This window comes from Carassius carassius, chromosome 37 (assembly GCF_963082965.1).
Source record: "Carassius carassius chromosome 37, fCarCar2.1, whole genome shotgun sequence".
NCBI classification, from domain to species: Eukaryota; Metazoa; Chordata; class Actinopteri; order Cypriniformes; family Cyprinidae; genus Carassius; species Carassius carassius.
Window position 1 is genome coordinate 22,876,659 of NC_081791.1, and position 72,089 is coordinate 22,948,747.

At 36.7% G+C, this 72,089-nt stretch overlaps 2 protein-coding genes across 5 annotated transcripts; one reads left to right on the top strand and one right to left on the bottom strand.

Annotated features, from left to right (window-relative positions):
- Positions 1–19,823: 19,823 nt before the first annotated feature.
- On the top strand, positions 19,824–35,060 carry si:ch211-236h17.3 (carbohydrate sulfotransferase 11). Its single transcript, XM_059528229.1, has 3 exons — positions 19,824–20,296; positions 31,308–31,390; positions 32,403–35,060. The coding sequence occupies exons 1-3, from the start codon at positions 20,203–20,205 to the stop codon at positions 33,246–33,248; spliced, it is 1,023 nt and encodes a 340-aa protein (XP_059384212.1). The 5' UTR covers positions 19,824–20,202; the 3' UTR covers positions 33,249–35,060.
- A 1,336-nt stretch (positions 35,061–36,396) lies between these two features.
- LOC132118409 (solute carrier family 41 member 3-like) lies at positions 36,397–52,309 on the bottom strand. Of its 4 annotated transcripts, none has more exons than XM_059528231.1 (11): positions 52,217–52,309; positions 48,043–48,360; positions 42,963–43,070; positions 42,721–42,792; positions 42,275–42,419; positions 41,206–41,352; positions 40,404–40,548; positions 39,508–39,587; positions 38,420–38,554; positions 37,914–38,062; positions 36,397–36,970 (listed from the first exon to the last, which is right to left on the bottom strand). In XM_059528231.1, exons 2-11 carry the CDS (start codon positions 48,334–48,336, stop codon positions 36,809–36,811), a joined length of 1,437 nt encoding a protein of 478 aa, XP_059384214.1. In that variant the 5' UTR covers positions 48,337–48,360; positions 52,217–52,309; the 3' UTR covers positions 36,397–36,808. The 4 variants fall into 4 exon arrangements, with proteins under 4 accessions (XP_059384214.1, XP_059384215.1, XP_059384213.1 ...); XM_059528232.1 differs by lacking the exon at positions 52,217–52,309 and adding an exon at positions 52,010–52,135; XM_059528230.1 differs by lacking the exon at positions 52,217–52,309 and adding an exon at positions 49,481–49,653.
- Positions 52,310–72,089: the final 19,780 nt, after the last annotated feature.

The window sequence follows — 72,089 nt, forward strand, 5'->3', positions numbered from 1 at the left end:
TTCGCTCCCAGAGACATGGTTTCCTACCTAGTGAGTGATTTTGGAGCGCCTACTGTCTGCTGATGGCTGTCTCAGTCCAGTGAGCTCTGCAAACACACAGCAGTCTCCTGCAGTCACTAATATTTAAGAGCCGTAGCCCCAGTAAGATGTGGTTATTAAACCGTTCTCCCTCTGCCTCATGAAACACCAATAAGTGCCCTTATCAGGCAGTCTGTTTCTTTTCTTGTGTCTAGAATCAAGGTGTTTACAGGTTATTCGCTGTGAATCTTAACAAGGACTCTTCATTAAAGGGCCCAATTCTGCATTTAGCCCATCTAGTACAATAAAAGCTTTCATTTGAGAGGGATTGCTTTAGGATTTAGGCTTTGTGCTGGCATTACGGACTTGGATTTATTTTCTTGGCCTCATGTATATAATTGCTAGATGCATAATAGAACGTTCTAAACCAGATTAAGTTCAGATCAGTGTTGATCACTTACATGTTGAATTAGGCTTTTAAAACTTAAAAAATATATATAATTTTTTCCATTTATCTTTTTACCATGCTTTTGTTAAAATATAAATTTTACCTTTATCCTAGACCCAGAATTTCAATTTTGTAAAAATCTAAATATGTAAATTCCCCATATATATATATATATATATATATATATATACACACACACACACACACACACACACACACACACTCACCGGCCACTTTATTAGGTACACCTGTTCAATTGCTTGGTAACACAGATTGCTAATCAGCCAATCACATTGCAGCAACTCAATGCATTTAGATGTGGTGAAAACGACTTGCTGAAGTTCAAACCGAGCACCAGAATGGGGAAAAAAGGGGATTTAAGTGACTTTGAACGTGGAATGGTTGTTGGTGCCAGACAGGCTGGTCTGAGTATTTCAAAAACTGCTGATCTACTGGGATTTTCACGCACAACCATCTCTAGGGTTTACAGAAAATGGTCCGAAAAAGAGAAAATATCCAGTTGTGTGGATGAAAATGCCTTGTTGATGTCAGCGGTCAGAGGAAAATGGCAGACTGGTTAGAGATGATAGAAAGGCAACAGTAACTCAACTAACCACTTGTTACAACCAAGGTATGCAGTATACCATCTCTGAACACACAACACGTTGAACCCTGAAGCAGATGGGTTACAGCAGCAAAAGACCACACCGGGTGCCAAGTAAGGTGACAAGTAACCAAACGTCCATCCATCTTCTGAAATCAATATATAAATATTACTTTATATCTTAATGCTATGAAATTAGCCTAAGCAAGACAAGGTACTCAGCTATTTTAAAATTAAACGACTGAGAGTGTAAAAATATTTACGAGAGGTTTATTTTCTGAAGATCAAAGGGGCCAAAAGTGGAATAAACGCCTACTATATTTACAGTATTGCCCATCATCATTTATTGTGTTGCTTGGATGTTGTCTGCTTCATCTGAAAGGTTTATTTCTCCAGCTTGTTAGAGGATCTTTTCAGAATATAATTTATTTTGCTTCAGAACATGTGGTTCAGCTTAATGGAAAGTATGTGTAATCTTTGGTTACGATGAAAGCTTTCTCTGCAAGTGGGTGGAAGATAAACCAGCACTGAATGGAGTTTTGTTAGCATGTATGAAGATGAGTTTCATCAAGCCCAACATCATCGGTCCTCTCAGATGTATCACTTTGAGAAATAATAATGAATATTAGGGGTTTCTCGCAAGGTTGTATTGTTAAAGGCTGCTATATCTTGGTGCGGGCCACTTGTCATTGAAAACGTCCTCTCGGCTGACAAGCTGTCATTTACAATGCTTCGGAGACGACAAAACACGATAGCAATTTCACTCGTCCCCCCTTCCCATATCCGAACATGCACGCATATTCAAAGTGAAGGAAAAAACATATTCTAATTAACATTCCCACTGACCCGAGAATAAACATTTATTTTCCCATCTTCTGCACACTTTGAAGATTTTCTGACACTATCCTTTGCTAGCTTCCGTGACTAACATTTTCCTCTCCCAAACTGTACTTCCTGTCTGTAATTTATGCATAAGATTCATGCATAATTAATTTTATATTTACCACTGTCTGATTATGAAAGTAGCCAATCAAATTCCACTGTTATTGAGGTGTGTTGGCCTCCCTCATTAAAAAATGTATAGTTTTTTTGTTGTTGTTGTTGAACTATAAAAAATGTAACAACATTTTTAGCCTATGCAACAATCACATGAATGTTTTTCTGTTTTGGGCTTCTGTAAGTCTTTAGTTAGTGTGTTTCATCAAATACCCAGTTATCACTTTCTAAATAAGTCCTGATGGATAAAATTCTGAAATCCTGAATGAAAGGGGTTTCAATCTGAGAAGCATTGCATAGTTTGTTGTTCTAATTGCAACCTGATCAAAATGCTGAAAATGACTCACCCTCAGGCCATCCAAGATATAGATGAGTTTGTTTTCTTCATTGCAACCGATTTGGAGAAATTTAGCTTTACATCACTTGTTCCTCATCGGATCCTCTGCAGTAATCCACAAATAACCCACACCACTCAATTCCATTAGTTAATATCTTATTAAGTGAAAATCTGCATGTTTTGTAAGAACCAAATCCATCAATAAGGGGTTTTACCACTAAATCATCACTTCTGTCCTAAATGCCAGTCCATAATCCATAATAACAACACTAAAATGTATATATTTTTTTTTTTTTAACAGTACAAATTGTAACATCATTTTGGCCTATGCATCAACCACATGATTTGTTTTCTATTTTGGCCACCTGAATAACATTTTTAGTTAATGTGTTTTATCGATTACTCAGTTTTCATATTTTGATTGAATCCTCATTGGTAACATCAAGTCTGATATCCTGTTTCACTCAGAAATAGTCATGAAAGTAAATTTAATATGAACGGGGATTCAATCTGAGAAGCATTGCATGGTCGGTTGTTCTAATTGCACCATGATCAAGTATTCCTGTGTGTGTCTGCATTCTCGTTAAAGAATAAAGTGATTAATCTGGGGAAAACGGGGGTTGGGATCCTTACATGACCATAAAACAATCATTCTGACTAGTGAAGCTGGGATGAATGAATGCAAATCCATCATAGGCAGGCTGTTTGTGTATGGAAATCCAGGAGGAAGCATAATTACAGGCTTTATAGCCAAGGAAAGCACTAAAGCATTAAGAGGTGGGATAACAGCCTGAAACGTTCCAACAGCGGCCAATGTGGGTCCCAGCAAGCTAAATAAGACTTTAAGGGGTCAAGAAGAGAAAACCTGTCAGGGAAATAATAGGTCACTCTGTTTTTGCTGACTGTTGCACTGTGAAATAAAAGTTTTTTAAACAAAAAGCACAATCAGGAGGATTTGCACGAAGCCACAACTTTGTGGTTTGGCGGAGCGTGTTCAAGACGAAAGCTAGTTTGTTTTGGTCATGAGTGAAGGGTACATATGAATATCGACTGTACAAATTAATTAAGTACTGACCACACGTTTTTACACTGAGCCTAACCTTGGGTTATGGTCATTCTAAATCTTTTAATCCTGAGTAAATTTACTTTAGAAGCAGATTAGCATAGCTTTTCCCCGAGGTTATGACACCCCAACAAACATCAAACATCCAATCATGTCCAGTTTTATTCTTACCTTTTATAGTTTGAAAACTCCATTCAGGAAAAATCTGTATAGGCAGCAATAATACGAAACTGTAACCATTCAATAAAGGCATGGAGAAACGATATCGCTGGAATCACTTTCAGAATTATTTTTTTTCCAGCTGATGAATGATACAAATATTTACAGCCAATTAGAATCCATTCTGCTATAACGAGATCGACAATTTAAAGCGTCAGATGCGATATTGTTCACTGGTGTGGATGCTAATATCGATATCTTTATAATTATCGTTCTTGGTGTAAATGGGCTAAACCTGTGGTTTAGAAATATACAGTGTGAAATTAGTACCCAGAATAAATTTTTAACCCCATGTAAATTAAAGCAGATCAGGTATCCATTTGCCCCTGGTTTAGAATGACCCAAGGTTAACCATTTCAAATGTGAAAAGCCATTTAGTAAAATAGCTTGTAAAAATAGATGTAAAATAGCAATAAAGTTTACAGAAAACGCTCCCGTATTTAGTTGTAGCATGAGCCTAGTACTGCTTTGTGTCACCATGGGAATAAAATACTTTGACTACTAAACATCAATAATATACCTTTATTTTTAAGAGTGTAAATAAAGCATCATTTTATCCCAGGAAGTGAAGCAACTATATGAGGTCACATCCATTTAATTTTGCCTAAATTCTGTTGAATGCACATGATGTTATAATTGTGATTTCTGAACTTATAAGAACGAACCTCCCAAGAGTATTTTGAAAGACCATCATTATTAAATGCAAAAGTCTTCCTGCTGTATGAGCAGGTTTCTGAAACATCTGTATTTTATCTCATCTTCTCCCTCACAGGATTGGACTCTCGATGTTCAGCACCATGGACAGCTCCTGCTCTGTATCACCTGATCAGATGGCATGAGTAAGATGGGAGACACAAACTAAAACCCAAAATGTACTCACCTTCATGGAATTCAAACCTATCTTTCTTTTTTCCCCTCATACAACGAATGTCAGTCGGATCAAATGCTTCTTTAGATTTTATTGACTTTCATTGTATGGTCAAAACAGAACATTCTTCATAATATTTCATTTTATGTTCCTCCAAAAAATGAAAGTTATACAGATTTATAAGTAAATGACAGGATTTTTATTTTTGGAAAAACTATCCTTTATTTTATTGCATTACTTGTCAGCTCAAATAAGTGCCAAAATGAGCAGATACATTCATGAGAGTGTTTTGTCATGAACGTACACACAAACCGAGAGATCCAATTTGCAGTGTTTTATTAGTAAAATCCAATAATCGTAATCCAGACAGGCAAGAGGTCAATATCCACAAAAGCAGTCCAAAACAAGAAACATGACAAACACTAGGGAACACGAAAAGCAGGGTGACATAAACCAAGGACTCCATGATAGCACAAACAGGGTACATATGGACAGGTGAAAACGATGAAAGTGGGAACAGCTGAGTGCAATTAACAGGTGTGCAATTAACAGTGATGAATCAGACAAAGGCTTGTGGGAAATGTAGTACCTGCAGTGGAGTGACTATATGGGGAAGTGAGACCACTAGTGGACACCCAGGGATACACAGACTAGACACTGTGACATGTTTATACAGATAATTAGCTTTTGTTGCTATAAATATGTTTTCTCTGTGCTGTGTGCTTTTTAAACCATGAGAAACCAGCAGTGGCATGTAGTTTTAAGCCTTCTATTTTTTTGAAGGAAAAAAAACTGAAGTATAGTTTTGTTTATAATAAAATACTGTTTTTTTTTTTACCTTATAAATTTACTTTGAAAATCACTTTATTGAACATCTGATAGTTATGTGAACTAATCTAACAGGTTATAAAACATTGCTAACATTATAAAGAAAAATTAAGTGGATTTAAGCTGTATTTTGTAATGTTACAAATTTTGGTGACATGATTTAAAAAAAAAAGCACATATAATACATAATTTGACCTCCAAAGGTTAACAATATTCTTTTGCAAACCATTTTCAGGCCCTGTTTTGTATGCTGTACCTTATTTATGAAAAGTCCCCAATACATACAGCACCAGCCTTCTGACCTGTCCTGGCTTTTATTATGGTTGCCTGTCACCCCAAATGAGGGTTAGCACACAATGCACAGATGGCAGGTGATGTGTGAAGGGCGTAAGTGTGTAGACGCAGTAGCATTATTCACAAGAGGGGAAAAACTGATCAAATTAAGTCAGTCATGTGCAATAACCTTGCAATTAATAAAACTATTCTAGGCATGTTTATAATGGTGTTCCTGTGGCTCAGTGGTAGAGCATTGCGTTAGCAGCGCAAAAGGTCTTGGGTTTGATTCCCAGGGAACACACATACTGGTAAGTCGCTTTGGAAAAAAGCGTTTGCTAAATGTAATGGAGCATGGGGAATTACAAACATAACTCTGACCCAACAGGCCACTGCAATTTGTCAATCACTAATTCCCTTCATTGTTAAAGCCAAAAAGCTGCAGTGTGTCCATATTTTTTAATACTCCTCAAAAATCCATTGTTTGATTTAATGCGTCATGGATCTTTGCCCAGATTAACATCACACAGCTGGTTGGTCTGCTCTGCTGCATAAGTACGAGTCTTGTATTCTTTCAACTTCAACTTCTTTGGCTTTTTATTTAACTGCACTCTTGTATTTCTCTATTATGCAAATAATGATTTTCATATGCTGCTGCTTTACAAAACAGGTTCTTTCAGACACTGTAAGGTAAGAGAGCAATCATACTTAATCTAGCACTGTTTTCTAACGAACAGTGCTTTGATTTAAACAATAAGGTACATATGGCTGCACTATACTGCAAATAGAGTATGTTTAGTGATTATTTTTGTGTTTATAATAGCCAGAATCACTCAGTTTCCCTTGACAATGTGATTCAAACTGTCATTTTTCCTCATACCCAGGCAATTCCACACTAAAGCATTAAAAAACAAGTCATTTTCAATCTTTAAATATATATCTACCGCCCCTCTTTGCTCTTCAGGTGCAAATGGCTTCTGTCTTCAAACTCACTGCATTTTAAAATCGATTCAGATATTTCAACAGGCTCCAGACGTGCCCGTCCCATCTTCATTTCCGCATCTGCGTGATGCATTTAGTCTGAGAGCACGCAAATCATTTTCATTCCCAACAAAAAGCAGCGGGTGTCTTGCAGTTATTTAGCGAGATTACATGGTGTATGGATCTCGTTCAAAAACATTTTATTTACTCGTTCGCTGTGGATGGGTGAGCTTGACTGAAGGGAGATGAGCAAGAAAAATGGGGTGAATGTTACAACAGAACAAGCAAAGTTTTCTGAGATTTGCATATTTTTGGTGCTGGAATCAAAAGTGTGAAGGTTTCAGTGCTTCCATCGCTTGATTTTTCATGCTATGATATGTGGCATGAACTGATTTCAGGTGATTTCAAGCCTTAATAAATGGGGTGAATTGCTGTAATATTGCATATATACACACACACATTTTAGGCTTAATATTAAGAAATAGTATAGCAGTACTTTAATTGCTACTTGTGCACAATGTAAATTACTTAATGTTAAGCGTGAAATTAGTTTTAATGCCACTATTGATGAAAATTGTATAATTTTTGAGTAATATCATCCTAAATGCAGGATATTTGAAGTGTAAAGTATACTCGCATAGCTCCACTTTAGCACAATCAAAAGGACCTCAGCACTTCTTCCGCACAATTAAATAGCATTAAGCACAAAATGAGTTGTTCCAATTCAGCATAATGTAAATTTATTTGTAGTGTACTTAGCATGAAATAAATGAATTTCAAATACATTTAGTATAATTATTTTTCACTAGGGATGCTATCATAGTGCAAGATTGCCTCTATATTATATTTAGTGATACATGTTCACACAGACATTAACAATAATCATTTGCCGAGTGTTTGGAAGTTATCAGGCCAGTCCATAGACTTATATCAGTATCACATGGTAAAGCATTCGCTCCCTATGTGCATGGTAATCTGTAATGTTTAAAAGTGTGTTCAAGAGGCGAGAGAGGAACAGGGCTGGGATCATAATTGGTGAGAAACTGAAAATGTCAGTTCCGCTAGCTTAGAAATCTCAGTCTACCGTTTACAAGCTGAGCTTTTTAATTCCCTCTGGCCAGAATGCCAATTTTCTGCTATAGTAGTGCTATGTCCCAGGAATTGCTTATGTTAATAAAGGCGGTGAAATAACCGCACAATTAAGCAATTTTAGTGCTTAGATTTTAATTTGGAAATGCTGCCATTTCTCTGCTTAGTCATCCATGGCATGTACAAAAAATACAGACATATGCATTTTTCGTGTCTCATCATTTTTTTTCATACAGGTGAAAGGTAGGTTTGTGTTTGATTGCACAGATCACTAAAATCAGGCTGCTCTTTCTTGATTTTAGTGTGACCGGTGGCCTTCATTACTGGAGAATTCTTTGAGCAAAACAAATAGTGTACATAATTTTACATTCCAAAAACATTTCTTTTTATGCCTTAACGGAACAGTTGATAATTCTGTCATTATTTCTCTTTATATTATTTTTCACAAAAGGAGAATTTTGGCATGAACCAGTTATGATTTGATGTCAAGGACAGCATATGGACTGGTTATATGGTGCTTTTTGGAGCTTCACAAGAAAAAAGTAATTGTATTATTTCTTCCAAGTGAATCTGTTGATTTGTTTACTTGTATTCATTTATTCATTTTTCCAGTGATCTTTTCTGCAGGTAACACGGTTACATCAGTAGGTGCTGAAACAGAGTGTCTTGTTGTGTGTTAACTTGTGAGCAAAGCATTGAATCATTCACTCAACTGATTTGTTCAAAACTGAGTCATTCACAACCAAAATGACTCATTCTCACTTTGTTGTGAAGGAAATATAATGGCTATACACAAGATAAACAAAAATGATTAGTTTGCTTAAATGATTCATCCAGAAACAAAGATTCATCAACAAAACATCTATTTTTGTGTTCCGGGGTAGAAAATGTAGACCACAGGTTTGAACGAGAGTAAATAATGACAGATTAATGGGGACAAAATTCTGTTGGTTGGGGTTGGGACACAGTGAAATAAAGATACAAATAACAGATTCAACAGGAAAAAAGTCTGTTTTATGTTATCTAAATGTCTTATCCAACCAAAGTACCAATCACAGGCCTGAATGAAGAACACAAATAATAAAGGGTATCCATAGATGCACTTTGGTTATTTGGGAGGATTTTCAAGCTTCTTTAGCTTGTTAAATTCGGTGTGTGTGCTCAGTGCGAGCACAGCAAAAAAACAGTAATTATCATTTGAAAAAGAGTCAGCCCACAGCAAATCCCTGTCAAAAGCTTTGTGCAGTACCTGGGACTAGAGCCACAGATCAAAGGCATTTGATAGACTTCTGCTCTGTCATCATGGAACTTTCGTAATCTTCTTATGATAATTCACAGAAGAGGAAAAAAAGGAGGAATTTCAAATGGCCTTAGCACATTCAGTCAGGGTTTGTTTTATTATAGAATGAGGATGTAAATAAATAATGTAATGCGACGTCGCTCAAACCGTAAAGCTCTCGAGAACTACACAAGGTCCCTTCACTTTCAGTATCAGCCGCTGACTGTAATCCTCCGTAACCACCTTGGCGTAGGAGCGATTTAGAAAATCTTTGACCTGCTCTGATGTGCCATGCATGTGTTCAATTATACATCGCCCTGCAATTTTTCATGTTGAAGTCCTCTTTTGGTTTTGACATCCACCATTTTGCAGTTCTCAGTATACGTCTGACCGATTCAGATACAGCTGCTAAAGAACTGTGTTTGACTGAAAAGTCTGGTAATTTGCCAATGAAAAGCCGGTAAATAAGGACACTCTGGGCATCTCTCCATATAAGACGAGAGGTGATTTGGAAATTAAAAACCTCAATGATTTCCAAAGTCTACGAGTGTGTGTTTATCCTCCATCAAATGATGATCTGACAAACCAATCAAGATAAGAGGAGCGACGCTCAAGTTTGAATGATACGAAACACTCAACATTTTCGCTCAGCGTGGGGCAATTTGGTCCTTTCTGTGCTTCTCAGACTTGCTTACAACACCAGAATATTGATCAGCTCCTCCTGGTTACTAGGCACATTTATTAGACTCTGGTATTTTTAAACTAACATTTGAAGTGTTGTAGCCTACTTTAGTCCTGTGTGCCTACATTTTAAGCCACTGCTGCAATGTCAAAATCAAGTGTTTGGTGTCACCATTAAATGTAATCTTTGCATCCATATGGTTATAATATGGTTTGTGAGAACATTTAACTTCTCGATGAAGGAAATATCCAAGGAGAAAAAAGCTCTGAGCGATGAAGGCGCGTCAGTTTTGATGCACGAAGCACTACTGCCCTCTAATGGACCAAGTGGGTACAACGTATATGTTAAACGTATGTGTAGTGCACGTATTAGCTGAACGTTTTCAGAAATATGCGGTTGTTCACAATACTAAATGCAATGTTTGTCACTAAAATTATAGCTGGACAGGTAAATGTGCATGGGAATCTTTCTACATTCACCACAAAACATCTGTACAATTGTAAAACATTGTATTTGATCTGTTCAGTGGGACCTTGAAGACAGCAATCAAAAAGAAGTAATAGCAGTAAGTAAATATGTCACTCTCTAAATTCGGTATTGTGATTAAACTCTAAACTTGGACTAGGCTGGAGTTTAGTTTGGCTGAAATGTTTTGGCACATTAATTTGGAGCCAGATGTGATTCATGAAGTCTATTTCATGACCTCAATTATGTTTCATGATCCTCCTGATGTCCAGATTAACTCCTAATTGAATGTTGATGTTCCCTAATTGAATTCATACTACACCCTTAAAAATAAAGGTTTTCCAAAGAGAGTTTTCACAGCAATTACATATAAGAACCATTTTTTGGTTCCCCTATGAACCTTTCAGCGAACAGTTCTAAAAAAATTTTTTTTCTTAATGTGAACATGACATAATCTGTTTAAGAACCTTTTGTGAAATGTAAAGATTCCATGGATGTTAACAGTTCTTCATGAAACCGTTGATGCTGATGATGAATAAGCTTGAGCACAATATCATGGCTAAAAAATACATGGTCTTTTTGATTGACAGTTGAAGTTGTCAGCTCTACGTTACAAACAGCCTGTCACCAACTTGATACTTCACCTCTATCAGTCTTTATCGAACTATCGCTGTCTGATACCTGAATACCCTCGCTAGGCTCTTCTTGTGCGATTAGCAGCCACCAGTGTGTGACGGTCAGAAGAGCTATGCTCTGCTCTGCTGATTAGTGTGACTACAGTAATCTCTCTGTGAAAACTCCCATAGACTTACACCGAAGAATTTACGTCACCTGCACATAGAGACCAGAATATCATAGAAACTTGGGGTTGGGCTCTTTAGACTTTTTTGGATCAGCAAGTAACCACATTGCAACATGCTAAAATAAATAATAAAACATTCAGAAATTCTTAGTTATCACTTGGCAACACCCTCATCATTGTGGTGATGGGGAGTTTTGTATGGGCGAGCACCAAGGTAAGGTAAGGTTATTGTTAACAAAAATCTTATAAACAAATGGGTGTAAAATGGCAGCATAAAACAGAATAATAAATATAGCCTGTTTCCACATTGCTATGTGAGAATGTAAAAAGTTCTATATAACATTTCAACTGCCGTGCTCAGAAGAGAAGCTGTGCCGTATGTGAGAGACGCCCAGCAGAGAACAGAAGAACAGTTGGAGCACCTCTTAAAAAGTCACACTTTCATGTTTATTTGAGAGACTTTAAAAGGACATTCCTGACAAACATTTGCTATTTTAATGTTGCTGTAGGGTTAGGTAGGTTGTGGGCAAGTTTTCAGATAAGGGAAAAAATATATTATGTTAACACTTGCAAGTCTTAATTACATTTTACAACGTAATGAGGTGTTTTGTTGTTGTTGTTGTTTTTAACTAGTGTCAGCATTACTTGGCTGTTTTTTTATTCCTCTTTTTGCTTAGACTACACTGTAGTACAGTTTAGAATAAGTACATATGTGAACTTCTTTGTACTGACTATAAGATGTACTAGCTTCCACTGAAGCACAGTAAAGCATAAGACATTCCTTATACTAAATCACTTTTCACTGAATTGTTACACTGATCATAACATTTGTATCATAAACTGGTGTTTTAGTTAGAGAGATGAAAGTTTGAAGTATTCTCACTAGTAGTCTCAGATTTGACCCCAAATTATGTGACAGCTTTGACCTGGCTGTGTTAAAAAAGCTCTCAGTGCATAACCTGGTTTGAGGATCTTTCATGCCTTGTGTCTTTGGGATCACCGGCTGTTTTTGGTCTATCAGAGTTCTTACATCTTTTCGGCGTCTATCTGGCAGCAGAGGACAGAGGAGAAGATCAAGAAGCCTTTGATGTGTTGCCCACTGCAGGCGATATACAGGGATATGGAATATGATTTCTGAAAAATGTAACATCTAGATTAAAAAGTAACATCTGGTTGAAATTCACAGCAGGGAGTGGTATGATTTATGAGGTGAATTATTTTGAAGTGAAGTAAATAGATTTTTCATTAAATAATTTTCTTAAGTAAACTAAGCTTTCTTGACACTTTGATATATTTGCTTGGTTTTGTGTAACGGGGATACAAAAGAAATCAAAAAGAAATTAACAGTTTAGGTTTCCATTCCTCTTTAAAATCCCAGTTCCTTAAAATTTCCAATAATGATTATTTTTAGGGCTTATATAGTGAAATAGTTGTGAAAATCAAACTTTTTGCTGTATGTTTTGACTGAATATAAAGAACCAGCTCAAAAGTGTGATTTTTTCGAACGTCAAATGTATTTTTAATTCACTAAAAAGAATGTCCAGGAGTCGAACTACTGGATGTGTTGTTTGATTCACTACAAAGAACTGTCTCAAGAGTCATTCGATCCGGAGTCAGGCTGCATTGTGTTTTTGGTCCACTAAAAAGAACCGTCTCAAAAGAGGGATTCGGCCAAGAGACAAACTAATGTTTGTGCTGTGTGTTTTTGATTTGCTTAAAATAAATGGCTCAAAAGAATGATTTGTTTGAGAGTCACAGATCGCACTATGTGTTTTGATAAACTAAAAAGAGCTGCCTAAATAGAGGATTTGTTTGCGTTGTGTTTTTCATTCACTATAAAGCAAGTGATTTGTTCAAGAGTTAGAATACAATATTCGCACCGTGAGTTTCTGATCCACTGAAAAGAAAAGACTACAAAGAGTACGCTAATTTATTTGGGAATCAGTAACATGTTCCTGGATCATATAGGTTTTGAACAACATAAGGGTGAGTAAATGATGACAGAATTTTCATTTTTGGGTGAACTATCCCTTTAAGGATTTACATTTGCATTAAGTCATTTAGCAGATGCTTTTATCCAAATCGACTTACAAATGAGGACAATGAAAGCAATCAAAATCAACAAAAGAACAATATGCAAGTGCCATGACAAGTCTCAGTTAGCCTAATGGAGTACAAACAGAATTTTATTATTATTATTATTATATAACAAATAAAAAGAAAACAGATAGAATAGAAAAAGAACACAGCAAGCTAGTGTTAGAGGCCTTTTTTGCTTTTTACTAATTGTATAATAAACAAAAAGAATACAAATAGATAAAAAAAAAATAGAGAAGCTAGTGTTTGTTTGTTTGTTTGTTTTTTGTTTGTTTTTTTAGAATAAGAATAAATAATATAGAACTAGAATAAAGAGTGCTAGAGTTAAAGTGTCAAATAAAGATGGAAGAGATGTGTTTTTAGCTGATTCTTGAAGAAGGACTCAGTTGCTCAGACTGAGTTGGGCAGGTCATTCCACCAGGAGGGAACATTCAATGAAAAAGTCTGTGAAAGTAATTTTGTGCCTCTTTGGGAGAAACGCAAGCTTCTAAAGGGTACATAAGTGTGAAGTAATGAATTTAGGGTAGTTTTAGCAATGTGGTCTGACAGAGTCAGATGGTGAAATTGTGATGAAACGATGGGTTTGATGGAACCACAAGCAGTTCTGTCTTGGCAAAGTTGAGTTGAAGGTGATGGTCCTTCATCTAGACAAGCTGATATGCAAGCAGTTACCGTCGGATAATCAGGATGGAATGAGAGGTAGAGTTGAGTGACATCAGCATAGCAGTGGTATGAAAAGCCATGTTTCTGAATGACAGAACCTAGTGATACCATGTAGACAGAGAAGAGAAGTGGTCCAAGAACTGAGCCCTAAGGCACCCCAGTAGTTAAATGTTGTGACTTGGACACCTCACCTCTCCAAGATACCTTGAAGGATCTATCTGAGAGGTAAGAGTAAAACCACTAGAGTGAGGTTCCTGAAATGCTCTTCGCCAATAGGGTTGACAAGAGGATCTGCAGGTTAACCATGTCAAAAGCCGTGGACAGATCCAGCAAGATAAGTATAGAAGATAAGATAAGTACTGCTTTTGCCAGTCTTAGGGCTTCAAAACTCAGAGCAAGACAGTCTTGGTTGAATGTCCACTTTTGAAGCCAGACTGTTTGCTGTCAAGGAGGTTGTTCTGTGTGAGAAAGGCAGAGACTTGGTTGAACACAGCTTGTTCAAGTGTTTTTGCAATGAAAGGAAGAAGGGAAACCTGTAGTTCTGTAGTTCTCTAAAAGAGATGGTTTAAGAGTGGGTTTCTTAAAAAGTGGGGTTATACGAGCCTGTTTAAATGCTGAGGAAAAAACTCCAGTGTGAAGGGATGCATTAATGATGTGAGTAAGTGCAGGTATAACTGCAAGAGAAATGGCTTAAGATGAGATGGAATAGGATCAAGCAGACAAGTAGTAGGATGATTAGAAAGGATGAGTTTGGAGACTTCTGCCTCAGAGAGTGAAGAGAAGGATGTGAACGAGTGTATGTTTGCTGGTAAGATGTGCTTGACAGATTGTGGTGTGGAAAATTGTGCACTGATGGTTTTTATAAATAAAAAATGTGGCAAAGTCATCAGTTGTTAGAGTTGATGAAGGAGGGGGAGGAGGGGGATAAATGATGTAGGTAATTAAAAAAGTATTAATCCTTATTCTAAAGGATATAAAATAAGGTATTGCAGAATAAGACATAAATATGTGTTTTTTTAAGTAATAATAAACAACCTCTATCCCAGTATTATTCAAGCTAATAACCAACTATTTATTAGTAAGAATTGGACACTAAAGTGTTACAAATATTATTATTGACTCACCAAAGTATTTAAAGAGAGTAGAGTACATAGAAAGTATAAATTTTTTAGGTTAGAATTTTAATTTAAAAAAAAAATGTTAAATCCACTATTGTATTGTATATAAATGTTCTACAGTCTACACACAGTATTAAGTCCAATTACAGAAAAAAATAAGAGTAATTCCTTACTTTACCTTTTAAAGGAAAAAGTAGTTAAATTACAGTAACTAATTACTTAGTAACTAATTACATCCAACACTGTTGTTCATGTTAATCTCAGGACTCAATGTCCCGGGGCTGTGGAATACTATAAATGGAATTGATATTTCTGAAGAACTTAATGAGCTGTGCTTAATTTGCACACTTCCGTTTTTCAAGATAAATATAACAATGATCCTTTTTTATTTTTATTTTATTTTTTTTTTTTGAAGTGTTAAAACTCTTTCCGTATCTTCAGAATACTCCTGGTTACAAATCAGCGCGTGTCTGTAGTGCCACCTGCTGGCTGAGCCTCCACTCTGAGCCTCTTTACCTGACAAATTTGGCCTGAACTTGCTTCCTTTCTTCTCGTCTCCTTTTCGAGCCATCATCACGGTTCACTCTCACAGGTAAGTCCTTATGAACTCAAAATGTTTATCGGTGCTAAACTGTAGAACTGCCAACCTGAATTTGAGAATGATCGCACAAATGGTTGATCCTAGCATGACATTTATTTTAGATGTGCAAGATTATAGATGTCGTACCTTAGTTTAATTTACTGTAACATTTGATCTTATAAAAGTCTGACTGATCTGGACATTTCAGCCTGTGTGTACAAAACACACTGGATAAATCAAACACTAATAGGATATAATGCCTTTTGAAATCCTTATGTCATTATTGATTACATTTAAGAACTACAGTTCAGTTCTGATGATTAAAGGTTCTCATATACCATCTCTCACCTATCAATCTCTACTAACCCGCTGTCTTCTCTTCATCTGAACCATCTAGCACCTCTTATTTTTTCATGCTTGACCAGTCTGTCACCTTCTCACAGGGAAAGAGGGTTTCCTAATGCATCTGAATAGTGAAATGCATATACGAGGATTTTAACTTGTATTTTAGCTTCTGAATCAAGAGGAGGCTGAGAGGCAGAACGCCAACACCTTGAGTTTGTTTTCACAATCCAGTGTCACTGTGATGAGTAGAAGTTAATTAAAGTTCATACCAGCTTTGGATTTGTGTCAGAACTCTTTAGGGTCATCTCATCTACTTTTTTTTTTTCTGTAGTAAACCAGGGCTTGAAAAAATGTGCATGTAAAATAATGTATTTATTATTTACTAAAATGTATTATTTTAACACTTATTATTTATTTGTCATTAAATATTAATGTATTTTAATTATAGTAATTAAGTTTTAATTAATAAATGAAGACTTTCATTCATTAAATGAATCAAAAGTGACAGAAAAGATGTTTATTATGTTACAAAATATTTACATTTTTATAAAGCTGTTTCTTTTCATCAAAGAATAAAAGGAGTAATGGCTGCTGAAAATTCAGCTTTGCAATTATAGAAATAAATTACATTTTTAAATATAATAAAATCGAAATCAGTTATTTTACATTAAATATTTTTGAATTCCTTTACAATATATTTTTTTTACTATATAATCAAAAATAAAAATAAACTGCCTTGAGAAGCATAAGATATTTATTTTAAAAAAATTGTACTAACACCAAACTTTTGAACAGTAGTGTATGGTTTAATCTACTTTCGTACAACATTGCTTAAATATAAAAAATTTCATAAACTCATGTTTACTTAATAGTTGCCATTTTCTACTCTTGGATCAGACATTGTGTAGTTGGGCCTGATGTGGCAATAAGACTCTTTATGCAGAAGAATCTCAGTGCACTTGCTGGAATAAATTAATTTATAATTTTTAAATAAATCAAGTAAAATTGCAACTCTGTGAATGTAGGAATGAGGTCTCATCTGACTCTTTTTTTTTACATAACGATTTCACTGACTGTTAAGTGATAAATTATGGATCAATGGTGTCAGTTCCATTCTGTAAATGCCTCACAAAGCAAATGTGTTTAAAATTTCAGATGGAAAATCACTAATGGAAAAGATGTATAAAGGAGAGAAAACTGAGTAATATTTTGACTTTGTAGTTCACATTTATTTATTTATTTATTACTTCAAATGAACCAGTTAACTGTGTATTATTTTTTATCCTTTAAAAAAGGAGAGAATCTTTAGGAGGTGGAGGAGCTGTTGTTTGCACCCATATTTTGTGTTTATTGCATTTCCATTTTTATTTAATTTGTTAAAAACATATATATATATTATAGAAATGCATGATTTGTAATGTAACACCCCTCAGATAGCAAAACAAAATATCATCATCTGACCTGTCCATTTCCTTATCCAGCATTTCAGAGCAAATTTATATATTTTGTTACATTATTGACCTTAAATTTGGATATAAGATAAATAACTTTATCATTAGAGAATATCATGTTAAAATTACAATGATATCTGTTGATCTGGTCAGATAACCGTGAAGTCATTGACCCATCCTGCTGCTTTTAATAGATAGATAAAAAAAAGAGAGCGAGCTAAATGACAGACTTTCATGAGCCCCTGGACAGAGGTCAGCAGAGGTCAGGTGTTCATGAAATGTCGTTTCAACATCCTTGTGCAATGCACGTCCTGAATAAAAATGGTTCAGTGTTCAGGTTTTTTTGAGAGCAGCTCTGGCTGATCTCAGTGGAAGCATGCTCATGCTGACACTGAGACTTCTGCCAAAACAAGTACGACAGAGGCCAGAGAAAACATAACATTAAAGAGCTATAGTTCTAATGCAGAGGGAGGCTGGCCTGATTATTTGCTCAGTGATATCTTCAAAGATGTGACTTTTTTTTTTAAAGTTACATCTAAAAAATGTAAACAATATGAATTCATTATTTTGGTTTATTGATGTTTTAAGCTTTAAAGATGTATGAAGTCTTTTGGTGTATGTTATGACTATAGTTTTTGATTAATTAAATAAAATTCTATCAATAATTAAAGGAAAAGTGTCTAGTAATTGAGGGTTGCAGAGAAACGCTTGTAAAAAAGAAATGTATGTAATGTGCACTTGTAGTGTAAATGTCTAAATGTGTCTATAGGGCTGTCCGCAGAGTATGATGATAAACTCAGAGCAACAGATGCTACAGCAGTGGATCACTCAAATCCCACAGCACTGACCATCCTGACAGGAAAGATACGGCCAGGCTACATATCAAACATATTTCACTTCAAACACCCCTATGAAGTGTCTTAGTGTCACTCAATAAAAGCAGTAACTGAATCCTGTGAACTTTAACACACACACACCTGGTTCTTTCTCACTTTCAGATACTGATTGATCTCCAAGGATTTGCTCAGGGACATAAAATGAGGAAAAATATGATTTTCCATCTACCATTAAACCCATAAGAAGGAAGTATAATCTCTCTATGAGTTCTGGTTCTTCTGCATCTAACCGCTAATGTAAATCAGCTTGACTTTCTGGATTGCAGGAAATGTTTTGACAATTAAGCAATTGCCTTGGTCTGAATCAGAATATCTGCTTTCGGTGCACCTCTGTTACCAAGCAAAACAAAAAAAAAAAGAAAAGAAAAAAAAAACATTAGATGCATATGTTCCATGTAGCACACATATTGATGCATTAGTCAATGGCCATCTGTTCATTTAGTAGCTGACCTGTTTAACTCCTATCCATGTGGCCTTTCAATACATATGTATGTCTGTAACTATCATTGAAACTATATAATATAGGATATCTCCATTTCCAGCAAGTAGGTCATTTTAGAGAGTAAGTAATTATTATATATCAGCTATTATATATTATTGTCCTTGATTTTGACTGAATGTAAGTCTTTTATAAATATATTATATTTTGCATGTACTGTATATAAATATTGAATCCGCATTTCCTCTGGGTCTGGGTCATTTTGACTCTGAATCAACATGAACCAGGCCAGTTGTTATTGGACTTTGACTCTGACCTGAAACAACATGACCCGTTCCTATAGGGCTAATCACTATGAATTCCATTGTTTAAAACCTGCCTCCCATTTACACTGAAGTCTTGATCTAATACAGGAAACTTGTAGCAGCCTAGCAGTTCTGCATCCAAATTATGAAATATGCAGGCATGCTTTTCTTTGTGAGATGAACAGTGATAACTTATCATAGAAACAATTCTGTACAGTTTTCGGTACTGGGACTGTGCTTAGCCTGTGCAAGGCCAATTCACCCACAACCTCAAGAGAATTCACACTCACCGCTTTGCTGTATACCTCAAATTAACCTAACAACATTATTTCCTTCAGTTTAGAGCAAGCATGCACAAATGTTAAAATACTATTTTACATTGACTCAAGAAGATTAACTACAATTTTTATTGTCCCTCCCAAAGTTAGTAGTTAAAAATAAATCCACAGGTTTGAAATAGGCAACATTAATAATGTAAACATAAAGTATATTATGTAAATGCAGTAATAGGCCTAAATTGCAAAACTTAAATTTATGCAGTGGCCTATATAGCATGTCTCTTTATTTATAAAAGAGTTCTTGAAGTTTGAAGATTGCTGGTTTAGAGACGAGTGAAGCAGTCAGTCAGAATGTTCCTGTATTTTCCACCAGATGTCACTAAACATACAATATACACAAATTACTTCCGACACATATATATAGTATTGTATAGTATTGGATTAGACACGTTTATAAAAAGTGTGTATGGTAATCGCACGGAAACGTTTGGCATTTTAAAAAGAATTGCCTGGATGAGATATTCCTTATTTAAAGACACGAAAGCGACTTATCAATGCACTTTAAGACTGGTTAAGTCTCTTTATTTTTATTCAGTAACCTTAGAAAACGCTCGAGTTTTACGTTCGCACTCTAGAGGGGTTCTAGTTGTTGCGTCACATCCAGGGGCCCCTGGGGACTCAGCTAGATGCTGTTGGGCGTGACGTCACACACGAAAGTTTGATACAATGCCCTCCATGTTTAGGGGAAGTTGAGTGTTCAACTGACAACAGTAACATGTGACGTAGCGAAGAAATGTAGGTGATCAATGGAATTTTTACTTAATTGACGCGACCGCTTGGAAAGCGAGGGCTCGCTGAAACGGAGTTTGACCTGTGCAGTTTTTTGGGTGAATGGTTCGTGTAACACCCAACTATCAAGCGGGCTGCTTTGGGTAAAGCGTGAATCGGAATTAGTTTACACAGAGTTGTTTTTGGACTCTTTTTATAAAATGAAGAACCCGTTGGACAGACGCTTTTAGGACTGTTCTTCGGCGACTACTGGCGAGAGTCAGGCATCGTCCGTTCAACAAGTACCAGAATGATAAAGCCCAAAGTGGGTCGGATGTTTCTGGCGACATGCGTCGGATCGTTTTTCATTCTTATATTATACTTCCAGAACATGTCAAGATCAGGTGAGTCTTACTAATAAAGTAGCGATCTCTGATTCGTGAAGGATCTGTTCTTTTGAGTCGGATCTTTTAAATGAACTGGATCATTTTGGCAAATTGGACCGAAACTGCGGTTCTGGAATAACGACACGCGCTCTGAACCATCAAACCGTTCCATTCGGTTCGATTCGTATGATCAGATCTCAATTGTTTGACTCATTAGCTTGTATAACAGTTTCATCAACAGTCAAATAACAGTTTCGTTTTAGATATGAAGAAATGTTTTTACTGGAGACATTAATTGTAGTATTATTTACGGTAAATGTATTTTAACCGCTTAGCTTTAAACGCGGTATCAATGTTAAAAGAAGAACCGACCTTATTTCAACCATATTTCAAAATTGAAGGTCGGTCATATGGCGGATGGGTTTGTTTTTATTTCTGGGTCCAGTCAACGAATGAACTTGATACATTAATTACAATAAAATTAATAGAAAAGCTTAGGTTGATAAAATAATCTTATGTTTATGTTTATATGTATCCTACATGTTTTTTTTTTTTTTTTTTGAAATAATGTAGCCTAATATGCAACATCCAACCCGATCGAATGAGAAAACCTAACTATGTGACAAGGAGGCGATTATGTATGTGATTCTTGCAAAAACATACGAATTTATCACAAATTTGCTAAAATGTAAAATAGTTACAAATTGCCATAAGATTGTGTTGGCTAGGCTACATCCGTGTATCTACTGAAATTAAGTTAGGGCTGTGAGCTCAGAGCATATTCGGCTGTAAACTAATTGTGCAGCTAATTCTTTTAATCGATGGAAGAAGGAAGTTAGATAACATGTTTCACCAGCCAAATGTAGGTTACAAATCAGACTTCTCGCAACAGGTTGCGACCACATCCTAAATTCGGTATTGGATTGATGACATTCGCCTTTTTAAACGTTAACTGTGGGCACTGATTATGCAAGTGCATTTTAACCCATAGCTCCTCCCAGGTCTGGACTTCCTAAATGTCTTGGGTCAATGCCATCAAGGAATGGTCATGCTAGTTTGTTTTTGTGTTAAAGTAAATAATTGTCACTATGCATTAAATGGTGTAATCTTTAAAAATCTTGGTTAATAGCCAAAAGGCTGTTAGTTTTAATCCCAGACAGGCTGATCCATTAATAATTCTATAACTTTCTATAAGTTTTTCTATTTTTCACTGGTTAACAATACTGTTCTAACATGTGTTGAAAGACTTAAAATGACCACTTACACTGTGAAATCTTTGACCTTGTTCGCTCCTGGTTTTTAGATACGTTTTCAGTGGTCTGATCACATTATGAGCTGAGATGCAGTACCGATTACACCTGGTCTTAGCATGCATTTTTAAATGCATCTCCTGTGACCACTTGTGTTCAGATTTCCTCACATCTTATTTTGGCACACTTGTCAGTCCGGAGGATGAATATGATGACTGAAGCCATTATGCTGTTTATGAGCGAGTGGGAAATGGAAGCAAATGGAACGGATATTAATGTAACAGCAATTTCAGTCATAATCTGTGTGTGGCACAACATAATGTATGTATCTTAGTTGGTGTGCTTGCTCAAAGCGTGTCCCATAATGTTCACAATTTATATCTAAACTACAAAAGATCAAATGCCTTTTTGACTACCTCTGGAAATGAAAATGGACAAGCTCAAAACATTTATGCCTGTATTTAACATTGTCCACTTGTGGTTGATGAAAAGCATCTTGATGTCAGGTGTAAACAAGGTCTGAAGCATTGACTGTCAGATTAAAATCCCCTGAAAAATCCAGTTGGCACCTTAACGTCAAATATTAGTCAAGACATGATCAAGATGCTTTAACATAATTTTGAATTCAGTTAGGATGGCAGTTTCTTCCAGTGGGAATTGGGTAAAAATAGAAAGTTAATCCCACAGTGAGACTGTCTGATGTTCCATTGACATGTCATATCAAGTTTCTTACATCAGTTTGGTTTGCGTATTTGATTGGTGTTTTTTTTTTTTTTTTTTACATCAAACCAATGTCTTTTCTACGGCAAGTGCCTATGGCAATGATTTAGTGCATTACCATCACTTCTAAATAACAAGCTTCGGTAGTTAAAGTTTAGATAACACAGACATGCATGCCATATTAAAACAGTTCTTCTGACATACTAAAACATCAAACTGTCTTTAGAGTGCACACGTGTAGACTTCAGCCTGTTTAGAACAGCAAACAAAAAACGGCTGTTGAAACCCGCTGGAAACAAAGCAGACAGAGAGAAAAACTGCCCCTGGAATGTTTGGAAAGCCCCCACTGGGAGACTCTGGGGCATTCCAAAACCTTTTAAACCATTCCCTTGATGCCTCGGAGAGGAACGGATCACCTTGAAGAAGGATAGCGTGAGATTAGAGAAGAAGGGGGAATTAAAGGTCATTGGCTTTGGCTTTCCCCAAAGTTTTGGGAAAGGCTTCATATGACCATGTGAGATTTTTCAACCAAAGATTAATTAGATTCATGACAGTTTACAGAGGTAAACCTGTGCTGTGACTGTAATTTATGAGTATTGAAACCACTTGGACAAGATCAGAAGCAGCATGGGGTAGTGAAGTATGTAACCAAAAAAGATATGTAGATTATGGTTTCCTGTGAATTATACAAGAAACTTTGAACAAATAAAGATAACTGGTAGTGATAGCTAATGTTTATTTCTTGAGTCTTTTGTTGAAAATTTAATTATACAGCCACGATTGCAAAGCTGGCTGTCAAATTCATATAGGTTTAGAACAACTAGATTATGAGTAAATGATGACAAAATGTTCATTTTCAGGTGAAATATTCCTTTAATCTCATTCATTTCAATTCAAGTTTATTTCTATAGTGCTTTTTACGATACAAATCATTGCAAAGCAACTTTACAAAAAATTAAGTTTCTACAATATTTCGTAGTAGCTTATCAGTGGTGACTGTCAATTTATGTACATATATCAGAAGTTTTCAGAAAAATTAATACAAGACGTAGTCAACCAGACAATGAACACTACTAACAGCAATTATTATATGATACAATCACACTTATAACAATATTTGTCAGTTCTGTATGTTGTTTCAGGGTTAGCATCATCTGAGGTCCTCTGAGGGGTTGGCATCATCTATTCTCAGGTGTTCTGGATCCAGACTGGAGCTTGTGTAAATCCTAGTTACCACGAGATGTTAATCCTGTGGCAAAACAGAGAAACAAATAGAGACATAATTAGCATAGCTGCTGTTCCAACAAAGTAAAATTAATTAGTTTAACCCAAGCTAAAGAATAATAATGCTCATTTGATCAGATACAACTGCAGTCACAAATTATCAGATGCATTATTTGAATGTTTGCCGAAAGAGATGTGTTTTTAATCTAGATTTAAATGGAGAGAGTGTGTCTGAACCCAGAACATTATCAGGAAGGCTATTCCAGAGTTTGGGAGCCAAGCTGTGAAAAAGCTCTAAAGCCTTTAGTGGACTTTGCTATCCTAGGTACTACCAAAAGCGTTTTGTGACCTTAGGGAGTGTGATGGATTGTAGCGTGGTAGAAGGCTAGTTAAGTACGCAGGAGCTAAACCATTTAGGGCCTTATAGGTAGGTAATAATAATTTGTAACTGATACGGAACTTAATAGGTAGCCAGTGCAGAGACTGTGAAATTGGGGTAATATGATCATGTTTTCTTGACCTGGTAAGGACTCTAGCCGCTGCATTTTGGACTACCTGTAGCTTTTTTATTGAAGATGCAGGACAACCACCTAGAAGTGCATTACAATAGTCCAGTCTAGAGGTCATGCATGCATTAACTAGCTTTTCTGCATCAGAAACAGTTAACAGGTTTCGTAGCTTGGCAATGTTTCTAAGATAGAAGAATGCTGTTTTTGTAACATGGGAAATATGGTTTTCAAAAGATGTTGCTGTCTAATATAACACCAGATTTTTTGCTTTTAGAGGAAGTAACAGTACATTCGTCTAGTTTCAAACTAGTCTAAGAGATTCTGTTTACTGTTTTTTGGTCCAAAAAGTAATATCTCTGTCTTATCCGAATTTAATAGGAGAAAATTATTGGTCATCCAATCTTCCTCATTCTAATGTTGATGAATCAAGGCAAATCATTCTAAACTGGGAAGCCTTTATGTCTGTGACCCTGGACCACAAAACCAGTCTTAAGTCTCAACCTCATTTTTGAATTGATTTGGACAACTTCAAAAGCGATTTTCTCAGTATTTAGATTTTTTTGCACACTCAGATTCCAGATTTTCAATTAGTTGTATCTTGGATCGTTGAGGTTGTATCTAAGTGTTGTCTGATCCAAATAAACCATACATCAATGGAAAGCTTATTTATTTAGCTTTCAGATGATGTGTGAATCTCAATTTCGAAAAATTGTCACTTGAACATGGTTAAACTGATTGTATGCTCACGTTTTCATACAGTGCATTATTAGCTTAAAGCTTTTCTTTTTTTGGCTCATAGACAGTTATTTGCTGTGCCACACCCCTTCAATAGTCACACGGTCACACTTCACAGGAAGTTTGGCTATGTTGTATACCACTGTGTCCTCTTTGCTTCTAAAAAGTGGTTCCAATAAAAAGAGCTGATACGAGTGATCTTAAAAGTAGTGCTCTCTAGGTGTCTTGGCCTAATACTTGCAGCAGCTATCAGTAATTACCTTAAAATGGCTTTTGTGTTTATGTAAGTTTCTTCACAAAACCACTTGATAACCGTCCTCAAGTGTTGGCACATTTATCCTGTGATCAAGTTCGCAATAGGAAAGTTGTTTAATCATGAAATATTGAATTTCCCCTCATTCTCAAGAAAACTAGTCCAGCCAAAAGGCAACCAGTGATGTACGTACAACTAAGGAAAGTTTAGTGGTTTGTCCATGAGAAACATATGGAGCTGCTTCCCTTTCTTGCAGTAAGTGACTGTGAGTCAGAGCAAAGATCGAATACTCATCTGGACTGTGGGTCAGCTCTTATTAAAAAACCTTTTGACATTTCCAGTAAGTGAGGGTCATTTCGTTGACCTTGGTGCCATCACACACAATGTGGGCAATTTGAAAGTAAGACGATGTCTCCGTCCTTTTAAAGTCTCAGAGTGGACTTCTTGTTCTCATCTGATAATACTGTGTCTGCTGAACTTGCAGCAGTTTCATTGCTTATCTTACCACCATCAGTTTCTTCTGTTCGTGTTTACAGAGGCAACGTAGCTGACTTCGCCACACGTCAAACTTCTTTTCGCTTGTTTAGTTTGACATAGTCTGAATAATCTCAGTTGAGCATTTTACTCAGCTCCCTCAGTTCATTCTGGTAAAACTGCATATTTAGGCATAATATTAAAGTAGTTTTAGGTATTCTTGATGTCAATTTGCACAATTGCTTATAGCAGCAATGAAATGGGAAATAGTCAACTTGTTGTCCAACTAGTCAACTGATTATAGAGGGATACAGCGTTCATTTCTTCACGGATAATTTGTTCCGAAGCATTTACACCGCATGGCTGTAAAACATGAGCTCACCCTTTACCATCAAGCAAATGTCCAATGCTCATATGTGAGACTGTTGGAAAAGTTTATGAAATTCATTACTCCAGAGGCCTCGAAGCAAAACTCTTTTTATCCTTGAAAATTGAGGCACATTATAAAGTGATTGAAAGTCAAATTGGATTTTTGATTTTTACTTTTTGCAGTAATGCAGCCTTAATTGTTTCCTAAATTGTTTGTTACTTTTACACATTTTACGCTCTAGTTGTAGTAAATTAAAGTGATTATGCTCACACAGGTTCGAGTCAGCCTTATCGATTTTGGGATAACCCACCTCGGACGCTACAATCTGAGAAAAAATGAACTGATTTGAATGGATATTTAAGCCAAAACTGAAAAGTCTGATATCTTTTACTCATTCTCATGTTGTTTCCAAATTTGTATGACTTGGTCTCTTCTTTAAGAACACAAAAGAAGAAATCTTGAAGAATGGTTTGTTTTGGACTCCGCTGGCTATGGGCAATTGTTTTTTTTTTTTTTTTAAATATCTTTTTTGTTCTGCGAAAGAAAGTCATTCAGGTTTGAAATGACAATAGAGAGTAAATGATGACAGAAGTTTTTCAGTGATCTGTCCCTTTAATGGTTGATGGTTTTGATGCTCCCTTGCACAGATAAATACACTTGCAACAGTTTAAAAAACACTTTTTGACAGGATCCTTCAGGCACATGCGTTTGGTGTAGCGTCATCAGCCATCGTTGGTTTGTCTAAGGATTACATTACCCATAAAATGACATAACTCTGGGAGTCGTTCTGCTCTACAGGGCCAAGTTTCCCAATAGACCCATTTTAAATTTTATGAGGAACTGCGCACAAGATGCTTTTGATTTAACATGCTGCATTGGTCAGTATCCCGCCAGCCCGTCCTGATCCTTCGCTCTTCCTTTCAGACAGCTGAGACTGGAGATAGATTTTAAGCCGTCAGTGAATTGGATAAAATAAACAAATGACACAAAGGACATGAAGAGATTGTTTGATTGCCAAACACTAGCACTCGTTTGGATAGAAGGCAGTTTCTTGATGTAAAACAGCTTGGGAGACGCAAGTTTGTTGTATCTTCTTTTTTAATTTCTTAACTTCAGGACTGGGAAAGAGAGAGGAGCTTAATAAATAAGGGGAATTTCCAGCCTAAAATGGAATTTTGGGATTTGGAATTAACAGTCTTGGCTCTGTGTTAGTCAGGGATAGAGTGACACCCTCACACTGAGGCTCTGAAGAGAAAGATAGAAGCACAGTCTTTCTTCACCTTTTCATATCACTTACATCTCTTTCCCTCTTCTCAATTCCGTCTTTAGTTATCAGAGTAAAGCTCATGCTATGAATGGAATACTGTACAGCAGGATGCGCTGGGCCACTTTGAGTGGATGTAATTTTATCCAAATCTCTGATTAAACACATTTCATACTTGATAATGGATTTTGCTTTATGGCATATTAAGGCACGCATTGGAGTTCTACTTAGTGTGCTTGGGGCAGAAAGGAAAATAATTGCTTTAGTTAGAAAACTGTTCCCCTCTGCCCTAAGAACACTTTATGGCAAAGTAAAACTTATTTTTACAGAAACAGGTCTCTGTAGGTATTCATTAGAATTTCAGCCTAAACATTTTAATTATTTTGCACTGTAATTTGATCAAATCAGTAATTCTCAATCATGTTCGTTCTTGCTTCATGGCTTAACATTTCATTACTGCCTCAATTTTGCAGCTCCTGGAATTATGGGGTGTTTACATATATAGAACATACACCATAATTTAACATTCAAGGTTTGACAGAAATAAGAGGAAATGCTATGGTTTCCTATATGCTATATTTGTTTTAATGAAAACTTTTAATCAGCAAGGATGCATTAAACTAATCTAGTGACCGTAAAAATGTTTACATTCTTGCAAAAATTCAGTTTCAAATAAATGCTCCATCAAAGATCCAGAAATATATATCTCAAAAATGTTAAGCAGCACAAATTTTTCAATAATTTAGCAAATCTGAAAATTAGAATGATTTCTGAAGAATCATGTGACACTGAAGACTGGAGTAATGGCTTCTGAAAAATCTTAAAATTTTATAAATATGTAAAAATATATATATAATAGAAATCAGTGAAAGTAAACATTTTTATTTTAAATGGTAAAAAAATAAATAATTTAATATTACTGTTATTACTCTATTTTTGATCAAATAAATGCAGTCTTGATGAGCATGACCCCAACCTTTTTGAATGGTCATGGAAAAATTGTCAAAGTTGAGCTACAATGTTATACAAAAAACTCTTGTCCTTGAGCCCTACAATGTACAAAAGAGGAAGCTGACAAACTAAAAGTTACAGTAAGTCAGTTTCATTTTTTCTGTGGTATCTTAACCTACATCTTAATATACTACTGGAAATCGTGTTTTTGAAGCACTTGTTTCTGGGAAAATATGCATGAGTCAAAACTTGTGGCAAATGGTTTTAATGCACATTTTGCATGTATAAGAACAACTTGTGAAACATTCTGATTTCATCATCAGACTAGTTTCTCTTCTAATTCTGATGGGTTTCATGACACACGTATGATGCTTCCTGACATCACAGCATCCAGGAAACACTGGCTCTTATGTTTCCACTGTTGTTTCAACCAGAGTAACATGATCCTCAAGGTCATTTGAATGTGTTTTCATATTTAGACTATAGGGGCGAGAGCACCAGCTGTGAAGACACTTGAGAAGATAAATCATTCGATTGTAAAAAAAAAACTCAAAAGTCACCGCACAGAACAAAAAACTCTCTCCACATGAGGCCGAGCAGAATTCGATTAGTAAGGGAGCAGTTGCAGTACCGCAGGAGGGCTTCCTGCCCATTACCTTGCAAACTTTTGATAAAAGCCTGCTGATTTGTGTGTTGTACTCTATAAACCCTCACAGGCCAACATAAATGGCCACAAGCCTCTGTAGCATTCCAGCAAACAACCTTTGTTGTCGCCGTCTGGCCCCAGTTGACTTGTGGAACCTTACTCATAGTGCATACTAACAAGGTTAGAAAGAGACCTCATTGTTACCCACCTTTGGAAACCGTTTAGTGCTTTTTATTCTAGCAAGTAGCTTGGATTGTTTTGAGGAACTCATTTAGCAATTCTTTGGGTGATACTTTGTTGTTTCTAGTCATCATTTAACTTCTATTCTGTCTTTTTCTTCTAGCAATTCTCTAAGTTACTATGTTCCTGTTTAAAAAAAAAAGAAGTCACAAGAGGAAGTTAGCTTGCATGTCATTCTGTGGTTGTGAATCAGACAGCTCTTAACGATCTCATGCATACACTTCCTTTTAAAAAAAGATTCTCATCTGTTGATAATGATTAGGAGTATATTGTAAAAAGACATAATTTTGCGATGGCAGCTCTGATATGTTTTGTACTTGGCACATATATCAGATTATGGTGTTTGGTAACACAAAATACTTCCTTTTTTATGACTTTGTACACTAACATTTAGCAACTGCATTATCTGTTGTGAGGAAACCGACTTCACTGGGTCATAAATATGAGTTTTTACAACAAATAGGAGCATATTTTACCTCAAATATTTCACATTGGAATGTATGTGAGCAGCACAGCTCAAGACTGTATGCTATCTCTTTTTTTTTTTCATTCACTGAGCAGGTCTGATGTATTGGCTGAAAGGCAGACGTTTTTTAGTGGGTGCTAGTCATCTGGCGAATTAAGCAATCATGAATATTAATTCAGTTTTATGACTAGATGCTCCCGGAAGGTTACCAAGCAACATCTTAATGTCTGAATTAATCAATATTCACATGCCATAATTTTGCAGCTTATTTATTACACAGGGCTGATAAGTGAACTAGCCGTTCAGATTCTACTAGTTATTTAGAGTACTTGTTATCATGCTCTGGCTGTTTGTTTTTGAAAACTGAAGTATGCACGTCCTTAGCATAGACTTCATTGTGCAGAAGCATTTCACTTGCAGATGTTGCACTGTCTCTCTTTACTGTAATACAGTAATAAGAAACTGAAAAAACAAGAAAAATAAGCACATTTAGACTTAGTAAGACACTGTAGAAGTTATTTATTTACATGTTGTGTTGGCTTATTTATAGTTTTATAGTTGAATAATGAGTGTATGTAATGACTGGGAAAGCCATTAGCGCCTGATTTCATAGCAAAAATTTTGGTCTGCATATGTACTCAACCCCCTCCCATTTCCTTCTTTCTGCCTCTTCCATGTCTTTTCATGTTCTTCCCTGTTCTTCTTCCCTTCCATTTTTTCATCTGATTTTAGCATCATTTAAATATATATATATATATATGTTTATTGATATAAAAAGACAAAAAAAAAGTTCCCTCACATCTAAGATGCTTCTTGTTTGTCCTTCTGAGATTGATGATCAGCATTTTTGAGGTTTAAGCACCTCCTTTCACTGACCATTTACTGAAAAGATCATTTTGGGTATTTATTTTTTTATTGTTAGAAGCTATTAACAGAAAGTGTCTTTTTTCTTTTTGCCATGATTTCTTATACTCCTCCACTCTCTCAGTGTCCAGACTTTGCTAGCCTGTGCTCCATTTCTAAGCATTTAAAGTATCCCTTTGACTTAGCTGGCACATGTGTGAAACCAATCACTTACGTTAGCAGCAAGGGCCCCAACACAGACTGAAGTAGTGTGTGCATGTGTGTGTGTGTGAGAGAGAGAGAGAGAGAGAGTGGGTGAGACGGGGAGTAATGGGGGAAGTGGCTTAGACTGAAGAGAACAGACTGTTCCTATAGAGAATGCAAATGTAAAGGAGGAATTTTATGGCCGATCAGCTAGGTGCAGGAGTCAGAGAAGGCAGGAATTGTGGACCAGCCTGAACCCGACTGGTCCCCATATGCTGAGAATTAACAGCTCTAATCTTTTATAGCTCAATAACATGATCTTACAGACAAAGCGCTTTGATCTCTGCTCTCTCCACACAAGGTCATGAGTCTCTTAACCCCAAAAAAACTCTTTCGCAGGAAAATTTGAGTGGTGCTTGTTCATACAGAACTTGCTGTCCCATAATGGGATGTAGTGAGTGGTTGCCAAGGCACTGCTATGTGGTTGTTAGGGAGTTCAGAAAGGTTTTTAGCATGTTGCTATGTAGTTTCTAGGGTGTTCTGGGTGGTTACTTTAGTCCACATCAAAAGACCCCTCCTTTGAGTCTCTATGATATTCTGGTCAATATAAGTTCCTTTAATATAAGCTAATGCACTCAATGTATGGTTAAAAGATGTTTAGCATAAAATCCTAGTACAGCTCTCAATGCGATATGCACACTGAAGTTTAAAGCTTAGGGGTTAGAGGCTTGTTCTTACCTGCAGTGACCATATGTAATAGCAATAAAATTAACCAGTGTTTAAAAAAACAAATGTTTAATGAATGTCTAAATGATTTGCTTTTGGAGCCATTATCTTTCTGTTGCCATTTTTATCTTTTCCATTTGTTGTGTGCTTCTAGCTTCTGAACAGATTTTGGGCCGGAACAGTTTCTCAGTTAAATCAGGAAGAAGTCCTTTGCAGACGCTACAAGAAAATGACCAGGTATGCATTTCAGCAATGAAATGGGGGGAGCGGGGTTGTTCTGATTAACTGAGGACAGAGTGCTTTTTTTCAGGCCCCTGGTGTTGAAGGGACAGATTTTAACAGCAGTGGAAGTTAAAACTAAAAAAATAACCTCACATTCCTGGAGTGGCTCAATTCATTCACCCCCAACACCTTATTGTTACACAATCATCATCTCTTAAATACACATGCAAACCATCTGACAAAATGAAATTATATGCATCACAACTGTGCCAGGGTAGTACATAACATAATTCAAAATAAAATGTTTTAGACTGCTCATGTTTTTCCAAATCTGTACGACTGACTTTCTTCTGTTGAAAAGAGAATAATCCTAGATACTCTTTTCATATAATAAAAGTAAAAGATAACTGGGTCTGTCGAAATTGGCAAACATAGTATATTAAGACTAATCTGCTTAACTTTAATTTAAACCCATACAATAATCTTGGAGATTTACAGAATCCGTTCATTGTGTAATGGAAGCAAACAGCCAGGATGCTCTTTTGTTTTACAGACAAAAGTGAGTTGTAGGGGTTTAGAATGACATCATGTGAATGATGGCAGTCTTTTCATTTTTTGGTGAACTATCCCTTTAAAGGTCTGAGTGTAACGTTGAGATAAAATCCTTCCAGTTTAAACGCTACCAACTCATCAAATCCCATTATATTATCGCTGTTATTAAACCCATCTGTGGCTCATCCCCCAGGCAAAACCGTTATCCTCCCATAACAGCTATGTGCCTCATGGTTTCACAAGAACTTCCCTCAAACGGCAACTGTCGTATCACATAAAGTCACGCAAATACATGTCTTCGCATGTAGTGCAATCTGTGGTTCCCATAAGTGCACTGTTTAGAAATCCTACATTCGGTTTCAGAAGACTTTAGTTTTAAAGCATAATTTCACTCAAAAATTAAATTCTGGTCTGAAACCATGTGACTTTTTTTATCTTATAATTTCCTCTTATACCATTCCTTCCTGTCCTCCAGCTGGAGCAGTCTGCAGTGCAGGCCACTCTGCAGGGTCGAAGGCAACTCCTGGAGGAAACCTGTCGCACCCACACCCGCAAAAGACGCGTACTCGGCCCAGAGGACCTCCGCCATCTCATAGTGGACGATAAACACAAGTTATTGTATTGCTACGTCCCCAAAGTGGCATGTACAAACTGGAAACGTGTGTTGATGGTGCTAACAGGAAATGGGCGATATCGCGAACCACTGGCTATTCCAGCCAATGAGGCTCACGTTGCAGGCAACCTGCGTTCGCTCTCAGAGTACACCACGGCCGAGATCAACAAGCGCCTACGCACATATCTAAAGTTCCTCTTTGTGCGTGAACCCTTCGAAAGACTTGTCTCAGCATATCGCAACAAGTTTACCCGTAGCTACAACACGGCCTTCCATAAACGCTACGGGACCAAAATCATCCGGAGGCATCGTGCGGACCCCCAGGCTGAAGCACTGAAAAAAGGCAACGATGTTTCCTTCGAGGAGTTTGTGTATTACTTAGTAGACCCCCAGACTCAGCGAGAGGAACCGTTCAATGAGCACTGGGAAAGGGTTCACTCACTTTGCCACCCTTGCTTGATCCATTACGACGTGGTGGGCAAGTACGAGACTCTTGCGCAAGATTCGCGCTACATCCTGAAGTTAGCAGGTGCCGAAGGAGAGGTCAAATTTCCGGCAATGTCCAAAAGCACCAGGACCACCGGTCACATGGCCGCCAAGTTCTTTGACAACATCAGTCCGTTTTACCAGAAGAAACTCTTCAACCTTTACCGAATGGACTTCTTGCTTTTTAACTACTCCGTGCCGGCATACTTAAAGTTGAGATGAAGTTTTCAGCAAGTTTCAACTGATCCATAACTTGCAGGCACTGATGCTAAAACTTTTGCTCTTGTGCCTGGATTCGAGTGAATTACCTGAGGGGGAAGCTGTAGAAGATGCGCCTTGGATGTGGCGTCGCCCTCACTCCCTTGAGGCGAAATTCAGCTTTGTGAACAGATTAGTGCTGGCTGGGGTGTTTCATCCCATCCCGAAAGTTCATAAAATACTGTCTGTAATTCCTTTGGCTTTGGTAACTTGTGACCGAGCTCCAAGTATGTGCCTTTGTCCTTCTGAATGTTGATAAGTGAAGCAGGATTCTTCATCAAAAGACAAATGCTATGAATGTTTCATCTCCTTTAATCTTCACCACCCAAAAGGATATTTATGGTATTGTTTACGTAGCATATTTATTGTGGATTTTGCTCTTGAACTGGAACCAGCAAAGCCTTGATGTTAATCTCAAAGAGATTCTTTGAAGCTGATCTCAAAGCCTCCTTTTTAACATTCCCTGGATATGATTTCAGACCTTAACCTTATGCACAAAGGTAGTTTCCAAGTCACAAACTGTCAACTGTTTCAAGCAGATAGACAGTAACATATTAGAAGGAGACCAGAGTAAGGGATGAATTTAGACTTTTCCTGCATTCACAAACTGGACAAGGCTGTCTACCTTGGCCGGTTTGGCTACTCTGGAATGAAAGCGTGTTCTCAGAGTTACCCCTTTATTTAGCATGCAACGGGCTGGGTAAACAGTGCATAACTGTGGTTGGGGAAAGGTAGACGCTCATCAGTGCGACTCTTGTTAAGCTGTGGATGCAGGGCATTGCGGGTCAAACATCAGCATGATCCTGGGAGGAAACACTCATCTTATGAATTTATAATAAGGGTTAAAGTGCAATAAAGGTTTTTAAAAAGATACCAGTATGTGTTTAGAGGATTATCTATCCCTTAGAACTCTTCAAGTAATAGAAAATCAATCCCTGACAGTACAGTTTAGCAACTTTTGGGTCATTAGCACTTGGTTGAAATGACCCTGTATAATTTTGGTATTTCTTCTTATCCGTGAAAAAGGCTAATGAATCATTTTTATGGTTGAAATGATGATGAAATCTTTAGAGAAAGGGCGAGAAGAAGGAGTCTGACTAATATCTGGCTGACAGGCAGACATGTCCTGGTGCACAGTGGGTACCTTGTGTGTCACATTGCATAACGAACCTTCCCAAATTGGTAATGTTTTGTTGGAAAATATTTTCTATCTAGCTAGTTAAGAGTCTATTTCAATTTTGAGCTGGAATATTACAGACTTTTGTAAGGACAAGGGAGTCATCTATAAGTCTAGGTTTCTAATACATTTCAAAGAGCAATATATTTAATCATTTGGAGAGGAACGTCATGTCTTGATTTGAAAGTTACAGGCGTCCCAGCGCTTTTGTCCTGTCATAATGTCATTATTCTGATGTCAAATTATGAATATGTTAGAGGATTCATATGAAAAATGTGATTGTGGGACAGCCTTTCACTGTATGAGCTGAGCTGTTGAGAGTGTAGCAACAGTATGTGCCATTTGTGATGTAACTAACAGTTTGCACCTGTTTTGAAAGCTTGTGGGCATACATATGCTGCAAAACTGTGAATGTCAAGTGTGCACTAGACAGTAAGGAATTTTGCTTTGAAGGGTGAATAAACTTTTACATTCTCTTTTCAGTGGACAGCAGGGAATACATCAACCAACTGAGATTATTTCATGGGATTTCTTTTGTTTGTTTTTTTACATTGAATTATAAATTCAAACTGCCTCTGTTTTTTTTTTACTATTTTAGGGACCACAACACTCAACTGTAGAAAAATCATGTGATTAAGTGTTAAGTGTTTTATTAAGTGTTGAATAAAACTGCCAAATGAACAATATAATTGTCAATTCATTTAAGTGAACAAACAATTAAATTCATTATAAGATTTTGCTTTTTTCCAAAGTGTGGTATTCTGATAGAAAAAATATTTGGGGTGCAAAAATATTACAAACTGAGAGGTACGTTAGACTCTCTGTATATGAGATATTGTATCCAGTAAAAGTATCTAGCAGCAATAATGACCTTGTATGTAGTTACTAAAACAGCAAAGGGGTGTAACGGTACGTGTATTCATACCGGACCATTTCGGTACAGGGCTTTCGGTACGGTGCACATGTGTACCGAATGACCGAATGCAATATTTTGTGTGCGGAACATAGGTACATGTTCGTGTTTCCAAACGAACATATTAAGTGGCGGAATTCTACTGCCGGTGACACACTAGCTGCGTGGCATGAGCGTGGCGTTTCTGCTGTTTGTCAGTTGCATGACGGCTGCTTCGCATTTTCTGTCTTTACACACCAGAATCGTGCCTGACGCGGCGCTGGCGCGCTGCTGCTACTGTAGGTGACATAGAGGGAGGCCGCCGACAGACCAGGATCTTGTCTTCACGACAACAATATCTATACTTCATGTTGAGCATAAATATAAAGCCTACTGATAAAGGACACCGTCAACAGTATTGATGGCAAAATAGACTATGTTTGACAGGTGCAATATGCCAGTGTGTCACCGGCCTAAGGTTTTCAAAAGGCATCACGCGAGTGTGAACATCACTACAACTAGGAAAAACTGATTAATTCAAACGCAGCTCCCGTCGGCATTTAAACAGACCTTTGCTCTTAATTCCGATCGGTCCAACGCAATAACGAAATCTGAGCAGGTCTCAAAACTGACACTGTTCATGCTGCACTTTACACTTTGGAAAAGTTATATATATATTTTAAATATGAGCAGGCCTACAAGCTGGGATTGGTAATGCTGCACTGTAATCAGTTATTTATTTATATTTTTCATTATATTTTATTATATGATATTGGTTTGAGACTGAGAGTATTTTATTTAGTGGAGAACTTTGCAGCAGTATTTTATTTCTTATTCTTTTTTATTTTATATATATTTTATTAAAAATAAAATGTAAACAAATTGTTAAAAAAAGTTTATAGTAATAAACAACCTACAGTTTAATGTTTGCATTTCTTTCCCTTACTGTACCGAAAATGAACTGAACCATGACTTTAAAACCGATTTACGTACCACACCGTGATTTTTGCGTACCGTTACACCCCTAATATATATATAAAATATCAAAAAAACGTCTCATAATCCTTCAAGGTCTTAAATCTTGTAAACTTCAAATTAAATGTATACATGGCACATAAAAATTTGTAACACTTGCACCTAAATTTATACCTTAATATACAGTAATCAGCTGACTAATGTGTATGAAAACAGCATCACTGAGGCGACAGGACAACACACCAAGAGTCTATAATCAAATAACAAGCTGTCAGGTAATAAGTCTATACCTGCCGATGTTTTTCATATTTCTATTTAACCTATCCTGTAAGCACAAAAAACAATGTGGTTGATATTCTGTATTTAGCTTTCCACAGACTAGTTCACATCTCCAAAGCCACTGCAGCCAACCTGGGCAGCAAAGGTCCCATGAACTGGAAGTGGGGGGGGGGGGGGGGGTCTAGTATTTTACAAGCCGAGCTACTCCACTAACATGACCAAACGGAAACACAGGGCCAGGAAACCCGTGCCCAACAGGTCTCCCAGTGCAGTCAGGTATGGGATGGAGAAGTTATCCGGGTCCAGACCTTTCCTCCACATCAAACGCACAATCAGGTCTGCTGTATAAATTAGGATCCCAACCTGTGAGGAAAAACAAGAATAAACATTCAAATTCAATTATTTCTCAGACTGATTTTTCTTTTTAAATGAAATTAATATTAATCTTTTATTAATTAATACTTTTAATAATCCTTTTGGTAAGCGAGGAGACACAACATTTATCAAAAGGGATAATATAAGGACATTTGTATACATTTTCTTTTTTCATATATGCTGTTCTTTTGAACTTTATATTTATTTTAAAAAAAAAAACTTTTTTAACACATAAACACTAATATTCATAAAGCAGCAAATCAGCATATAATTTGATTTCTGAAGGATCATGTGACTGAAGACAGGAGTAATGATGCTGAAATTTAAACTTTTCATCACAGGAATAAATTACATTTTACAATATATTAAACTAGAAATGTTAAAAACTTAATAATATTTCACACTATTGCTGTACATAGTACACTATATATATATATAATAGTAAAACTGACCAATCACTTTACTTCCTTTTGTTTTTTGTTTTTTTATTAGTATTTTACTTCCAAGAGATTTCTTTAAGACTAAGTAAAATTCAGGATTAGTCGCATTTAAAAACACGCCCTATTTTATAATGCGAATAAATAGTATTTTTAGCCACATCATTCAGTTAGGAAGTTGGGAGGAGGATGAATAGTCACGCAAATTTCCATATTTGACCTGAAACAATAAAAGCGCCATTTTCTTGCTTTTTAGCCCGATGATGAAAATCTAAGAAAGAGTTATTAAATGATATTTTAAGAAAATTAATTTACATTGTTTCATATCACTGAAAACAACTAATAAAGAGTCAGTGTTCATCTAAACCTTTAACTGGGCAAAAAGTAATTGATGCCATTTTTCGTGGTCAATCAGTAATCCTTTTTTGCAATTCTGTTTGCCAGCACTAGTGACGCAGAATTTCAACACTTAAGCTTTGAGCACTAAGGCTCACCTGAAGCAGAGCAGCACTCAAGTAGCAGCAGATAAACGCTGGCGTGATGGCAGTGTGGCCTCCTTGGAGCATATTAATGGCAAAAAGAAACAACAGATGACCTGGAACCACCAGGAGGAACAGCACCCGCGCTGACTTAGAGTTCACACCTGAGGAGAAAAATGTGGTTCTTTACTAGACTACTTCAAAAGCCCATCTCCAAGTGGTCTCTCTAAATAAGGTTCAAGCCTCTCCTTCAATGTAAATCTACAATATTTTTGTTGTGAAACCAAAGTCTAACACTTAACCCCTCCTCAGAAAACAGCACAGTTTGAGATATCATTCATGCATGCAGCACAAATGGTGCAGATGATTAATGTGCTGACGTGCAAATATCAAGGTTCATGCTTTGTTCAGAAACAGAAAAGCTTGACTTTTCAAACACATGACTAATTACCCACTTTATCTCAAGTAACTGAAGGAGTGAATTCATCGGAGGTGCATAAATAGTTTGAAAGTGACCTCACCTGAGGAGAAGAATGTGGCACAGGGGTTGGGCCAGTGCTGTCTCATCTTATAGGGCAGGACTCCAGGTATGCTCCACAAATGAAGGTGGGTGGAGAGCCGACTGGCCTGAATGGCCACCAGATTCCCCCCGACCCCTGAAAAGTTCAAAAAGGAAAGAATGTGAGAGCTTTCCAATCATTACACCATTACGATTCTCCTATTCTCCTCATTTCAGTCGCAAATGAAACGTGTGATGGAACGCAGCATGCGGCTAGGGGAGTATGTGCACTGACATTCGTCAAATATTCACTGTAAGCATATTTTCAAAGTATTTTGTTCCCAATTAATAGCTTTTCCATGTTTTCGCTCAATGTATAACTGGCAAACGATGCTCTATGGGGAATATTACAGCAGGAGGGCATATCAATCCTTCCTGAATCACAGCCATCTTGTGTTCCTCATTAAGGGCAGTTTGTCTCAGGATTGAGCTGGAAAAATAGGGTGCCAGATCCAGATAAACAACTAAAGAAGACGTCAGAGATGTCTTTGGCTGAGAAATCACAACTACTACTGGATAAGGCCACTTTTACTACTCCGACATGCTCTATTCCCATTGGGAAGTGTGTAGTTTCCGCCAATATAGAGTTGAGTCATTGTTTGAGAGGGACGGCACGGGTAGAGCACATGTGCTGCTGGGTAGGAACCAGCAAGGGAAAATCAAAACCAGATTGCTAGTTGACAAACCACCACAAGTGATATTTTACGTAAAACCAAACAAAATCTGCCTCAGATGGGTTTTTTAAGTCTATTAGTAACTCCCATCAAAATACTTGACTTCTTTCATGTACTATAAAATGTCGCGAGTCAAGAGCCAGTGCTCTGATTTATTGAGACAATCTTGGAATGAGACTTTTATTTTGGCAGCGCTGTCCGATCGCCTGCCTGAATCCACGAATTGAGTTCCAAGCGCAGAAAAAGATGTGATCAATTTTATTATAATGAGAAGTTGAAGAGGGAAAGGGGCCTTAAATGAAGATGTTTTGGTGTTATTTTGTATGTGAATGGTGTATTTTGCTCGAAGTGTGATTTGTCATTGACATTTACTCACCGTTTATGACTGGTGTAAAGACCGCCATGCCCTCAAAGTTTGGATCGCTCACAGTCTTATCAAGAATAAGGCCTCCGAAACTTAAATTGGAAAGAGTTTAATGAATTTTAAATGTTAAAATTAGTTAACCCACAAATGATATTTCTGTCATAGTAAACATAATATAACATTACATTTATATATGTTGGCGCAACAAATCTAGTTCAACATCTGAGGTAACGCCAAAAAGAGCTCTATGAACAATGCATGCCAGAAAAAAATTATTTTAAAAAATCTATTCTAGAGACATTTTGTTATACCTTTACTTAGTGATTATTTTGGCGTATGTTCTAGAGACATGTTACAGCTTTTTGATAAAGCTCTAATTGCTCTAAATTCACACTGAATCCATTTATGACTGTAAAGCATGTCTGTGTGTTTCAAAATCGTGATTAAAATCTAAATCGCAAAATTTATCAAAGAAATCGCAATAGGTTTTGTCCATATTGCACAGCCCTACTTTTAGGCCAACTAATTTTCATTAGTTGTCCACTTATTAATGATAGTGACTAGACTTTAATCTGAGCAATTTCTAGCTAATAATGTTTAATCATTTTAAAATGATTAAACATTATTAGCTAGAAATTATATAAAAGAAAGAAAAAAAGAAAAATAATATCAACTGATTAATTATATATATATATATATATATATATATATATATATATATATATATATATATATATATATATATATATATATATAACAGTTTTAAAATGTCATGATATTTCTATATTGTCTGTGGGAACTCAGCGTCCTCTATTACAGGCACAATTAATTTGTTATTAATGATTACATAACCATATTAATTATATTCTACCTCCTAGAAGACTATGTCTCTGTATGCATGTTTGTACCTGCTGATGGACATGGCCACTATAACAGGCTGCCAGCCGGACTTCAGAACCTCTTTAATCTGTGGACTCCGTCTAGCGATGAGCACCCAGAGAGGAATGAGCAGCAGGAAGAAGACACACACCAACGGGGACAAGTACCACACGTCTGGACACACACAAACATTGTAGATGACACATGCAAGACATAGTAAATAGATACATATTTCAGATAATGTGCTATGATTTGAATTCAGAATTTATGGACTCTAGAGAATAAAACGACATAGTATATTAATGTGTGATGTTTCAAAATAGAAAGATGATTCCCACTCTTTAATATCATCTTTAACCATGGAAACCATGTCACCTTAAAATACACATCTTTGTATTTTTAGTGAATTTCTACTACCCTCTTCTGGTAGATTTTAAACAGTTCATGCAACAGTTCAAGTAAGGAAAATTCAGAGACTAAAATAAAAAGTTATTTATCTTTAATTTAGAAAGTTAATTACTAATTGTAATTTACTTAATATTTTATAGTTAATATTCTAATATATATTTAATTTAATTAATATAAATGTCATTTAATATAAATACTTTATTATGCATTATAACTTTTTTTATTTAATAATCACTTAATATATATATAAAAGAAAATTGAAGTGAAAATTGAAATTGCACAATCATTTCTTAACTTTAAACAATGGTTTAATCTAGTGATTGTCAATAATTAAAGCTGTTAATAAATATCAGCCTTTTTTAAGAATATGTGATTGCATGTGATAGCAGTTATTAATATATGAATAACTAAAAGGCCCCACACCTCTGTACTGAAACAGCTTGCTGCTGACTCCAGCCAATAGAGAAAGAGTGATGAGATCTCCCAGACTGGCTGCTATCGGTGTGGCCACATTATCAGGGTTGATGCCCACCTTCCTGGAGCCAATGATCACACCAATCATCACCAGACCTGGATGTGGATGAAAGCAGCAGACTCAGTAACTGACAGGATAGTGTTAGATTGTAATATCCAAACAAAAGTACGATTCAAAGAAAAAGACTAAAAGATTGGGTTGTGGTCCTACTTTTTGGAATGCAAATGCTTTTATTAAGCAGCATAAATCAGCCAATTAGAAAGATTCCTGAAAGATCATGTGGCACAGCAGACTGGAGTAATGACTGCTATTCTTTTGGCTATTCTTTTTTGTTGAACAATTTTAATGGAAATATGATGGGAATCCATGTTGTTTATATGTAATGGAATGGCACTGTAGCCTGCACAGGATGTGCAAAGCAACACTGTGTATAATACATTTCTGAGGGCATAAAATATTTTAAAATAACAAACAACACCCAGACTATGATTTCAGTGTTCCTATTTTTTTAATATGTGGAAACTGTGATGCATTATTTCAAGATTCTTTGCTGAATAGAAAGAAGAACACACATTTTTGTGTCAATGTAAATAAATGTCTTTAGTGTCACCTTTGATCAATAGGAATTGTTTAAAAAATATTATACATATATCTATATATATTTAATATTTATTTTGGATTGTGAAAAGTAGACAGCTATTTTAATCATGATATATAATTTTTCCTGCCTATATTTTTTGTATATATTGAGTGGGAAGTAATATTGGAACTTCATTTTATCTGCATTATAGACTGTGAAAAGGATTTTTATTTTTCAACTTTATTTATAAGTAATTTTTTCCACCTATGCAATCTTGGTTGCTTGTTACTAAATATCTAAACATTTCTTTCTAATGACAAAATTATATTTATGTACATAACATAAACTAGTGAATCATAAACAATAAGACCAGTGATATTTATTAAGAAAGAACATTTTGATTTCATGTTATTTTGAAGTAATAAGTAGTAGTGTACCTAAGGACAGAGCTGCCACAAATGCGGTGGTGACACTGCTAGCACACAGAACCGCCGCCTGGTCCAGCTCTACACCCCCCCTGGACAGAGCGCCAAGACCTACGGCCGCAAGAGCTGCCAGGAAGCCCACCACGGTGGCCTGAACCTGAGGAAGACAGCAGAGCAGCTCCACAATCACAGCTGCTCATCAGAGCCTAAGATCATATGCCTTCATACATAATTAAACTGATTAAAAATGGATTTTCATAATGAGCACTCATTGGTATTCAAGACCGATGACTCCTGCAGAATGAAGTCTCAGAGTAATTGTTCATATTCTTTTATACTTACTTAACATTTAATGAATGTTTGTTCGGTTAATTCATGTTTGCATTGTCTAATTTATCTCTGATGGGAACTAAAGCCGGTTTCCGGTGGTTTAGGTAGACTATCAATAATATAATCACCTGAATGAGAGCAAGATTACAGGTCACCATCAGCCACTGCTGTTTGGGGTCGTCCATCTGTCCGGTGTTAGCCTGAGCAAGATGGAAAACAAAACCACAGTGAAGCAGATAACGCTTGAAGCATTTTACTTTAATCACGAGACACACTTGATCATCTCAAGGCTTGAGATAGATTATAAGCAATATATACTGTGCATACAGTAATGAATATATTGTCCAGATGGATCAGTATTTTTACATACAGCAGTAGAGAGCCGAGATGCGAGAGTCATCTCCAGGTTTCCTTTGAGCCCGACCAGTGCAGGTACCAGGATGAACACCTCTGTGATCACTTTAAACACATCCCAGTGCTGAAACACACAAACAGATGATATTTAGACAAACAGTCTGAAACAGTTAACAGCAGGCTCCCCATGATAAAGACATTGACTGTTAAAACCCTATCTATGAAAGGAAAAGAGAAATGTGTAATTAAGCAATTTAGAACAACAAAAACAGATTTTCATGGCATTTTAAAACCACAAGATATGGCACAAACACACTCAGGTTTCAAAATCCTCTTAAATTCTCTAATTTTTAAATTTATTTGAATATTCTCAAAACATTATATGAAATTCAAGGTAGTATTTACAAAGATTAATGTAATTATGTCGATTTAAAATACATTCTAAAAACAATCATCATAAAATCATTTATGATTATTTTATTACAGTAGCACAGTATTGTTAATTAGATTAATGACACACAGAGAAAACGAATATGCTTAATCAAAAAAAAAAAAAAATTATATCACCATGCAAAAAAATCTTAAATAATTTTTTAAATCTTAATATTTTCTATATATAGAATACATTTCTTCTGATTAATTGTAATATTTAAAATAAATGCATTGTCCCTTTTTATTGACAGCCATGTAATACCGTATGCTAGTATTTTGTTATGAATATAATAAAAGAATTTCCGACTAAGTTAAACTGACAAGCTATTTTTTGAATGCATTCACTGAAGCAATCCATCCAAAAGAAGCCGCTCAATGAAATGAATTAGAATAACCACTATTCATTTGAAGTGCAAACGACAATGATTTACATTGAAATTGCACTCAAAATTTACACTACATAACTCAAAGGGACAATAAACATAACAGCATTGGTGCAGGTGCAATAATAAAAAAGTAAATGTTAAAACATTCATTCTCATTACCGATTTGAGCTGTGTTGCATGCTGGGAACTGCAGCCCCACACCTACAGAACAGCACATTGGCTTTCACATCCATCACTGCTAATGTAACCATCATGGTCAATATTTTAAAACTGAGTGACATCTTAATGTACAGGCCATAAACTGAGATGCTCTCAATCGAATGAAAGAGTACAGATTAATTCAAACTTCCAGTCAAAACACAGACTAGTCATCAGCAAAGTCATAAATATCATCTCATAATGGGCAAACTGACAGAAGTGTCAGTGACTCACTGAATATGAATGGCTTCTTGCGCTGTGCGAGTGCGTGTTTAAATTTAGTACGTGTCAATATATGAGTTGAGAACTCCTCTCTTCGCAAACCCACTCATGAAGTTAAAAATAGCCATAATGTTTAAATGAACAGATAAGAGACCGGTGCCAGCCAGCCAGGGGCTGGTATTTTTACCACAGCAGGCATAGTCCAGGCTGGTGTCACGTCACAGGCCCGTCCTGGGATCTAGCCCACTTCTGCTCTAGAAACAAGCTTTCATTCTCTCGCTCAGTCTATCTCAGCTGCCCCCATGAGAATTTAATTAATAGACACAAAACACAGTCCAGGCCAACTGCGTCTATCTAGAGGACAGGAACACAAGGAACCGTTACTGGAAGCTAGCATGTGATTATGAAGTGTGCTGATATCCTGTCATACCATACAGACAACTGTATGGTGTACAAAAAATGTGTATGCCAATTTTTAACTGAAATATCCAAATATTTTGTCATAGAAAGCAATAGCTTTAGATCTACATTATTCTAGAGTTTAGCTTAAAGGGTTAGTTCACCCAAAAATGAAAAAATGTAAAATCTTTTGGACTGATGCACTGCAACACCCACTGGCTGCAATGATAGAACTTGAAAGATCAAAGACAATTTTTAATATAACTCCGACTAGATTCGTCTGAAAGAAGAAAGTCATATACACAGAGGATGCATCGGGGTGAGTAAAACGCAGCCTAATTTTTCTTTTTTATATATATTTTTTTTTGTGAACTAACCCTTTAAGGTGTAATAATAGCACATACAGTATAAGCACTATTATATATTTTAATTTTAGTTAAAGTTTCAGTAATGTTGTATTGGTTTTTGCCATTTTTATATGTAAATGTTTCTGTGTATGTGTATTTCTATTAATCTTTATTTTATTATTTAAATTTTTTTTTTAATTTAATTTAATTTTTCAATTTGTTACTTTGTATGTATTTATTTTTAACATATCTAATTTCATTTAAGTTTTTTATCATTTAATACTTTATTTTGTTACTTCTTTATTTCAATTAACAAAAAATATTTCAGAGTTTTAGTTAAAAAATAACACTGCCTTGTAAGTGGTTTAAAATGTCACATTTGAACTTTTTATATAAAAATATTTGTATAAAAAAGAGAATTATTTTTGAATAAATGAAATGATCAATTAAGTTTATTAAATATTTTTTTTCGTTATCAAGCTGCTGTTGCTGTCATGTTATTAAAGCATTAAGCCATTCAAAGCCATGCATTACAGTGATTTTTATCTAGAATAAGTTTGTTTTAGTCTTATTTTACTTATTCTTTCACTTATTAACCTGACTTATGTATTTAACATTAAATACTGATATACTTCAACATTTACCTACTAACAAAATAAACCTAAAAAATGCTAATATCATATTTTTTGATGTATCTATAATGATATTTTTGAAGTAAGGTGGGCATACCTTGATATATGAATATAATAGTATCATGTCCTTACTAAAATACTGCAGTGCTCCCATGATATTTCTATAGTACTCCAAGGTACTTCAATGAAAATCATGGCATTACCATGGCACATGTCCAAAAAATACAACTTTTTTGTTTATCAAAGTACCATGCTATTACCACCTGATCCTATCACTGAACCATGGTTCCGCCAAATGTTATCAATACTGATTGGAAAACAGCATTATTTACAGATTTAATACCAAATACAACCAAGAAATAACCCAAATCTAGATTAAATCGCTCATACTTGGACAATGTCCATGACAATACCAGCTGCCACCATCCCCAGTCCGCCCAGCAGAAAAGGCAGTAGGATCTGCGCAGTGATGATATATGAGCTCTCCGGCAAGAAACCATGAGGCGAACGAGTGAGCTTGCAGGTGAAACCTCTGAGCTTCTTCCCCTGATAACAGAGCTCCAGCTCTAACTGAGTGACCACCATCTCTGCTACCCCATTCCCCAATGGTGAGGGCCACGGCTGAGATCGACGAGGGTTCCTAGTAGCTTTAACACCCTCCTAGATGGCTGAATGTTCCTTTCATAATGCCTCGAAACTAAAAAAGAAGCTCAAGACAAACAGGTTGGGAAGAACAATAATAATATGCTGACTCAGAAAACAGGATGTTCTTAAGATTAAACTAAAAGGAAATGTATTATCTTCAGATAGTCCCACGAGAGCAAAGGCCCAGAAAAGTTGGCTGAAGCACGCAGTATATATTTCAGTTCTTCATCTATCAATGCCACATGGGATTTTGACCAAAATCCAACAAGAACCTTCACATTCAAAAAAGCTTCAGCTGAGTTGATTCTCTGAATGCAAAAATCCACTTCTTGGAGACTTGTCTTATGCCTGATGAAATGAAGTATCTAGTTGTTCTCCAAGGCTGTACCTTGAAGACAGCTACGATAATTCCCAAGCTGCCCCTTTTTTCACTCGCAGGTCGCTGGAACATCTATGTTCAACCCCTGTACGCCACAGGAGTCGTGACAAACGGTCCTGTCCGTATCAAGGTCGATTTAAACTCCTCTCTGTCATCAGGCCTGGTCTAACAGGTCCAGAACGTGACAGAAACACGTTGAGGCTTTATTTCTACTCGTTCTTGTAGGCCCCCTCCTCACCGGTGCATCAGACCACTCGAACAGTCACTCGTCTAACTCTTATTACTCCCCATCAACCGTTTCATCTGCTCAGAGTCTTGCGTCTGTCCCCTGTCCTGCTCTCTCCTAATGTCTCCTCTGGCGTATTACTGAACCTGTCTTATCAGCTGTGAATGGGCTGAGTGCTTGGCAGACGGACAAGAGGGGGGAAAGGAAAAGAGGAGAGGATTGAACAAGTGTGTATACGAGAGACAAAGAGACAGATTGAGAACCCATGGGGATGTAAAAGCAGCGTTGTTCGATTATTCACCACTCTAATGCTTGCCAGTACGTAGAGGACACGTCGGAAAGAGGGGCATGATTCAGCTAAAAAAAAAATTTTTTTAAATACCTGCTCGGTCGTGAACAGTGACGCAGCAAATCCAGACCCACATCACCAACACACATCTCTGATCTCATTCATTTAACACCGTCAGGACACAGCATCTCTTAAGACTATTATATGACAACTGGGTCTATAACAACTAATTTTAGGCACAGGATATAATATTCAATATTTGCTTACTCTCACATGGAAGCCTGTTTCTGCCACAGAAAAAAAATTAATTATGACTTTTTATCCCATAACTCTGAATTTATATCTCACTATTTTAAATTCATAACACACAATTCTGACTTTATTTCTCGCAATTCTGAGTTTATATCTTGCAATTATGAATTAACAACATCTCACAAGTCTGACTTTTTTCTAGCAATTCCAAGTTTACATATTGCAATTCTGACTTTATTTCTCACAATCTGAGTTCATATCTTGCAATTATTAATTAACATCTCACAAATCTGACTTTATTTCGGACTAATTTTTAGTTTACATCTCGCAATTGTGAATCAACATCTCGTAATTCTGACTTTTTAACTTAAAATTTCAGGTTTCTATTTTGCAATTCTGGCTTATTTCTAGTAATTCTGGGTTTAAATCTCGACTTTTTAGAATTTTGTTGGAATTCCAAGGTTAATGATTGGAGTGTTTTTCCAGCCCCTTACCTTCAGAATGAATTTTAATCATCACATTAATTTCCCTCACACTCTGCTTCCTGTAAGTTAGGACCATAAATATCAGCACTTGACACACTGGATAATTTAAGTGGGCACATTGGCTGCTAGAGCATCAACCTCAAACTGTTGGAAAGTCATTTCAGGGTATAAAGTGTTACAGAAAGTTCTTCAAAAGTCTCTTACCTGTACACTGTCCAGCACCATGCCTGCCATCACCATCCCCATCCCAGCAAGCAGGTATGGGAACAGCACCTGCAGACAGATACAAATGGCTGACTCATCCTCTATCTTAGCCTGGGCTGTTTTGGTCCTGTCCTCCACAGGCTTTTTGAGTGGTATGATGGGAGGGGGTAACAGCAGCTCATTCTGCCCATCTAGACTCCCAGTGCGATCCAAACCACCCTGCCCCTTCCCTTTCCCCTTTTTGGGCTTCTTGCGGCCACCTCCTTTCCTCTGCCGAACTTCATCTCCTGCCATGGTGGAGTCTCCAGTCCGCTCCCTCTGAGCAACAGAAAAGCAGTTTAAGACAGCTCTTCAGCACTGATGCAGGTACATCCAAAAATGGGGTAAATATATTCCAAGACATATGGCTGTGTTACATTGATCTGATCTTATTTTTTTTTTATTGCATTTTTATGATAAATAATTTGAGTGACAAGCTGCACAACAAACTTAAACATACCTACATACATACATAAAAATATCTAAAAGTATAAAATAAAATCGTAAATGTTAAAAAACCAACACTTGTACTACCAGGTTTGCTTTTTCTAAATCCTACAACTTCCTTTTTATTTACCAAGATTATTACAGCTCACTAAAACTAAAACCGAAACTGAAAGCCATAAAAAAAAAAACAAATCACACATTTTTATTACTTCAAGTAAACATTAACTGAAATAAAATAAAATAAAATATACAAAAAAACAAAAATAATAAATGTTTCTTTCAGCTAAAACATTTCACATTTTATTTTAAAATGAAAATGTAAAAAGAAATAAAAAGGAAAAATACAAACTGATTCAAAACATCAATGATACTAAAATGACATTGTTTATTGCACAATTCATTTACATTCACGATTCCAGTCTTTTAAGTGAGGTAGCAGTCTTTCGAACCCCTATCTTTTTTCCTCGCAACATTCATTGTAAGTGATTTATTTTTTAGTGATATTTTGAACATTAAGCATGTGTAAACAGTGAAGCTGCACTAGTATTACTGCATCCCTGTTAATGTAAACAGATATTTGCATTAGCAGTCAGCTCTTTCAAGCTACTTAAACAGAAATACAATGATACAAATTTACAAATCTAATGATCTAAAACGTGTCAACAGTCTGATGTGAAAGTTTTCACTTCGATCTCTCATCACACCGATGATATTCATGTTTTGGTCCATAAGCACTGATGACACGTTGCCATAGCAATATCAAGTCGCACATTCCCATAGCACAGACAAATCTCACAACAAACCGTTTCTCTAGCAAATAAATGTATGTCACACGTTTGTGGATCGAAACTGAATGTTATTGATGAGAAGGAAAACAGTGATGGGTTACACACGGATCGTGATGGCTCGTGCTCCACATCAGCAATAGAAAGTCACGTAAAGAACAGCCTACCGTCTCAAATGAGCCCTTCTTTCGTGTTTATATTCATCACATTATATGAAATTTCGCTATCGATAACGATATGAATCACTGTTAATGCTTAAGCGCGTTGTATCACTACTCGAAATGTTTAACTTCCTAGGTAGGAAACGAATTCACCAATAGTACTACGGAGAAAGCTTAGCTAATTAATATTTATTAGTCACGTGAGGGGACGCGCCTGGTAGGTTACTAACATCAGTGGTTACAAAGCAACTTCTGCATGTTTAAATTAATATCCATGAGCAGATTCGGGATTTTGTGCAGTAATTCGACAGAAGACGGACTATTATGTATTCCGTCAATGTACAAGAATATAGTACTTGTGTAAATAATAAACTAACTGCTGTTTAAAAAGATGTCATATAGTACAATAAACTTAAGTTTTAATGTTTACAAATTAGTTCTAGGTGCTTTTTTCTCAAAAGTTTTCTGTTTAATCTACAGTTTTAAAGCGACTTTAATCTACGCATGCGTGTTTATGTCGTCAGTAAATCGCGAATATTTTTATTTAGTGCCGAATCTTTGAATTTGCTGATGCTGAAGCAGACGCTTTTATTTTTTATTTACATTTTATTAATTGATTCATTTAGTGAACATTTATGTCGAAAACATAGCTATGCCAGCATCAACAAGCCAGTAATTTATTTTGTAATGGTGAGTCATTAATTTTATTTAATAATTTAATCGATTCGTTCAAAACTGAAACACACGTTTAAGCATTTTCCCAAATTAAATACGGCAATAAACGGCCAGTCAGTCAGATTGTATATTATATATATATATAATTATATATATATATTATATATATATATAAAATATAATGTGTGTGTATGTGTATATATATATATATATATATATATATATATATATATATATATATATATATATATATATATATATATGTATGTATATATATATATATATATATGTATGTATATATATATATATATATATATATATATATATATATATATATATATATATATATATATATATATATATATATATATATATATATATATATATACATATATACACACACACATACATACATACATACATACATACATATATATATATATATATATATATATATATATATATATATATATATATATATACACACACACACACACGCACACACACACACAATTTTAACATTTAAATTATTCATTAATTACTTTAAATTAAATCTGTTTTGTTGTGTTTCAGTATAACTCTACAATAAAAATAGCAATATGCTAATTAGCATCTTCAGTGATGTATAGCATAGTATTTTAAATTAGTATTTATTTGCGCCAATAGCTCTGTCAGAATTCCATCAGTTTCCTTGAATGTTTATTCATCAATAGGCTACTAGAATTTGGATTGGATTGGAAACTGGATTATGATGAAAAACCTAAACGACTGTGACTTGTTTAGAACAGACATCAGTCAAAAAGGTAGGGCTATGGGTCAGAACCAGAACCTTTAGATAGACTTTATAAAACATGGACGTAGTAGGTTTCATCACCCGTAGGTTTCTGAAGAGCTTTTTGAAGCCTAAAGTGGGCGGAGCATTTTAGCAGCGCGTCACTGCACATCATTCACAGATAATCGAAAATAGGCACAGAAGCGGGAGCTGCTTGCTGAAACCGCGCCCACCTAGCTTGACGGTGGTGACAGCACCACCTGTCACTCAAGTGGCCATGCGTTTAATAATGCAGAACTTTAAAGGGATCCTATTATGCTTTTCCACTTTTTCAACTTTAGTTAATCTGTAATGTTGTTGTTTGAGTATAAAAATGATCTGCAGATTTACAAAGCTCAAAGTCCAATTCAAAAGGAGATATTTTACTTAACAGAAATAACTTTTCAAAAACTACAGCGAACGACTCGTTCGGACTACAACGCATATTTTCCGGGATTTGTGATATCACAAATATCGATGAATGGGACGAGACCTGGTTGAGTTGCACTAGAGAAGGCATGAGTGTTATTACTGTGTCGGAAACACGCTAGCTTTCCCAAAGCAGACGCACTTAGAGTGGTTACAATCATCCGGGTTTAAAATTCAAATTTATTTGATATTGACGCAATATTTACACTGAAGGTCGCAGATGGCTATGGTAAGGGCATGACGTTTCCTGACCAGGCACCGAGTGGAGCCAATCACAACACACACTGGCCCAGCTAACAACCTAGAATGAGAGCCTTTTCTAGCACACCCCCCAAAACAAAATCAAAACTTTGTAAAATAGCATAATAGGACCCCTTTAAGGCTTAATAAAATTTAAACAGATGAGTTATAAAAAAATTCACCCCCTCACAGTTGTCATGAAGGGCAAAATTAGCTATATAGACCAAAACCACTTTTTTATTATTATTTATATTAAACCATATATTAGTATATGGTTCACAGGATGACTTATTTTATAATGAAACTCGATTTTAAGGAATGAGAGAATACACATGCAGTCTACTTTTAAAGATAAGTATATAATACTGTTACTGCTCTACCTTGCATTTGTCCACATTGCAGGTGTCCACGAATGCATCTATCTTCCAAAGGTCATGAAAAGTTGCATAACAGGCAGACAACTTATACTTGAATGTATGAATGGTTAATTTTATGGGAAGCTGATAACACAAATCAATCTCAAATCCAGCTATGGTGTAAGTACAGCACAGATTTGTCCATGTAAATCTAACACACAAACGTCTTACCTATCAGAATGTCGCAAAGCGAAGGAAAGTCGTAAGTGAGGAGCATAAATCTTAAAGGGCACCGAGAATAACAACATGAAGTGCGATTGGAGGAGTCACAGATAGGGGGGCCTTGGAGAGTGTCTTAAATTTCATCCTGTTGGCAGTTTAGAACAACCCCCTCCTGTCTGACCTCATCTGCCACTGAGAAGATGGTGTTGACAGGGAAACCCACCGCTCCTCTCCCTTCAAAGAGCCAGTTAACCGCTTTCCATACACGTATCACAGTCACTTCACTGCCACCAAATTTGAAATGACAGTGTTTGCATTCACAGGTTTTGAAAAAGCTCTTAAACCGCATTTGGTGGCGTAATTATGCAAACAACTTTAAAGCACAGCTAATGACATTCAGTAAGTCAGTTTACACTGAATTTACACTGTGGTACTTCTGTTGCTTTCAAATATATTCTCAAAGGGATATTACATAACCACATTTTCAAATGTAAGGTTTTTTGTTTATATTATATATAACAGTATTATGTAATGTCATTCTCAGTTGAATTGTCACCAAAATTGTATTTATTTTTTGCAGGAACAAGAGAAAGAAGCCAGACTGTGACTGAATCAAAATCGACAGAGATCAGAGATCCTAGACTGTGTTTGGATGTCAATTCTAGCTCACGGAATAATGCACAGTCATTCAAAAACAGTAAGTAAAAAAGTTTCAAAACATAGTATGATACATAATTGTCTACATAATTGTCACATGATTTACATTACGTGTGTGTAATGCATATGGGTATTTTGCCTTTTCAGTTGAATTTTATATAAAATATCTATTCTTTATACTGTATTTGTATACTTATGAATAATTATAAAATACTTTTTGACACAGTATTTACAAGGTCAAATATTTCATCAGAATGTAAATGGAAAGTCAAGTCAAACACATTGCATTGAGGGATACACAATATTACACTACAGTATAGAGCCAGTAGGATTTTAGGTGGAGGGAGTGAATAACCAGCACTCTCTCCACCTTCAGAACCACGACTGATGTGAGACCCTTCCCTTGAGCAAGGTGCCCAACACCCCACTGCTTCCTGGGTGCCACAGCAATATGGCTGCCCACTGCTCCGGGTGTGTGTTCACGGAGTGTGTGTGTTCACTACTATGTGTGTGCACTTGGATGGGTTAAATGCAGAGCCACAATACTTGGCCACTCTTCACTTTATTTTCATACTGAAAATGGGAAGTCTGTGCACAGTATATGCTGTAAGAATAGTAAGTACATGCATTATTACTATTACAAATATTCTCTAAATATTTGAGAATGGCCAAAATATGCTTCTGCTTCCTGTGTGATGTTGCAGTCATCCACTAGGTGGAAGTAAAATACAGCAGAACATGTGCCTCTGTTGCTGAATGGAAATAAACCACATGAAGGTTATTGAGGAGAAACTGTGTTTTAGTAATTATGTGCAAACAGTACGTTGAAATTGAAATGAGTCAGGTCAGAGCAGTTGAATTGCAGGGTTTGTATGTTAATCAAGATATAGAGCAAAATAACGTGTGGGTGGATGAATTACAAATAACAAGAGCTCCCACAATGCCTCTTACAGCTCTCTGACATTAAATATCAGACTAAAATGCAGTAAAACTGAAACACACACACACATATAAGCTGTAATTATAGGTATACTGTTGCCAGACAGGAGTGGTGGAAACTTGTCAGAGGTGCTAAATATAGCTGCTGTCCCTTTCCAACCAGACACAGTGGACACCTGTCACACACACACAAACACTTACCCACAATGCTTAACTTTCATTTTACACCACCTCCCACACTCTTCCTTTGGCTTCAGACGTCCCAGCTGTTCTCCCCTTCATCTCAAACTTCAAAGCAAAAGAGAAGGAGCAAAAATGAAAGAATGTTATGGTGGGGAAAATGCACCGATTCTGTATCTATCAGTCTGTTTGACAACCAGCAAAGGGAAAAGCGCATTCTGTCTGTATATAGTGCAATATTGTTTAGCGACAAAAGGGACCGTATTGCAGACATGCTGTATATGCGATACCATTTCAAACCCGTAAGTGCCCATCAAAATCATTAATTCAAAAGTTGACAAGTGGCGTCTTCCCACTTCTAAAACAGGAAAAGATGGCTAATTGCTTCCTCAGAGCAGATCACTTTAAACATAACCCATAAAACTGTCACATCAAAAGAAATCACAGTAACAAGTAAACAGGGCCGGTTTCCACAAAAATTACAAGGCAGTGAAGCTTTTAGTAAACCCATAACTACATATGTTTAATCTCTAGCATTCTTCACTAACATGAAGAGACTCCAACAGAGGGAATCGACAAGAGTTCCAAGAAACACATAACCCCTAACCTTTCCTGAAATGCAGTAGTTTTGCACGTTAACAAGGTCTTAGCAAGGAAGAGATAAATCAAAACTTATAAGATGGTTTAATAGCTTAAACTGAAATGGGATTAGTGTTAACACATTCCCGAGGAGCTTAGTAGCACCTGTGTGGGGCTCGTGTAAAACTCTCAAAATGTTTAATGCAGTCTCGATGCGCATTAAATAAGAAAAATCTAAAGCAAACTGGATCATTTTCTGAAGCAGAAGCTACACCATGATTGTGAACACTACATGTTTCCTTCACCCTGAGCTCAGGGCTAATAACAGCTTCTCAAATGACCTCTCGACTCTGCGTTCATAGCGTGGTGATCATATGGCTCTGATTCCAGGCCTCTGAGGTCATGTTCTGATGTGAAGGTCTGGAGCGTGACTGACAGCTTTCTACTTTGAGCTTTTGAAGGTGATAGGCAAACTTTCAACACGCACTTGCTTGTAACTCCATTCATTTATTTTGAGTGGCATCAACATTGGTTCCTAATCAAGCAACAGCACTGTTGTACCAAACATGATGTCTCATTTTACTGAGCCCTAACATGCATGAAACCGTGGTTTGATCCAAGTGAGAAAATGCCTGCCATGGCACATGCTGAATGAAGGACACATTTTTGTGTTTGGTACACAAGTCTTACTGTAGTAGCTGTCAAACAGCTTGCCAATATCAGTGCATTTGTTATTATTTTGTCTCAGGATAGAATATGATCTTTGGTTATTACCAAATGAACAGCCTGTAGCATGTTCCAACAGAATGATGGCATGATTTAATTATAGAGACAATTCCCATGGAGAAACCTGAGGTTAAGTACCTCCTCAAGGGCACAGTGGTGATGACTTTTGGCTTGCTCCTTGCTACGGATGAACCACAGAGGTCTGTAATAGGTCTGTCTTTACTTGATGGGCACTCGGTTTCAGAAACGTGACTGATCACTTGTCAAAAGCAAATTAATATATATATATATTTCATCCTTTTAAGAGCCCTGCAAATATAACTGCTCCCTTAGAGAATGTATATGGTAATAGCATTAAATATTTGTTTTGGGAAAAAGCAGTTACTTTAAAAGGCCATCAATAGAGAAACGTTTTTTGACAACATCACGTTGTAGAGCCCAACAGTGACTAGATACTTTTTCAGAGGCCTTAGTCCCAGAAGTATTTTCCCATTTATTTACTCATTTAAACTGAATTTATTTACTTCATGTTTTGAAGCCAAAAAGTTTTCTGATGCAAAAAAATACTTTTATGAGGGAAAGAACTACAATCCCATGAAACACTGCAAATGATGTACTCAAATCAGAAAGAATGGTACAGTATATAACATAATATAATCCACAAAAATATTATTTAGCGTTTTCAACATTAATAATAAAAAGGAAAGTTTCTTGAACACCAATTCAGCATAAATGATTTTTGATCGATCAGTAATGATGCTGAAATTGTAGCTTTGCCGTCACAGGAAGATAGATAAAAAAAAAAGTTTGTCAAGGCATACATTAGGTTGGCTTGAGAAAGCCTAACGTGACAGTATTAAGCAGTTGTAAAAGCTTGAAGTTTGAAAATGTACATAGATAGATAGCATGCTTCTAGCATTATGTAGCATACTGACAACATGATTTAACAAGTTGTTAGCATGTTTCTAGCATGATAAGCCTGTTGCTAGCATGTTTTTAGCCTGATTAGCATGATACTAGTATGTTGCTAGCATGTTTCTAGTATGGTGACCATATTAATAGCATGGTTAGCATGTTGGCTAACGCGTTTCTAATGTGATTAGCATGTAATTAACATGTTGCTTGCATGTTTTAAGTATAATTAGCATGTTGCTAGCATGTTAACATGTCGCTAGTAGTAAAAGTTATTTAAAAAAAATAATAATAATAATAATAAATAGCCCCTGCCCCTATTATCGCCGGCGTTAAAGCACTCCACTGCTCTATGAAGAATATGCATGGGAATATGAATATAAAAATATTTCCAGAACCCAACCCTGGAATGTTACAGTTAAATGCCCTGCATTGTAACCGCTACAACAAAAGAACACCACATTACTGGTTATCTGTTAAACTGTATGTATGGAGTGCATACATATGCATGGATTCACAGTTTCCAGGATAGGAACACATGCCGAAGAATTGTCAACTTTTTGTGCACTCCAGCTCTTTGCAGACAGTGTACAGAGTTCATTATAATATAAGAATCATCCTGACTATGCCGATTGTGATGTTAGCCGCAGGATAAATACGGTGTAACTGCTTTCCACCCTTACTCCCACATTTCTTTGCTTTCCCACAGCACAGCTTACTCTTAGCGTGCTCAGATCGGCCGCAGCTGTTCGAGTTGGTCTCCACCCTCTCCTGCAGAGCTCCATTACATAACATTACAGAGAGATTGATGAGCTCTCAGATTTCTGCACACTGCCAAGTGTCCATTCTCTCTCTCTCTCTCTCTCTCTCTCTCTCTCTCTCTCTCTCTCTCTCTCTCTCTCTCTCTCTCTCTCTCTCTCTCTCTCTGTCTCTCTGTCCTCGGTCCAGTCTTCTGCGTTAACTTTCCCATCTCCCGTTGGTTTCTTACCTCAATCTATACTTCTTCAGAATAGGACAACGAGGAGGCAAATCAAATCCTGCAGAAATAGAAATGATAAGACAGTCTGCTGGCGGGGCACAAGTGCAAATCTGAGTCATCCAGTTTTATGAGCATAATCTCATTCATGTCATAACACGCACCGAGCTGATGAAATGACATGTATTGCACTTGCAGCACTCTTACCAAAAAGAAAGGTCTCCCGAGGAGACTTTTTTCAAGCAATGTTACATTTCTTGCATTGCTACTCATTCGCTACTGGGTTTTCTGCAATAGCATGGAGTGTTACTCAATTTTGATATATGGCCAGACCATTAAACATCTGTTATCAGCTTTTTTCCACTCTTATCAGATCAAATGTTTGAACTTTGCCTCAGCAAAAAAAAAACTTTGCAAGAGAAGAGAGGGGGGAAACTTCTGTAATGGGTTTCATGGGGGATAGTGAGCCATTCTTTCTTTGACATCACATCATCATTGAACAGGAGACTCACAGAACAAGCTTTAGTGTTTTTGGGGGACTGTTATAGCACTAAAAGCTATAGAGAGAAATGATCACTCTTGATCAAACTTTGAGAAGATTGTCAGAATTTTCCCTGAGAGGTGACAGCTGCTAATTAATATTCAGTAGGTTGTGTGAAGGCAGCAATACTATTGCTTTAGCTCATAATTAGAGGCAAGGATTTCATTTGAGCACATAACTCATCCTGTTTGTATTATATGCACCTGAGCAGAAGTTAAATTACCTGAATAGTTATTACATATTCAGAAGATAAGACAACTTTTCACCCAACAGATCATAAAATGGCCAAAAAAGTTTCTCATGCTGCCTGGTTGGACGGACGGACAGATAGATAGATAGATAGATAGATAGATAGATAGATAGATAGATAGATAGATAGATAGATAGATAGATAGATAGATAGATAGATAGACAGACAGAAAGACAGACAGACAGACAGACAGACAGACAGATAGACAGATAGATAGATAGACAGATAGATAGATAGATATTTTAATTTATTTACTCATTTATTTATGTATTTTACTTTGAGGCTGTTGGGAGTATTGGGTAGTATCTCTATGGTTTTAAACAGAAATTCTGTCACACTAGATGATCTCCACAATTATTTTCAGATATAGTGATGATGGCACACAAGGAAAAGCTTACTCCAAACCTCACTCTAAAACTTCCTGCTTGAGATTATAGAACAACACCGCAAAACCTGGAGATAAAAACGGGAAACTCATCTGGAACATCTTTGAGTTGCAAAACAGCTCTGATGACTCTGGATGTGAGACTCATCCTGCACTTCATTTATTGCTGAATCTTTGAAGTCACTTTGTTTTAAATATCTAAAAATGCCCGGGTGTTCAATATTTCTGTTAATCTGTCAAGGACAATCATCACAATATCATCTGTATTTTCGTTGAGCCAAAGCAGATCAAATCATAAGAACCTCTTCCATCTGCAAATGATAATTTTTTTCTCCATCAGCAGCAGCAAACAGACACTCCTTCATCTTTCATTGTTGATAAACAGGTCATGCCATTTTGTCCATCCCAGTTGGGCCGCCCAAATAAACACATTTTAATTGGTGCTGCTCATTTGGTGCAGACATGACACACTCCACATACAAACTTGACATTTTTCATAATTTGCCAAAAATGTCATGTAGTGTTAATGAGGTTCACAAGAGAAAAAATGTGCAGATTCCAGTTCACTAGAAATGCATAGTTTTAATTATTTTAATGTTGGCATCAGCACAGCATTTAACAACACAGACAATCCTTGTCATCTATAAAAATAATCTACCTGTATCTATATAAGTACAGTATTGATTTAATCTAACTCATTTGTTGCTTTCATGATCTTCATCTGCTGCATTAGTGGCAGTTGTAACAGTTACAGTACTCTTTGAATGTCTTCAAAGTCACCATGGTTGCAGGAAAACCTGTTCTTCATTTGATAAACAAACAGGCCCAGACTAGCCAAAAAGTATCCAACCATATCATCCAATCAGTGGTTGAAAAATCAAAGATTACACAGAGAGATTTGAGGGCCAGATTAAAAGCAAACAATGTACATAACAAAACAGAATATGTGTTACTTACTTTTTTAACATATCTTTGCTAACAGCTAATGCAAGTCAAGAATCATGACAATATCTTGAATTCAACTTCATCTGCTCAACAAACTGTGCTTGCATTTTAATGCACATACACAATTGTAATGCATTTTATTTTGAAATTAAATATTAACAATAAAAAAATAATTTATCCATTATATATTTTGTTTAAAGTTCATATGCACAAAGTGCAAAAACAATATCTTTAAAGAGACAATTAGCTGTAAGTATTATGTTGAAATCATAGTTATATATATATTTAATAAATAAAATAATGATAATATAAAATGTATCTTTTTTAATAAAGTGTATATATAATTCTTAAAGGGGTCAAATGATGCCATTTAATTTTTCCTTTCTCTCTGGAGTGTTACAAGCTCTTGGTGCATAAAGAAGATCTGTAAAGCTGCAAAGACTAAAGTCTCAAATCCAAAGAGATATTCTTTATTAAAGTTAAGACTTGTCCACGCCCATCTAAAACGCCTCGGTTTAACATGCCCCCACATGTCTACATCACTGTGTGGGAAGATTTGCATAATGCCACCCAAATGTTCACACAAAGAAAGAAGGCATACCTTTTAATCTCGCTGTTGCTGCTGGCACCATGTTGTGGAGACACTGTGTGTCTCTTTTGTGCAGCGAAACTACTTTGGCCTTCTAAAAGATGATGATATCCGCTTCGTCATACCTACAGTTGCTGATCTGTGCTGGTCGCTGAGGAAATACATCAACTCGCTGTGGATCGCTGGATTGGATTTCACCCTGGACGAAGCAGAGTCCAGTCCGGGGTCGTCATATTTGGTAAAATACTATGTTTTTTGAACCGCATAAACACATTTCATTACACCAAATACACAAAATAATGTTCTTTATAGCAACATCATATGACCCCTTTAAGATTATTAGAAATTATTCATTTATACATATAATCAGTAACACTTTTTATTCTACAAAACAGATCTCAAGTCTGTCAAGAAATCATTCTTGATATGAAAAAAATTATTTGCTGAACTCGATAACCTGCAACAAGCCATTGATGGACCTTTATTTTTAAGAATGTACAGCCAATTGCGTGCACAGTCATTCATAGAAGAAGCACGCAAATGGCAGAGCACCCCTATCTTCTGGTTGTGATTTGCTGCAGTCATTATGACATTAAAGCAGGCTGGAGGGTTGGCCACAGCCTTGGAACAGGAACATCAGTGTCCTCACACTCTTAAAATGGAGGGGAAACAGAAAGGGATATTCGACACACGGAAGGGTAACATTAACCATGATATGCAAGATGAGGTTGGCCTCTAAAACAGTATTTCTGTCTGTTACTCTGTAAGTGTGCTGCTGTACCTTCTTGCTAGTGCTGTTCTTATATGAACATTACTGTATTGTTCTGGAAATGCTCTTGGGATCAAATCAATTGACTCTTAGTCTTTGACCTTCATCCATTGTGGCTGTATTTGTTCAGAATCCATAGGATCAACGGCCAGCAATCAGACTCGTTTGAATCAGCCCCATACAGCTCCAAACCATCAGTGTTGGACAACAAAATTACATACAATCTGGTGTAGTTTCAGTCCAAAAGCAGCTAATGCTGGCTCTTCTCATACATACACATCTGGGCTCCATCACGCTTCTCTTCTAGCCATGTGGGAGTGTTTAATTTTTCTCTCTTTCTCTGAAAGCAAAAGTAGTAAGAAGATCTCACTAGAGCAACTGGTTCCAACCATACAGTAAGATGATCTTGCTGTGACAGATACAGCCACAGACTGTAGACAATGTGGCTAATTCACATGAATCTTTTCCCCAAAAAATGTTCAGGTAAGGGTAGACCTTCGTGCTTCCACATCTTTTTTTCTATGTTGAATGGAATTCAAAAAAAAAATTTTTTTTTAAGTTGCAAGTGTTTTTTAGTGTTCCTGTAGCTCAATTGGTAGAGCATTGCGCTATCAAGCCCAAGGTTGGGGGTTTGATTCCCCGGAAACACATGAGAGGTAAAACTTGATAGCCTGAATGCACTGTAAGTCGCTTTGGATAAAAGCATCTGCTAAATGCATAAATTTAAATTTTAAATTTAAGTTGCAATTTACAACCAAATTTATATATGTAAACAGATAGGAAAGCCTTTTATCCACCTCATCATCCCATTTTTAGAAATAAAGTTACATTTTGACTCACAGTGTAACAATGTGAATTTATATCTCAGTTTAAAAGTTATAAAGTCACATTGTGAGATATAAAGTCTCAACTATGACTGTTGCAACTGCAAGTTAAAATAATCACATCAAAAGATATTTTGACATGGTGTGATATAAAGTTACATTGTGAGGTATAGAGTCAAATTATGAGATAAAGTTACATAGTGAGATATAAAGTTATATTATGAGATATAAAATAAGATTTACAGTTCCTTGCGAAAATGTTCATACCCCTTCATTTTTTCACATTTTGTTATGATACTCCCTTAAGGCTGTAAAGGTGGTTCAACTAAATATTTAGTTAAGGGTATTAATACTCATGCAATGTACTCATTTCAGTTTTTTATGTGTTGTGTTGTGACAATTCTGTTTTTTGTTTTGTCAGTATGGTACATAGAGTGTAGACTGATGTGGGGAACATTTTTTTTTAAAGCAGTTTAACATAAGGCAGCAACATAATAAAGGGGTATGAATACTTTTGCAAGGCACTGTAAAGTCACAATATGAGATAAAATTACATAACAAAATATATAGCTACATTGTGAGATACAAAGTTAGTAAGATAAAAAGTAGCAACTATGAGAAACAAAGTTGTAATTGCATGTTGTGTTACATAATTACACTGTGAGAGTTACATTGTAAGATACAGTATAGACACATTATTAGATATTTTGTGAGATATAAAGTTATTGTGAGATGTAAAGTCACAAATATGAGAAACAAAGTTGTAATTTCAAGTTAAAGTCATATAACAAGATATAAAATTACATTGTGAAATATAAAGTTACATTGTAAGATACAAAGTCAGATTATGGGGTATAGAGTTACTTTGTAAGATATGAAGTCACATTATGAGATATAAAGTTACATAGTGATATATAAAATCACATTGTGAGATACAGTTATATTTTGAGGTGTAAAATCACAAAAGTTACATTTTGACTTATAATATAACTGAAATGTATATCAATGGTTAATACATAAGATTGAGTTGAAAACTAAAGATGCAAAAGTGGTGGCAGTTTAGTGAATTCCCTGAAATATCTGACCTAAATGAGCCAAAGCTGTCAAATATGGTATCTACAATAAATTTACAAAGCATCAATTTAAAGACATTCTGTAAAAGTTCACACACCTTTTTGCAGTAATTTCTGAAAACCTTGTTGCTCAGTTGAAGTTCAAAGGTCATATACACAATCACTGATACTTTGTTTTGCCTCATCATCTGACGGTTGTCTCAGTGGGTGCTGGGAACGGCATGGCCCTCCATTAGTTGAATGTGTTCGCTGTGCTTGAAAATGAAACATCACTGAGGTTTCACATGAATCAGGCTACCCAGTTGGCGCTTTGGGTTCTGTGACTTGAGTCTCTAATAGCATTTCCCAAGAGCCAATCCTGCAGAGTGAGCAGGAAAATAGAGCCTTTAACCGGAGAACTGATCTCTTCTGTGAAAAGGTCAAACTCACTGGAGTGATATCAGTGCAGAAAACACACCCACGTCCCACTCCAACCTAAACAAACCTATGAAATAATGAGGTACACAAGCCAGAAAACTGCTGACGCTCAATGAAAAAGGGAAGAGAGAAAAGATGCAGGAGACAGATATAAAGCAAACCTCAGGAGGGTGAGTTGCCAGATCTCCTGAAGCCAAAAGTTTAATGCTTCTGGAAGCTAAATAATGTCACCTTTCAGAAAACAACTGTTCTCAATCAGCAGGTCGGTGTGGCAGAATTTGAATTAACTTTAATTGAAATAGCACTCGCATTTTGGTTGACCCGCAAAAGACTAGTAAATAGTGTGGCAGAGGAGTTGGAGGAAAAAACTGTACTTTACAACAGTTCAAAAACAATATGCTCTGATGCCAAGAGTAATGAAGTGAACGTGTTAGAATCCAGAGTACTTCTGAGCTTAAAGCAGCAAAGGTGTGTTTGAAGAGGTGCTTCAGAAATGACACTCCTGCAGTGCGGTCATACCTGCTCATCTTTTTTTAAACTGATGTTCAGATGCATTTAGAATAAAAATACCTTTAACAAATTACCATTAGAGAAACACTGCATAAAGAACTGATTGTAGAAAATAAATCAAACAGGAAATACTCTTTAAAATGCTGAAACTAGTTTTTAATTGCTTTGCCGCAATTTTCATAAGCAGTTGATACATTTTCAAAACACTAAAATCACAACAGTGCACTTTTTTCAAACATTTCAGCATATCTTCAATTGTACAATACACAACAATCACAAAATATCAGTTTTACTACACAAAATTAGTGATTCTACTATAATAATGTTTAATTCACAGTAACTGCCTTTCATAAAGCTATTACTCTCAAACCTTTCATTAGCATGACTTCTCATTCAGTTGAATGCATTTATCATTAATTACTTAATCAGTGAATCATCTGGTGCATCTATAGATATAGATTCAATAGATATGTAATTTCTATAGAACATGATTGCAATTTAGGGATAACCAAATATACTAAATTATTTTTACACTGAAAAGTGATCTATCTAAGATGATGGTAACCACAATTTTGTAAGGTGTGTGTGTGTGTGTGTGTGTGTGTGTGTGTGTGTGTGTGTGTGTGTGTGTGTGTGTGTGTGTGTGTGTGTGTATGTGTGTGTGTGTGTGTGTGTGTGTGTGTGTGTGGTTCAGGTATACTATTTCATGAGGACAAAAGAGACAGAAGAGGTTTATTTTTTCTTCACTGAGCTCAATTGTTACTTACTGAGCTTTTGTGATAATATTGCTTGTGCTTGATTGAACAGGCCCACATTCCATGCGATTGTCTAATCACCGTTCTTAGAAAAACACTTACCAGGAAGTGCTTACTATTTGAATTCCTGCCAGAGTTTGTCTTGGGTCTTGAGGGTTTAATGGGGAAATTAACTTAAGTTTTTACTATGTGATTCAGGTTTAGTAGTAATATTGTGCAAAGATATAACATTATATCATAGCAGCATGATAAAAGATTGAATCATCTGAGAAGTCATTTAATACATCCATTAAAAAGCTGGAAACCATGTGATTTGGGTCTTTGGGACCAGGCATAAATCATGCATTTGTTTACCATCTCTGAGATATGGATACCCAACGCTATCTCACAACCAATTCGTACGTATTTTACAAGGTGGCTTATTCGGACCTCACTCGTACGATTTTATACGACTTGTCTAAACCCCAGTGACGGTTAGGTTTAGGGGCGGGGTTAGGTGTAGGTCATTCGTACAAATTCATACGAATTGTGCAACTTGTAAAATACGTTATGATTTAGCAAAAATCGTATGAATTTGTACGAGTGTGTTCGTACGAATAAGCCACCTCGTAAAATACATACGAATTAGTCGTGAGATCGGGTTGGGATACCTGCTAAGACGAAAAATGTCTCAAAAAGAAAGACAAGTGATATTTCTATGGCATGTAGAGTAAAACACCTGGTCTATAATATGAGCAGCTCTGAAGATTTGTTTCTCCTTTGTTGTTTCTCAACCTTTTTAGGTTTCTTGATCTCCACACAGAAGCTATTACTGTGGTAAAATCGTGTTATACCATGTTATGCATGTACTATAGTAATACCAAGTTTTTTTAAGGTCATAGTACCACCATAATTTTGGACATGTACTATGGTAATACCATTATTTTAGAACATGGTATCAACACAGATTTTTGAACATTGAATATGGTAACATCATCTGGTGCAGATCACTGTATAACTATATTTGTTCACACTACATGCATATCATGTTTTCAAAATATATTAAGGTATTATCAAGTTATTTAGATCAGTTGAATGAATTTCATCATCATGGTATATTCCAAAGTGTCATAATATTACTTTCTAAAACCATCATTGTACCACCCTAGTCCTTGTTTTGGAAGTGTTTGGACATGCTTAAACTACGGTATTCCTGAACTACTTTAGAGCTTGTGTAAATACAATAGTATGTGAATATAAGTAAAAGACTTTCACTTAAGAATAAACCTCTGAACCCACACCAGCTAAATTTATTCTTCCTCCACACCGCAAATTTTCTCCAGGCGCTTCTGTTGTTCTCCTCGGTCAGTCTCTCACCATCTCAGGTGACATTAGCTGCTCGCTCTATTGTACTTTTCTTTCTATTTTTACTGTAATTCTGTTTACAAAACTGCCAAAGCCACAACAGTTAGGAGAGCCATTGTCAAGATTCCATCGTAAATGATATGTTGCGGTACAAATAAGCTTCTCCTGAAACCAAAATATGAGTGTGTGTGTATGTGTGTGTGTGTGTGTGTGTGTGTGTGTGTGTTTCACCCTCAGCTCAGACATTCTTATGGAAGTCTCTGGCAGAATATCAGCCCTGCTCTGCCAACTCTTGTTCTTTTAGCTTTTTTCACAGCAGACGATTCTCTCTGTTCACAATCTGTCTCTCCGTTCCTGCAATGGCCATTAGGATCAGTATTATAAAACAGAATGAGAATTCAAAAGCAGTGGATGGAAATCAGTTTAAGCGCACTGTTGCGTGACTGCAGAGAAAAGCAAACACATGCTTATGTGGACAGATAGAGACACATGGTGGCTATCTGGCTTGGATCATTCTTTGTTGACTAGCCTGACATATGATATTCAGTATTAATGTTTTTTGATCAATTAATCGTAAACAGCTCGACTGAATTTGTGGAATATTTTGCAACAGTGAACAGCAGCACATTTGTGCTGTAATAAAACGCATCTCTCAGAAGTGAAATCATGTGCGTGTTTCTGCTGGTTGATCAAAGATGACAGGACACCATCTTATTCCGCTTTACCCAAAAGAAGAAAAAAAATACACTTTATAAATGATGTTGTGGCGTTGATGCAGACAGTATAATGCACTCTTTTTCTTTATGACGCATGAAAATACACATTCATCTCTCATTTGCAGGATGATGAATGGAGTGTGTCCCGTTAAATTCTGTCATTCAGCCCAGTACACACTACAGAGGTTAAAACTATTCACTATTACAAGCACGAACACAATAGAGGCTAAAATGTATGGTCTTACAAAAACCACAAACGCTTCGGCTGCTGGAATTAATCTTTCATGACCAGATTTCATTTGTATTCGTGGAATATAATCATGGCATACGTTCAGACTTCTCTCCTTATATAATGAATACACGCAGAATAATAATGACAAACCACTGGTGCATTACAATCGCCTATGAAATGGGATTGTTTTCGTGCTCCGTTTGCTGTATGTTAAGTGTGATCTACAACAATTTGTATAATTTAGACATACTGTATTACACAGAATCTATTTAGAACCCTGATATATAATTAGTAGATACGTTTTTTTATTCATTTTATTTCACAGTATTATTGTATTTTTTTATCATGCAGAGAGAATTTTTCTAAATAAAATATTACAAAACCTTTTGAACGATAGTTCATGTGAAAAAGTCATGTAAGAATACTGACAGAAAAAAGATTTGAAGGTATTAATGTCAAGACCATGATTACATTAACATATGACCATATGACCAACGGATACCGCACGCCCACTTACATACTGTATCAACGCTATTCTATAACTTCTTTAGAAGGTCTGTAATACATATAGAAAACTATCCATTAGATTTCCATTCCATTCATTATTCGTCTACTGCATGATTCCCCTGCAGATATGGGATCTAAATACTGCCGTCTTTGCTCATAGGCACAGATGCAGGTTTGTTTTTGCCAGCGGCACCACAAGAACGTGTGTTTGTGTGGCTCATTTTGATCCTCACATCAATCTTGGATGAGCACGTATCAGATCCATGCTGAGAGTTTATAATAGTGTGTGGTAGGAGTTCAATTTAATTTAATTTACACCAACTCCAATAAGTCAAATTGAAACACTCGCCTGCCATTTCCCAGTGCTGTATATTCAACCACATACAGTGCATATAAGTGGGCAGGGGGTCCCGCATGATTGTGGGGGCTCAGGAAACAGCACCTCTGCCCTGGGCCATGCTGCGCTAAGCAAACATATAATGAAGTTATGCAGCCTTAATGTTTTTTAGGACTGCAAGCTTTCAAACCACAGCTCCGTTACTGCGCCTGGCGGCTCCAATCCAAATGGATACTGTAAAAACAGAGAGCTCATGCACCGCAAATCAGAATTTAAAACCCTATAAAGATAAATGACCATGTTTACAAGGTAAGGTAATCCCTGGGTACAGAAAGAATCTTCTTTTTCTCTTTATTAACCAGGGCCAGATATTTTTGATGTAGCTCTATGGACAAAACAAAGTCATCCACCGTTTACACAACAGTGTTGTAAAACTGGATTACTGTATTCTAATACTTGCATTGAGAACTTCAACATATGCTGTGCAACTTATCAAGAGCCCTTCACCAAAGTTAAGGAATAACAAATTAAAGTGAGTTGCTTTTTTAACTTAACACTTTTCCACTAAGCAGTTGCTTTTCATACAAGCCACAGTGTTGTTTCAGTTTCAAATCAGTTAAATGGACCAAATAAGAAGAACAAGTGACACATTTGAGTCCCTGGATTTAAATGCAGCTGCTCATTAATTTGTAGTTGATGCAGGTCCATTGATTAGGATGTATTCAATTCATTTCTACCAGAAAGACTCGGGAGATAAAACGTACGAAGCATACATTTATTGACAACTCAGCAAGCATAATTATAAATTTCTTTGGCGGAAGGCCCCGTCCATGGTTTGTAATCCGAGGGTAGCGGACCTGCATTTCCTGCCTGAAGACGAAGGCAGGGGCGCAGCCGACCCCCCCTGGAAGGTAAGGACCATCCTGGTGGTGGTGGGGAGGGTGGAGGTTGTTATCACGTCGGCATCTGTGAACTCAAACATGTGTAAGTACGATCTTTTATACGAAAGTATAAAGACGTGATTGGATAATGAAGAAGGTAATTAGTGACGAAGTAATTGAGTCTTCCTGGCAGAACTTAGGCTAAAGCTTTCATTTCCTTTACTTACAATAATTTTTTCTCCCAAAATTAGATCATTCAAATCACAATTTAGTTCATTCATTCAAACCCCCTTATTGCTTTGGTGCTATAGAAATGTGTCTCTAAATTAAGTAAAAGCATTTAGCTTAAATAGCTAGATAAAAATTTGTATAAAATATATTTAAATATCTTAAGTATATTCAGTGTAATTAGTACATTTTCAGTAGTTGCATGATGTTTCACTAATAGTTCACTCAAAAATCTTTTTAAACCTTTAATCTAAATATATTTGTGACCTTGGACCACAAAACCAGTCATAAGTAGCACAGGTATAATTTGTAGCAAGAGCCAATAATACATTGTATGGCTCAAAGTTATCGACTTACTTTTTATGCTAAAAATAATTAGGATATTAATTAAAGATCATGTTTCATGAAGATATTTTGTAAATATTCTACAGTACATGTATCAAAACTTAATTTTTGATTAGTAATGTACAATGCAAAGGACTTCACTTGGACAACTTTAAAGGCGATCTTGATATCTTGATTTTTTTTTGCACACTCAGATGTAATGTAAACTGATTGGAAAGACAGGAAACTATTGAAATTTAGAGCTGTGACATGCAATATTTTGGTACTTTGACCATACCTATTGCAAAAGTGCATGAAATATAAAACATAAAGTATCATCTTTAGACCATTTTCACATGCTTTTTGTATTAAACAAACTCTCCTTCCGTTTTTGACATGGGACAGCAGCCACACTCTCTCATATTAAAGGCCTTAGCATAAATATAGAAAAGCTCTGCACGTGACTGCGACACTGCAAATTCAGCAGAATTAGCTTGCGTCTCATTCGTAAAAATGACGCCAACTCTGTCAGTCAGGTTTGAAAGCACTAGCCTGAGGCTTGCCAGTCCGGATTGAGTCCCTGTGATCCTGGCATAGGGTCATTAAGCTTGTGGAAACAGTGAAGGACGGGGAGGGCGGGTTGGGGGGCAAAAGAATGCCTGCTGCCCAGAATGATGCTCTGGTATCAAGCCACTCTTATCAGCTGACTGTCACACCACTGTGACTCAGCTGTGTGTGTCCTTACATACTGTACATTGGTCAGGTACTAGACACATGTGACTGTGCTTTGTCACATTCACAGATATCATCACTCTTACATGGAAAAACAAACACTCTGGTTTCACACTTCGATTGCTTGGTCTAAACCCAAGTTCGTTTACACTACTTACTCTGTCTCTGCAGGTCTCTTTTTCTCATTGTATTTTTAACACGAAACACTTGGCAAAAATAGAAAGTGCTATTTGTTTGAGTTTTGCTCATGTTTCTGGCTCTTAGATTTTACTAGCAAAAGTGCAAATCAGAAATGAATTAATTCACCTGATAGTTCACCTTCACAAATTGGATGAGCTGATGTTATACCAATTGCAAACCTATAATATATGATTTTTTAGATTGTGACAAAAAAAAATTTGCACAAAAAAAAGAAATAATTTTTAAAATTATATTTTTAAAAGAGGTCTTTTATGCCTTCCAAGGCTTAATTTCTGTAATTAAAAATAGTAAAAACAGTGATATTATTTAATATTATTATAATTTAAAATAACAGTTTCCTATTTTAATATATGAAGAGCTTGGTTCCAAAATGCTATAAATCCATTTTGGTTAATTTGAGTAAAAAAAAATTCTTTACCAAGAAAGTGGCTAGATGAAAAACGTCTCGGTTACGTATGGTAACCCTCGTTCCCTGAAGGAGGGAACGGAGACGCCACGTCGGTGACCGACGAATATGGGATATCGCTTCGATAGGCCAATCTACTTCGAGTGTAAACTAAACGAGCCAATGCACATTGGCATGCAATTATTGCATCCAGCTGCCGCTGATCACTGCGTGAGTATAAGAGGGCAGCAGGTGCAATGCATACCAGTTTTTCGCTGAGGAGCCGAGCCGGGGACCCGGCAGCTCAGCGGCGGTACAGCAACCATGGCGACGGGACGTGGCGTCTCCGTTCCCTCCTTCAGGGAACGAGGGTTACCATACGTAACCGAGACGTTCCCTTTCAGTCGGTCACTCTCGATGCCACGTCGGTGACCGACGAATATGGGATCCCTATCAAAGCGCCATGGGTGCTGCCCCTTCCAGTGCCCTGTGCGAGCCGCCTGCGCCCCTATTAGGTGTAGGCCGGGGCTCAGAACAAGTAGCTCCACTCACCATTGTCAAAGCACTACCTCACTGGGTGAGATTGGATAACACTGGGAAAACGTACCCGGTCCGCTTGGAGCCGGGACGCTGCGGAAGCCCCATCCTTCCTGAAGGAGGTCTCGGAGGCAAATACACATATAGCATCCGTTTAGGAGTATACGGAGAAATTTGAGGTGATTAGAACCCTCTTGGGAAGGCAGAAGTCTGCCGGGGAAACACGGGCTCTAAGGCTATACCGTGGACTATACACATATGAGTACCGCTTAGGTCTCAATATGGAACCCACCCTTCCATGGTTCTCACAGATTCATCATGAAGGTCTGGCGCCGGACCATCCGCTGCGTCCAGCTGCTTAGGGTGATGGAGGATCTCAACAGGGTCTACAATACGGACACTCTGGAGCGGTTTAAGCAAGCCGACACTAACCGGGGCCTCTCAGTGCCACTACCCGTTTGAGGTGAGAACACAGGAGGATACCGGCTCTACACGAAGGCTATAGAACCTAGCGAACGTGTTAGGGGTCGCCCAGCCCGCAGCTCTACAAATATCTGTCAGCGAGGCGCCACGAGCCAGCGCCCAGGAGGATGCAACACTTTTAGTTGAGTGAGCTCGCAACCTGAACGGGCAGGGCACATCCTGAGCCTGATAAGCCAGGGTTATGGCATCCACAATCCAGTGGGCCATCCTCTGCTTAGAGACGGCACTCCCCTTCTGCCGGCCTCCGTAACAGACAAAGAGCTGGTCTGAGGTCCTGAAGCTTTGTGTCCGGTCTACGTAGCACCTTAATGCTCGGACGGGACAAAGCAAAGCCAGGGCTGGGTCTGCCTCCTCCAGGGACAGCGCTTGCAGGTTCACCACTTGGTCTTTGAAGGGTGTTGTGGGAACCTTGGGCACGTAGCCAGGCCGGGGCCTCAGGATTACCTGGGAGTCAGCCGGCCCAAACTGTAGGCACGAATCGTCGACCGAAAATGCATGCAGGTCCCCTACCCTCTTGATGGAGGCCAGTGCAAGCAGGAGCAGAGTTTTCAATGAAAGAAACTTTAGCTCAACTGAATGCAAAGGCTCGAAAGGGCCCTGCTGTAGTGATTTAAGCACTAGAGACAGGTCCCAAGAGGGTATACGGGGGGCGGGAAGGATTTAACCTCCTGGCCCCTCTAAGGAACCTGACGATGAGGTCATGCTTACCCAGAGACTTCCCATTCACGGGGTCATGGTACGCAGCAATAGCGGCAACCTGGACTTTGAGGGTGGAGGGAGACAGCCTTCGCTCCAACCCTTGCTGCAGAAAGGATAGCACGACCGCAATCGACCATCTTCGGGGGTCTTCTCGACGAGAAGAACACCACTCAACGAACAGGTTCCACTTCAAGGCGTAAGCGTGTCTCGTAGACGGTGCTCTTGCCGAAGTGATGGTGTTCACTACCT

What these genes read in the sequence shown, in the direction of transcription:
- LOC132118409 (XM_059528231.1), bottom strand. Translation starts at nt 48,336, where the DNA reads ATGGCAGGAGATGAAGTTCGGCAGAGGAAAGGAGGTGGCCGCAAGAAG. An exon ending in CATCTCGGCTCTCTACTGCT is followed by an intron (nt 42,793 to 42,962) that starts GTATGTAAAAAT and finishes CATCTTGCTCAG; the next exon opens with GCTAACACCGGACAGATGGA. An exon ending in CTTTACACCAGTCATAAACG is followed by an intron (nt 38,555 to 39,507) that starts GTGAGTAAATGT and finishes TGAACTTTTCAG; the next exon opens with GGGTCGGGGGGAATCTGGTG.
- si:ch211-236h17.3 (XM_059528229.1), top strand. Translation starts at nt 20,203, where the DNA reads ATGATAAAGCCCAAAGTGGGTCGGATGTTTCTGGCGACATGCGTCGGA. An exon ending in CCAGAACATGTCAAGATCAG is followed by an intron (nt 20,297 to 31,307) that starts GTGAGTCTTACT and finishes GTGTGCTTCTAG; the next exon opens with CTTCTGAACAGATTTTGGGC. An exon ending in CGCTACAAGAAAATGACCAG is followed by an intron (nt 31,391 to 32,402) that starts GTATGCATTTCA and finishes CCTGTCCTCCAG; the next exon opens with CTGGAGCAGTCTGCAGTGCA.